Here is a 72,089-nt window from a genome sequence, read left to right on the forward strand (position 1 = left end):
ACATTTCAAGGTACTATGCTGTGCCATTAAGTCAAATGTCAAAGGGAAGGAATGGAAAAGTAGTTGAATTTCATGAATTTAATCACTGAGGGTCTCACACCAAAAAGGTCATTTTTTTAAATTTGTGAATTCTGACTTAAATGAATAGAAGGTTTCCTATATAACCCTTATCAGAGAATATGTTTAATGGCTCTATCTGTCACTAGGAATCTATTCTTACTTGAAAATAAAGAGTCAGCTTTCTCACTATTATCATCAACAACAACAAACTCTTACCAGATATAAAGCATTAGAGCCTAGGGAAGAAATCAAAATATAAAAGGACAGGTTGGGACAAGCCTGAATACCCTGTCATGGGGATTACAAAACCTATGCATATATACACACTCATTACTCTACTGCAGGTAAAATTTTTAAATACATTTTTTAATGTATAAGAGGAATTCGGAGACAGATTTACTATGAGCTAATGAAGCTGAACATTCAGGACCGCTAACAAGCACAAATCCTTCTAAGACCTCGTACCTATTTTCTACTCTTTTTCGTAAAGCGGGCTCCATCTCAAACTCTATAAGCTTCAGGACATGAAGCTTGCATTCACTCCTTGGAAGTATGACTCTAAAGAAATTAAATTTATTTCCCTGAGTTAAATACAGGTGAAGTTAAAGAACAGAATGAGGCAGCAAATGCTAAATTCTGGGAATTCATAAGAAGAGCGATGTCAGAGGACTAGAGAGGTCAGTGGCATGTGGACCGGGTCTTTGAAATAAAGTCTGACTTCATTCTTATGTTTGATACCGACTGCTTTCATGCCCCATCATTCTTGTACCCCTTCTGCAAGCTGATACAAGATTTGGTTGCCCCCTCTTTTGGTGCCAGTAGTAAATTCAAAACACGCCAGCCTCAGCCCATGTGGAAGACCTCACCCCATCCCCCTCCTTAACTACAGCATGAGCTGACTCCTTTTCCTCCTCTCCCAAGTCATTTCAGACCACTTTGAAAGCCTGCCTTGCTTTCCATAGAAGTTCCCAAAGATGTGTGTAACAAAACTTTCATTCCCTCTTGAAACATCATCAGTCTTGACATCCAAACCAGATTTTGGGTGGGAACTGAATATTGGATAACAGGTCCATCCTGTTCTGTTTCTGCAAGGTGACCATAACGGTCTTGACAATCTATACAATTTAAATGCACCAAGAAGACAAGAGCATTTCGGGGAGAGAAAATGGCTTACACAAAGACAGAGAGGTGGAAACATGAAAACTGTGTATGCCGGATGATGTAGCTGAAACCACAAGTTTGAACAGATGAGTCAGAAATGTGGTAATAAAACTAAGGTGGGGGGGGGTCCCTAAATGAATTTAGAAATACAGATTTCTTTTATATATCAAGACAGTGCCAATGACTTTTTTTGAACAGGGAAATAATTGAGTTAAGTGTAAGAGATTATCTGTCTGGTTATAGGAGGAAAATGGGCTGGAGGCAGAGAGGTCAAGAGAAAAAGAAACTGTCAAGCATAGGACAGTAAGGGTTTGCATTATTGTGGTGTCAATGGGATGGAAAGGAAGAGAAGAATGGCTGTAAAAATACAGTGAACACAGACGTGGCAACAGGGATGTTGGAAAAAGCAGAAGGAAAGAATTAAAGATAGCCAAAAGATATAAAATGACTATAACAAGAATAAATTCCATAAAACAAGCATCAATCACTAAATGGATAGCCCTTTTGTGGCACCTATTTGTATCACCCATCATGAAATCATTCACATCCAATTCAATCCAAGAAATATTTATTGAGCATACATTTTATTCAACAAATAATTAGTAAGGACAGGTACTGTACTAAGGTGGGTGCAAAGAGAAAATTAATCAATAGCCCTTTGCCCTGAAGGAACTTAAATTCTACCAGGGGAAACTGCTTTGTATTCAGTTCACTCTGTTAAGTGCTACATTCATTTAGGAAGAAGGGCCCTACGAACTTTGAACAGGGAAAAATGAACTTTTCCAGGAAGATGACATTGAAGCTGTGCCTTGACAAAGTTTTAGGATACATAGGGAAAGGGTAAGAATGTTTCAAGAGAGGAAGGAACAAGAACAAAAAAATTTTTCAAGTAAGCCATGTGTTCAGGCTAAAAACAGCCCTCAGATTGGTCTATGGTGCAAAGTATACATGGAGAGATATGGTGAAAGAGAATGTGAAAAAGCTGACTTGAACCAGATTACAGAAAAGAAATTGCTTAATGTTAAGGCAATAGGAAGCAGTCAAAGGATTTAAATTGGAAAAATTATGTGCTCTACATTTCAGAAAATTTACTCTGCTATTGACAGAGGACCAGAGCAACACTGAGTCTAGATGCAGAAAGATAGATCAAAAAATTTCTACCAGGTTGAGAAAAGAGATAATGAGACCCTAAAGGAGGTGGTAATGGTGAGGAAAAGAGGAATCTGAAAGAAACCACTTGGAAGTAGACTCCGTAGGACTTGAATCTGAGGACTGAGAGTAAAGGAGGTGCCAAACTGATACTTTGTGCTAGAGTAAAGGAGAGTAAAGGAGGTGCCAGCTTATACTTGGGGAAGGTGCTCTTGTTGGAAGAATCACAGAAAAAGATGAAAAGCTACAAAATGGAGAGATAAGTGCACTTTGGGAAGTGTGGAGCTTGAGAAATCTAAAAATGAAAACAAATGCATATACAGAAGGAAGTTAAAACCACATGTCTAGAGAAACAGAGTTTTATGGACCACCACTCCCACTCCAATCACTGTACATCGGTAGTAATTGAAGCCACCAGACTAAAAGAGAGTACTTAAGGAAAGAATGAAGAGCTAAAGAGAGATGAGTGGTGAGAAGGCAAACATGAGGTAAAGGGCAAGAGGGAAGAGAAAAGAGTAGCAGGAAGAAACAGCACAGCAATTAGCAAGGGAAGGCACAAGAAGGGACAGTGAAATGGACTGCAAAGACCCCAGGCACGAGCGAACGCGCGCGCACAGACACACACACACACACACACACACAATGTACCTTTATATGTGTATATACGACTATATTTTTTAAATCAAAGGCTAAAATATAAAAACAATGGTTCCCTGTAAAAGAGAGAATGGGATTGAGGTTGAGGGAAAAGGAATAAAGACTAAAGTTCTTTGAATATGTCTGGTTTTATAGATTTTACTTCAGAACCATGTAAATATCTGAAAAATTATAAAACAAAATTAAGTTTCAAGAAAGCACTTTTTGAAGTTAAAAAAAAAAAATGAGCCTAAATGTGTATTTGGCTCATGATACAGAAAGAAACCAATTCAAGTGATTTTTAAGGCACAACAATGTCAGTAAATACCAGTGAGCATAACTGCTGGATTTTATATTATGTTTAATTTTGTGAGAAACTGCCAAACTCTTGTGCAAAAGTGGCTATACCATTTTGCATTCCCTCAGCAGTGAATGAATGAATGCTCCACAACATTTGGTGTTGTCAGTATTTTGAATTCTGGCCATTCCAGTGGGTGTGTAGTGGTATCTCATATTGTTTTATTTTGCAATTCCCTAATGACATATGATTTGAGCAGCTTTTCATATGCTTATCTGACTTCTATATATTTTTCTTGGTGAGGTGTCTGTTCAGATATTTTGCCCATTTCTTAACTGAGTTTTGAGAGTTCTTTGTATATACTAGACACAAGTCCTTTACCATATAAGTGTTTTGAACATGATTTTTCCCAGCCTGTCACTTATATCTTCATTCTCGTTATAAAGACATTTTGAGACAAGCAAAATCTCATGAAATATACTTCCCTTGTACCTTTTCTTAGGAAGCAATAACAAGATGTTCTCCATCCAAATGAGAGAAAGTACTCAGAAGGATGAAACATGGAACACAAGAAACAAGATCCAGCACAAGAAATAGTCAAAAGAATTTCCTAAATTCTTAGTAAAAACTTCTGAGACATTGTGTGTAAACCTAGAGTAGAGAGGTCTCACACCCCAGTGAGTGAAAGCTATTTGTTAGGGGCACATAAAGGAAATAACATAAAATTTATTTTTATGTTAGCCTTTGGGTTTTATATTTTTGTTTATGTTTCATAATGTACACAGTACTTTATTACAGAAAAATATATTTTATAAACAAATAATACAAATATTGAAGGTATTATGTGCTGAAATTGGTAACAGTCCATCATTTTAAAAATCTAGAACCTCCTACCCTAGGGAGAATCAGTCCAGAATAGAGTAGGAGGCCAGAGGTGCACAGAAAGAACTTTACAGAATGAAATGGAACTGATAAGTGATATGAAAACGTTGTCCATGTGGAAAATTGTATAGAGAGCCATTTTACAAAGCTATTGGAAGGCAGGACGACTTACCACATTTCAAAGAAATTTAAGCAAATGAAAATGACAATTATTAACTCCGGGGGCGGGGGGGAAGACACAAGAAAGAAAACATAATCATAGCGTATCACTTACATCAGTAGTTAACAATATTCTCGTAATTTTCATGAAAACAATGAATATGTTTTTAACTAAAAACTAAAATAGAATTCCATCAGGATGATTCAAGAAACAGAAGGTATAAGAAAGCAAAAGTCCTCACTATCTGTATACTTTAAGTAAATGAAGAAATAGTAGGATATTAATAGTAGGGATTTTTTATTTTTAATTTTATATATAAATTACATACATTATATAATTATTATATATTATATAACATAAAAGAAAGTATATATTATTTTTATAATTATATATATAATAGTTACATATATATTCCGTCTCAGAGTCCTTCTAACCGGGCCAGCTTGGGTCCCAATTCCTGATCTGCCCCCATGGCGTGGACACTACCCCTTCCTTTCTGAGCTCTGACCTCAAATCCATCCACTGCTCTGATTTATCTTCACCCCCGCACCCCCTCACTCTCCGTCTGGACGCTTTTTTTCACTCTAGCACTTTCCCATGATTTCCTATGGATGAAAAAAGCGGAGGTGCAAATACAAAAACAGTAAAAAAATTCAAACTTAAGGGTTTTCTCCAGCGGACAAGTCAGGCAAAAAGAAACTCAGCGTTGCTCAAGAACTCACACTGAACTTATCAACATAGCTCGCTCTCACCACTTAGTGATTTCTTCCCGTAAGAACCCCAAAAACAAAAAGGCTGGCTGGCCCCAAGCCTTGGGGCAAAATGCTAGGAGAGCAACTACGGAGGCCGAAGAGCTCGCGTGCGGTCTCAAACCGGAGAGGATCACGGGAAAGCGCGGGCCAGTGCCCCCGCCCACCCCAGCCCATGCAGAGTGCGCTGGTTAAGCACCGCCCTGGGAAAAGCACCTCCGAGATCGCTGTATCTGCCCTACCAGGTAAATGTAATGCTAGTTTTAAAGATGGAACTATGTATCAAAAGAAGCTGCTACAGAATAACTAAAAGTGGTTCCTCGAGACCAGACGAAGGATAAGGCTGAGGGGAGAACGGAGTGTTCTCCATTTATACCACTGAGCACTATTTCATTTCATAGAATATTTGCGTGTAATAATGTAGAAGAATATTCCAAATATAATGTTAAGTGAAAGGGGGGGATTAAAGTTGGTAAAAGTTATATAGCAATATATAGCTTTTGAGATAAATTTACCAAATTCCAAATATACATGCCTTCTGTTAATATAAAACCTGAATACATCAAACTACATTTTTAAAAATATACTCAAAGTGGTTATCGCTGCATGATAAGCTAGTGGTAATTTCAACCTAATTTTTTCTTTTTCTTTCTTTTTTTTTTTTTTAACTATCCATAATGAGATATATTTCTTTCTTAGGCAGAGGGAGAACTTTTTAAAAACTTTGCTGACCTTCCATTACTAAGGAGGATGCTGAACTGCAAACAGAATTCACATTAACTGAGGTGCCCCGGGCAAGAGCAGCTTAAAAGATACAAATTGGGTAGTACTGGGTCATCACCTTTCCTTGCTGACTTTCACCCTACCTGTCCTCCCAGGATCCTCCTCCTGCCAAGAGCTCCCAGCTGCCCAGAATTTCTGGGCATTCCCAGGCGCTGCCTTATATGTGCTCAAATGGGAGCCATCCCATGTGGTGTCAAACAAGACTGCTGCTTCGCCTGGGTGAGGCTCTGAGGGACACCTCTGGCATCCAGCAGAAGCCCTGGGGCTGTGGAGGTGACAGTACTGCCATGTGACCTCTGGAGCTGTCAATCCACCAAAGCCTCCCTCTGCCCTACCTCTGCCCTGAGCTACAGTCAGCTTGAGGGCTATGAAAGAAATTCCACCAGGGCTCAAGAGGGTTTTGTTGTTGTTTTTAAGATTGTATCTATTTATTTGCCAGGGAGAGAGAGAGTGCATCAGCAGGGGGAGCAACAGAGGCAGAGGGAGAAGCAGGCTCTTGGCTGAGCAAGGAGCCCAATGCGGGACTCAGTCCCAGGAACCTGAGATCGTGATCCAAGCTGAAGGCAGGTGCTTAGTATATGTGCTTCCGAAGTGAGCACGAAGGTAGATGCTTAACCGACTGAGCCACTCAGGCATCCCAGGGGCCCTGGAGTTTAAGAGAGATTTCAGTAAAAATAGCTCTTTCAGGATTTCATTAATTGGCTTGTAAACCTAAAGTTTCACACATGCACACGCACACACACACACACACACACACACACGGGGTGTACAAGAATCAGCATAAAGAACTGGGCAAAAGGAAAGCAGTCCATGGGATGGATGTTCTTTCTTGAGCCGCCCCCCCCCCTATTCCCTGGGGGCTTCATTTAAGCCAGAACTGTCAGCTAGACTCCCTCTTCCTTGAGTCCATTGGACTCAATTCTTTCCTTAAAGGCTCTTTGGTGTACCCATGAAAAGAATTTTGTTGGGTTCCCCCCAGACTTGAGGACATGCTCAGTCGTGTCTGAATTCCAGAGGAGAACACAGATCGGTGCTATTACGGACCCACATTTTCAGATGAGGACACTGAAGCACAGAAGAGTTGAATAAATTGCTCAGGGTCACACAGTATTAAGTGACCGTCTGGCCCCACGGTGAATATCCTCACCTACCATGCACCACTGCCTTGGGAGGGTAGAATGGAGCCTCCTTGCTGTACCAGGCCCTATGTGGCTGCAGGTAGACCACTGCCCACAGAGACTTTACCACCTAGGGATAATAACCAACATCTGGCAGAAATTGTAAGAACAATATATGTATCCTCCAAGTCCCATTACAGTGCTACCTCCTCCATGGAAGTGTCACCTCCTCCGTGGAACCTTCCTGAAGTCTTCCAGGATGGACTCTCATCCGTTTCTTTTCCCACGGCCCTTCAGTTCTACAAAATGTAACACTGCCTGAGTCCACTTGCAGTGAGCAAGTAATGTGAGTTTCTCTCCCTAGACTATAAGCCCTGTAAAGACTGGACTCATCCGGTTGCTCTGGTTTGCTACAGTGCTCATCACAGCACAGGGCACAGAGCAAGTGTACCATATGTGCGTGTCTTTGTTGAGTCACATTGGTACTGTGCAGAGTACTTGGTGAGCATGAATGACTGCTTCATTATTAAGTGATGAACAGTGCCCGTGGAGACTCCCCACCCCCATCCCACAGAAGGCCCTGAAGAATCAAGCAACAGGTCAAATCCTGTGACGTTGCCATTTTCTGAAACAAACTGTTCACGTATTGGCAATATCACATGGGTCAATTCAGCTTAAGAAAAATATCCTACCTGAAATAGCCAATAAACCCAGGAAATTGTTCCCTTGGAAGATTCTTAAAAACCCAGTTCTTGGATCTTTTATAGTCTACCTGTAGCTGTTAAGTATTCATTTTTTAAAATACCCCCAAAGTCCAAATTTGAGACTGTAAATACTTAAATATCCTAAAGCCCAGACACCAGAGATGAAAGCTGATTCCAAGGACTTTGGTCAGCCATGAGTCCCTAAGGTGATGTGCAAAAGGCTAGTTGGTAACAGTCTACCAGGAGAGAAAGCAGTTTTTGTTCATTTAAACATCTCTCTATCTTGACGCAAAAGCTGCTGAGAAGTTTCTCCTGGGGCCTGGTAACTTGGGGTTTCTGTGTGTAGTAAACCCCCCACTTCCCTTGTACCCCACCTTCAGCAGATTCATATGCCTGCATAGTGATGTCTGGGGACCCTACTGACCTTTGGAACGGATGTCAGTAGTGGGGATTCGTCCAATAGATGACAATTTTGCCCACTTGGTAGCTTTCTTGTGCCGGGCTCAAGCCTGTGCAACTGAAAGCAGTGAAGGTAACTGACAATATAATGTATCCACACTTCACCGAAAGAGTATCATTTCTTTGAGCTCTCTAGAAGCTGTTGCCTCATAAAAAAGGCCCAAGATGCCTGTCAGACCAAACAATGCCTTTCCTGTTTTATTACATGGGATGAAGCATAAGACTTCATGCTCCATTAGCAGAAGGTTTCATTTTCACTCCAGGAAGGTAGTTCAACATTACAATATCTTATCTTGTTCTTTCTTATGTTTTTAATATACATGGCCTTAAAATTCCCCCCACTTTCATCCCTCACGCCCACTGCCTCAGGCATCCAGAAGCTATATTATCAGATTTTACAATCAGAGATAATGTGGTATTGTAACGGTGCTGATATATATATATGGTGTGAGTGTGTGTAAGTGTGTGTGTGTTTTAAATAAAACTACAGCCTGATAAAAAGAAGAAGTTTGCTCTCTAGTGGCTGACTTACAAAAGGCTCTGAAAGGCACACAATAAGATATCTTAGAAAAAGAGGAAACAGCGATATTTGTGTAACAAGGTCTGAGTAATTATTTTGTTTTTATTTCTTTTTTTACTTTTCCTTCCAGTGAACAACTGCATCATAGAAAATGTTTTATGAATATTTTTTCCAATTAAAATTCTTCCTATCAATAAGCTAATTTCAGTTCTAAATTCTTAGAGTAGCAATTAGTTTTCTGGTGTTTTATTAGCATATTGTACCTTTAGAAAGCTCTGTGGATTATTTTAATACCATATAATTGATGTCTATTATAGACACATTGCCCAATAATATATTATCATTAGAGCTTTTTAAGCCATTTTTAGCCCTTTGCAGAATGATTATACAAATTCAGGAAGAAATCGTGTAATTTTTAATATGATGCTAATTAATATCATTCTATTACTTATTCTGCAGCAACTCAATTTATAAAATGTTACTATAGTAAGAACTATAAATGAAAAAAATTTAGTCAGTGTGCCCTTCTTTTTAACCCTCCCCTTGCCATGTTTTACTTTCCCATTTTATTCTCCCACTAATTCATATCTGTCTCCCAAGTCCACACTGTTTTCCCCAACTCTCTCCAGTACCCCTGGTCAGATAATGGGAAAGTAAACACCACCACAGGTCCTTGAAATTCTCACCCTGCATGGTTCAAAAAAGGAGGGGATTGCCTAGAAGCTTTCTTACCTGCATAGTAATTAAGTGCTTTAAATGATTTTCAGATCCAGTAGATTTTTGTCCTCATTTCACCCATGAGAAAGAAAACAGCATAAAGAAGTTTGAACTTTTCAGCAGTTCAGGACTACAATGCAAGTAAAGTACTAGACAATGCAAAGAAGAGTGTTTTATGGGGCAGAGGAGCGGGCATACAGGACTGTGCAATGGGTGTTAAGAAGGGGAATGATGCAATCTGACTGACATTTCTAACTCTTCTGGCTGCTCTATGGAGAAAGTACCACAATAAGCATGAGTAGAAACAGGGACCCTCTTTGGAAACGATCGCCATCATGCATGAAATGAAATATAATGGCCCGGATAAGGGGGATAGCCATGGAGTTATGAAAAGTGACTGGGCTTCTGATGTATTTTGGAGGTAGAGCTAAAAGGTGATGGATTGGAGTTAGGGGTGTGACTTTTGACTAAGCAACAGGGTGGATGGTGATACCACTTAATAGAACTGGAAAGGCTGAGAGAAGCAGGTTGGGGAGTGAGTGGCACTGCAAATGGTTGGTCATGGTTCAGTCTTAGATGCCTGTTCCAGAGGAGGTGTCAGGTTATATCTTGGAGATATCAGAAAGTAATGTCAGGAGGTGTGTGCCCAACTAGATCTCTTCTTGTTAGAAGTCTGGAGCTTTGGAGAGAGGTCAGGACTGGTGATTGATACTTAGAAACCTTCCAAATATAAATGATATTTAAAGAGGAGATCCTCAGCGAGAGGCTGTGGATGAGAAGAGAAAAGGCCTGAGCTGGCTCCCAGAGAGAGAAGGGAGGCCCGCCCAGGAAGATTGAACCAAAGTGGCCAGGAGCGGGGAGAGAAGCAGAAAACAAGTGAGACAACACTAGTGAGAGGATGAGGACACCAAAGTGACTGTCAAATTTGGCAACACAGAGGTAGGTCCCAGGTGACCTTGACAAGAGCCCTTTTAATGTAGTGATGGAGACAAAAGGCCCTCTTGTCCTTGCACCTCTACATAGGTTCTTGACCTCCCAAATACAGGTTTAAAAGATTCCTTCTTCAAGCAAATATGCAAGACAGAAAGGAACTAGTTGGTGCAGTCTGGGAAATCTCTCTCTTGTCTATGTTGATAAATTATACTCCACCTTTAATCTGCAGTCATTTTCTTTGAACCCTTTTAGAGTCAAACTGGGCAGGGAATGGGATTTTTGAATCTCAGAAATCAAACTGTCTACCGTTTCACAGAGTAACTCATCTTCCCCACAGAGTAGCTGGTGAGGTAGAGGGAAGCTGAAATAAAAAAGAAAATAACTAGGGAAGGGTAAATTTGACCTAGACAATGTGAGCAGACAGAAGGTAGAGGAAAAGAGAATGAAGAAAAGAGAACCTTGGGGACGGAAAAAGATATAAACAGGAAAAGAAAGAATGAGGGGTAGACTTTTTTTTTTCCTTAAGGCACAGCTCAAAATGAAAGGTGAACTATCTTCCTATCTCAGACAAAACAGACCCCAGCCAGAGTAAATATGAAAAGCATTTCCACTTCAAACTATATGCCAAGGGTTGGGGAACAAGGAAAGAAAGTAACACGTTGAACAGCAGAAAGGAATTATAATGTGGGGGCGCCTGGGTGGCTCCGTGGGTTAAAGCCTCTGCCTTCGGCTCAGGTCATGATCCCAGAGTCCTGGGATCGAGCCCCATGTCGGGCTCTCTGCTCTGCAGGGAGCCTGCTTCCTCCCCTCTCTCTCTCTGCCTGCCTCTCGGCCTACTCGTGCTTTCTCTCTCTCTGTCAAATAAATAAAATCTTAAAAAAAAAAAGAAAAGGAATTATAATGTGAATAGGTAGACTGCAGAAGCTGCTTACTTTTCTAAAAGTCATTTTAAAATTCACATACCTATTTCAAAACATCCCCCTCCCCCAGACCTCCTTGCTTGTTAGTTTCTGTACAACTACATCTCTTGTTAGGCTGTGAGAATGCCTAGGAAAACTCAAGTGAGGGACTGAACCAAGAAGAATGTGGCCAATAGAGTCCCTTCTTTTTACTTCATGTGTTGATATATAAGCTCAGTGTGGACAGGCAGAAACTTAAGTTCTAATTGAAGGAAAAACAACCTGTTGATTCTGTTCTTTCACACTCCTGGGATGGGCTTTTGTTCAGCTGACATTATAGTATATGCAATTTAATGCTTCAATAATAGGATGTTAAGGACTACTGGGCTTCACTGGAAATGCTTGTGTGCTAACTCCATAGAACTTACAGACTGTCAAGGGACACCAGTAAACCATGGTCAAGTGGGGATAACTTTCTGCTGAAAAGGACTGGCCAGAACCCTCAAGCTAGTCTTGGGATTATTCTTCTCATTTCCAACCATGGCCTCCCATTACCAAGCAATACCATTCTCCATCAGCATACCCCCCTCTTACCAGGAACCCCAGCAGTGGGTGTGCCCAAGGTCTAAGCTTAGAAGCTTCTCTTCACAAGGATCAATATTAATTTGTAGACCTACTACCTAGAATAAGCCAGAAATATCACCTTCTACATTGGTTGTGCTCTCATCCCTGAAGACACAGAAGAGACTATCCCCAAGTCTTCATCTCCAGAATCAAATCTCAACAGTAACATCCTTGAGAACTCTTCTGGTTCCTTATTAATTGAGAAGGCTCCAAGCTTAGGCAATGCCAAATTGTGCCAGAAAGTTATGTTCTTGGATCTTCATTGATACTTTACATACTAATTCTGTTATGCTGAGGTAAGTTGCTTCTCCATCGCAGAAAAGTAAAAAGTTAAAAATAGAAGAAACCGGGACACCTGGGTGGCTCAGTCGGTTAAGTGTCTGCCTTCGGCTCAGGTCACGATCCCAGGGTCCTGGGATCGAGTCTCATGTCGGGCTCTCTGCTTAGCAGGGAGCCTGCTTCCTCCTTTCTCTCTACTGCCTCTCTGCCTATTTGGGATCTCTATCTGTCAAATAAATAAAATCGTAAAAAAAAAATAGAAGAAACCATGAGCTCAGATTGCAGAAGGTTTATCTGAAAAAGATAAAAGAGGGCAGCCCACTCCAGAGGCCAAATATTACTTTACAAGACTCTCTTAGTTCATATGACATCAGGTAAATATCTGATTTACCTCAGTATTTACACACCATGGTTTCTATGGTTTAGGGTATTTGCGCTTTGAATCAATGGTATTAAAAAGGAATAGGCATAAGGGTAGGGAAATCCAAGAAAGGTAAAGAAAACAGCTTTGGGGGCGCCTGGGTGGCTCAGTGGGTTAAAGCCTCTGCCTTCAGCTCGGGTCATGATCCCAGGGTCCTGGGATCGAGCCCCACATCGGGCTCTCTGCTCTGCAGGAATCCTGCTTCCTCCTCTCTCTCTCTGCCTGCCTCTCTGCTTACTTGTGATCTCTGTCTGTCAAATAAATAAATAAAATCTTAAAAAAAAAAAAAAACAGCTTTGATAAGTCATTCAGATATCTGAACAGTTCCAAAGAGGAAACAAGCCAGTTATACACACATGCTTTAGTTTTTTTCTTTAATTTAATTTTTTTCAGTGTTCCAAAATTCATTGTTTATGCACCACACCCAGTGCTCCATGAAGTAAGTGCCCTCTTTAATACCCATCACCAGGCTTACCCAACATCCCATCCTCCTCCCCTCAAAAACCCTCAGTTTGTTTCTCAGAGTCCACAGTCTCTCATTGTTTGTCTCCCCCTCCAATTTCCCCTAACTCCCTTCTCCTCTCCATCTCCCAATGTCCTTCATGTTATTCCTTATGCTCCACAAGTAAATGAAACCATTTGATAATTGACTCTCTCTGCTTGACTTATTTCACTCAGCATAATCTCTTCAGGTCCCATCCATGTTGATACAAAAGTTGGGTATTCATCCTTTCTGAAGGAGGCATAGTACTCCATTGTATATATGGTCCATATCTTCTTTATCCATTCTTCTGTTGAAGGGCATCTTGGTTCTTTCCAGTTTGGCTATTGTGGTCATTGCTTCTATTGGGGTACAGATGGCCCTTCTTTTCACTATATATGTATCTTTGGGGTAAATACCCAGTAGTGAAATTGCAGGATCATAGAGTAGCTCTATTTTTAATTTTTTGAGGAATCTCCACACTGTTTTCCAAAGTGACTGCACCAACTTGCATTCCCACCAACAGTGTAAGAGGGTTCTCCTTTCTCCACATCCTCTCCAACACTTCATGCTTACTGTCTTGTTAATTTTGTCCATTCTAACTTGTGTAAGATAGTATCTCAATATGGTTTTGATTTGAATCTCCCTGATGGCTAATGATGATGAACATTTATTCATGTGTCTGTTAGCCATTACTATGTCTTCTTTGGAGAAGTGCCTGTTCATGTCTTCTGCCCATTTTTTGATGTGATTTTCTGTTTTGTGTCTGTTGAGTTTGAGGACTTCTTTATAAATCTTGGATATCTGCCCTTTGTCTGTAGTGTCATTTGTGAATATCTTCTCCCATTCTGTGGGTTGTCTCTTTGTTTTGTTGACTGTTCCCTTTGCTGTGCTGAAACTTTTGATCTTGATGACATCCCAGAAGTTCATTTTCACTTTTGTTTCCTTTGCCTTTTGAAACATGTCTTGAAAAAAGCTGCTGTGGCCAATGTCAAAAAGGTTACTGCCTATGTTCTCCTCTAGGATTTTGATAGACTCCTGTCCACATTGAGGTCTTTTATCCATTTCAAGTTTATCTTTACACACATGCTTTAAATACAACACCCCAAACAGCAGTGAAGGCTCCATTCTGCTTTGTGCATATGTAGAATCTTGGTTTACTCCCAAATTATAATAGATCAGCATGAGGTATATAATTCTATGCCTTATCTTACAATAAAAAAAAAAGGAAAGATTAAGGAAAAACTAGGGGCTAGATTTGGGGGTAATGAAAGTAGGAGAAAACCCACATCCTTTGATTTATTTTTCTTACTGTAATTGTTGCTAAGGAAACCACTTCCTACCCATACACTGCACATATTTCCCCTATTTGTTATTCTAACAAAGTATACAAAACCATATTAAAAAACAGGAGAACAAGAGCCCAGTAACATATATTCAGGGACACTCAAAGCTCTAAAATAATTGGAAAGAGATTAATGAGGTTGTCCCAAGAGTCAACGAACAAGGTGAACTTAGCAGAGAAAAAACTACTGTCTATTATTAGAGTGTACTATCCAATCCAAGCTAGAATAAATGCCCTTGAGCATCAGAAAAGAGGCTTCTTCTGTTTCTACAACTCTTCCTCCATCAGGAAAGGATGGTGTAATTCATGTTTCATAGAATCACAGAATGTAAGAGCTGGAAGAATAGTGACTTAATATAAGTTCCTTGTTTGACAATGAGGAAGCAGAGAAACTTGCCAAGGTAACATGGTTACTTCATGGCAAACCTGGGAGTAGAAGTCTTTTTCTGACTTCCAACATAGGAACAGAAATTCAGGGAGTGTTGTCTGATGGCTGAAATTGAAAGACTCAATATCTAGAAAAGAGGACTGCTTGATCTTTCAAGCTGAACTTGCCTTGTGTTGCAGAAATCCCCAGAAAGTTTTATTTTTATTCACACTATGGACTTGGGCCATCATGGCTCCTTGCTTAATCCATCAGTGAATATTTATGCAGAGATCACTGTGTTTGAGGAAACAATGGAGCTTAAGTGTAGTTCAGCTCTCATGGAACAGACATAATCCCTGTACTTTTGCAGCTCTCAAGAGTGCTCCAGGACTGGTGGAATCAGTTTATCACTGGTTTCCTCAGGCTCTAGAAACTAGCTCACTTTGTTCTCTTCCCCTTCTCTTTCCACTTCCTTATCATTTTGTCTCTTAGCTACATTAGCATCCAAAGAGGTGTCCTCTAAGGAAAGAAACATTTAGAAAGAACTGGGAAAAACAAAGAAACAATAAAAAGAACTGGGCCTTTGATATGATAACATGATTGACAGTGATGGCGGTGAGGAAGAATTTTATACCAGTCTAGCTTTGCATTGTTGAAAATCAAAGTTATTCTAAACAACTGGGTCAGAGTGTAGTTATTCAATCCCTTTTATTTTCTCTAAAAACAAATTCTTTAGATTGCCTAGAGTTAATTAGATGCTCCCAAACATCATATATATGTTGTATATATATATAATATATTTATAATCTTTTGTTTCCTGGAATTATTGCATTTTCTTTTTCACAAATGCTTTGATCCATTAGTTCTATTATTTTCCATGCTCTCAGTCACTCACTCTCTTCGCCAATAAATACGCACACACAAACCACAAAATATTGTTCTGCCTCAACCTTCTGGAACTTACTTAAAATCCAAGAATTCTACTCTATGACATACAGTAAAACTCATGCACTTAAAAATAAATGTAACTGAATTTCTCTAGTTCAGTTACAGATTCTTCCCTTTCATGATTCTAAGCCTGGATATGGGCCAATGATGCTATTCCCTTAATCAGCACACTTAACTTGTGGCTAACAGAGGGGGGATCACTCTAGGTGATGAAACAAAAATAAAAGAAGTCTTAGCAAACCAAACTAACTTTCAACTCTTTTAGCTTTCCACTTTTGTGCTTTTGAGATGATGTGCCACCAATAATATCATCAACTATTTGTTTCAAATGTATTTCTTGCCCAATTTCTAATCTTATGATCAAGAACCTAGAAACCAGTTGAGAAATTAGATATCTCTTTTAAAAATATGGTCAAAATGACTGTTGTTTCAATTGTAAAATCATTCGATGGTATATGATATAAAATATTATAAAATTTATAAGACCTTTCCTCAGTGGCAATATTCCACAGAATAGTATTTTTATTTGTATGTACTTTTGAAAATACTTTCTTATAGTAAGAATAATAGCTAACATTTATTAAACACTAATCCTGTCAGACATTGTTTTAAATGTTTTACATACTAACATGTTGCATTATCTTGTCCACAAAACCAAGACATTGTTTTCTGTGTAAAGTTTAGCTCTTCCACTAAATAAATTAGGAATTATCTCACTAAGCCTCTGTCAGTTTGTAGGAAAGACTAGATCCATAGCTTCCAAGCTTTGCTATTGTATTTCATTTATGAGTATAAGAAACTGAAACTCTTATTTTCTCTCAGAGAAGTTATTGTATGTTCAGCTTATTTATTTGGGTATGAAAATACAATGTCCCAGGTTTTCATTTATGAACACCAAGTCAATTAATATATGTAATAGGAAAAGAGACAACTTGCAAGTTAAAAGATTTAGTGATAGTCTTTTTTTTACTTAACTGATTTTACTGATAGTCCTGTATGACTTCAGGCAAATTGTTACTATAAATAAAATCTCTGCCCTGAACAGAACAGAAAAAGAATTTGTTAAACATAGATTTTTTTAAAAATTGTTTTATTTAAATTGAATTAATTAACATATAATATATTATTAATTTGAGAGATAGAGGTCAGTGATTCATCAGTCTTATATAATACTCAATGCTCGTTACATCACATGCCCTCCTTAATGTCCATCAGCCAGTTACCCCTTTCCCCCACCCACCTCTCCTCCAGCAACCGGGTTTGTTTCCTATGATTAAGAGTCTCTTGGGGTTTATCTCCCTCTCTGATTTCATCTTATTTTATTTTTTCCTCTCTTCCCTTATGATCCTGTTTTGTTTCTTAAATTCCACATGTCAGTGAAATCATATAATTGTCTTTCTCTGATTGACTTATTTTGCTTGACATAACACCCTCTAGTTCCATCCGCATCATTGCAAATGGCAAGATTTCTTTTTTTAATGGCTGAGTAGTATTCATTACATATATTCATTCCTACCAACAGGGTAGGAGGGTTCCCCTTTCTCCAAATCCTCGCCAACATCTGTCATTTCCTGACTTGTTAATTATAGCCATTCTGACTGGTGTTAGGTGGTATGCCACTGTGGTTTTGATTTGTATTTCCCTGATGCTGAGTGATGTGGAGCACTTTTTCATGTGTCTGTTGGCCATTTGGATGTCTTCATTGCAGAAATGTCTGTTCATGTCTTCTGCCCATTTCTTGGTTGGATTATTTGTTCTTTGGGTGTTGAGTTTGCTAAACTCTTTATAGATTTTGGATACAAATCCTTTATCTGATAAGACATTTGCAAATATCTTCTCCTACTCTGTCAGTTGTCTTGGTTTTTTTGACTTTTGCCATTGTTGTGCAAAAACTTTTTATCTTCATGAAGTCCCAGTAGTTCATTTTAACCTTTTTTTTCCCCTTGCCTCTAGAGACATGTCTAGCAAGAAGTTGCTGCAGCTGAAGTCACAGAGGTTACTGCCTGTGTTCTCCTCTAGGATTTTAATAGATTTCTGTCTCATATTTAGGTCCTTCATCCATTTTGAGTCTATTTTTGTGTATGGTATGAGAAAGTGGTCCAGATTAATTCTTCTGCATGTGGCTGTTCCATTTTCCCAATACCATTTGTATAAGAAACTATCTTTTCTCCATTAGATATTCTTTCCTGCTTTGTCAAAGATTAGTTGACCATAGGGTTGAGGGTCCTTTTCTGGGGTCTCTATTCTGTTCCATTGATCTGTCTGTTTTTGTGCCAGTACCATACTGTGTGATGTTTGCAGCTTTGTTAATAGAGCTTGAAGTCCAGAATTGTGATGTCACCAGCTTTGGTTTTCTTTTTCAACATTCCTTTGGGCCTTTGGGGTCTTTTCTGGTTCTATTCAAATTTTAGGACTCTTTGTTCCAGTTCTGTGAAAAAAGCTGATGGTATTTAATAGGGATTGCATTGAATGTATAGATTGCTCTAGGTAGCATCGACATTTTAACAATATTTTTTTCTTCCAATCCATAACCATAGAACATTTTTCCATATCTTTGTGTCTTCCTCAATTTCTTTCATGAGTGTTCTATAGTTTTCTGAGTACAGATCCGTTGCCTCTTTGGCTAAGTATATTACTAGGTATCTTATGGTTTTTGGTAGAGTTGTAAATGGGACCAACTCCTTAATTTCTCTTTCTTCTGTCTCATTGTTTGTGTATAGAAATGCAACTGACTTCTGTGCATTGATTTTATAGCCTGCCTGAATTCCTGTATGAGTTCTAACAATTTTGAGGTGGGGTCTTTGAGTTTTCCACATAAAGTATCATGTCATCTGCAAAGAGTGAGAATTTGACTTCTTTTTTGCTGATTCGGATGCATTTTGTTTCTTTTTGTCATCCGATTGCTGAGGCTAGGACTTCTAATACTATGTTGAACAATAGTGATGATGGTGGACATCCATGCTATGTACCTGACCTTAGGGGAAAAGCTCTCCATTTTTCCCCACTGACAATGATATTCACTGTGGCCTTTACATAGATGGCTTTTATGTTATTGAGGTATGTTCCCTCTATCCCTACACTGTGAAGATTTTCAACTAAGAAAAGATGTACTTTGTGAAATGCTTTTTCTGCATCTACTGAGAGAATCATATGGTTCTTTTCCTCTTTTATTAATTGTAGGTATCATATTGATTGATTTGTGGATATTGAACTACCCTTGCAGCCCTGGAATAAATCCCACTTGGTCGTGATGAATAATCCTCTAAGGTACTGTTGGGTCCTACTGGTGAGAATTTTTGCATCCTTATTCATCAGGGATATTGGTCTGTAATTCTCCTTTTTGGTGGGATTTTTTTTCTGTTTTAGGATCAAGGTAATACTGGTCTCATAGAAATAGTCTGGAAGTTTTCCTTCCATTTTTACTTTTTGAAACAATTATGGAAGAATAAGTATTAGTTCTTTAAATGTTTGGTAGAATTTCCCTGGGAACCCATCCAGTTCTGGACTCTTTGTTGGGAGATTTTTGATTACTGCCTCAATTTCCTTGATAGTTATAAGTCTGTTTAGGTTTTCTATTTCTTCCTGTTTCAGTTTTGGTAGTTTATACATCCCTAGGAATGCATACTTTTCATCCAGATTGACTTATTTGTTGGCAGATAGTTGCTCATAATATGTTCTTACAATTGTTTTTATTTCTTCTGGTTGGTTGTGATCTCTCTTCTTTCATTCATGATTTTATTTATTTGGTTCCTTTCTCTTTTCTTTTTGATAAGTCTGGCTTGGGATTATCAATCTTATTAATTGTTTCAAAAAAACAACTCCTAGTTTCATTGATCTGTTCTACCAGTCTTTTGGTTTCGATTTCATTGATTTCTACTCTAATCTTTATTATTTCTCTTCTCCTGATAGGTTTGGGCTTTATTTGCTGTTTTGTTTTGTTTTCCAGCTCCTTTAGGTATAAGGTTAGCTTGTATATTTGAGACCTTTCTTGTTTCTTGAGAAGGACTTATATTGTTATATAATACTGCCTTTATTGCATCCCAAAGGTTTTGAACAGTTGTGTTTTATTTTTGTTTCCATGATTTTTTTAAATTCTTCTTTAATTTCCTGGTTGACCCATTGATTCTTTAGTAGGATGCTTTTTAGCCTCTGTGTATTTGAGTTCTTTCCAAATTTCCTCTTGTGACTGAGTTCCAGTTTCTAAGCATTGTGGTCTGAAAATATGCAGGGAATGATCCCAATATTTTGGTATCAGTTGAGACTTGATTTGTGACCCAAGATGTGATCTATTCTGGAGAATGTTCCATATGCATTCAAGAAGAATGTGTATTCTGTTGCTTTAGGATGGAATGTTCTCAATATATCTGTGAGGCCCATCTGGTCCAGTGTATCTTTCAAAGTCCTTGTTTCCTTGTTGATCTTCTGATTAGATTATGTGTCCATTACCATGAGTGGGGTCTTAAAGTACCCTACCATTATTGTATTATTATCAGTGTGTTTCTTTAACTTTGTTTTTAATTGGTTTATATAATTGGCTACTCCCATGTTAGGGGCATAAATATTTACAGTTGTTAGATCTTCCTATTGGATATACCCTTTAATTATGACATAGTGTCCTTCCTCATCTCTTATTACAGTCTTTAGTTTAAAATCTAATTTGTCTGACATAAAGCTTACCGCCCCAGCTCTTTTTGATGTCCATTAACATGATAAATGGTCTTCCACCCCCTCACTTTCAATCTGGAACTGTCTTTGGGTCTAAAATGAGTCTCTTGCAGACAGCATATTGATGGGTCTTACTTTTTTATCCAATCTGATGCCTTGCATCTTTTGACTGGGACATTTAACCCATTTACATTCAGAGCAACTATTGACAGATGTGAATTTATTTTTTTTTAAGATTTTATTTATTTATTTGACAGAGAGAAATCACAAGTAGATGGAAAGGCAGGCAGAGAGAGAGAGAGAGAGGGAAGCAGGCTTCCTGCCGAGCAGAGAGCCTGATGTGGGACTCGATCCCAGGACCCTGAGATCATGACCTGAGCCGAAGGCAGTGGCTCAACCCACTGAGCCACCCAGGCACCCGACAGATATGAATTTAGTGTCATTGTATTACCTGTAAAGTGATGACACTATACCTTTCTGTATACTGTCTCTCTTCCTTTCTGGTCTATGTTACTGTTGAACTCTCTCTTTGTTTAAAGTATCCCTTTTAATATTTCTTATAGGGCTGGTTGCATGATCACAAATTCTTTTAGTTTCTATTTGTCCTGGAAGCTTTTTATCTCTCCTTCTATTTTGAATGATGTTCTTGGCTGCATATTTTTCCTGTTTAGTGCCCTGAATATAATATGTCAGTCCTTTCTGGCCTGCCAGGTCTCTGTGGATAAGTCTGCTGCCGGTGTGATGTTTCTTCCCTTGTAGGTAATGAACCTCTTGTCCTGAACTGCTTTCAGGATTTTCTCTTTTCTTCTGAGATTTGCAAATTTCACTATTATATGTCAAGGTATTGACCTATTTTTATTGATTTTGAGGGAGGTTTTCTGTGCCTCCTGGATTTTGATGCCTATTTTCTTCCCCAAAGTAGAAAGTTCTACACTATAATTTGCTCCAGTATACCTTCTGCCCCTCTTTCTCTCTTTCCTCTTCTTCTGGGATCCCAATTATTCTAATACTGTTTCGTTTTTTGGCATCACGTATCTCTCAAATACTCCCCTTGCGATCCAGTAGTTGTTTATTGCTCTTTTTCTCAGCTTCTTTATTCTCCATCATTTTTGTCTTCTGTATCACTAATTCTCACTTCTGCCTCATTTATCCTACAGTTAGAGCCCCTGTTTTTTATTGCCTTTTATTAATAGCCTTTTTAATTTCAACTTGATTAGATTTTAGTTCTTTTATTTCTCCAGAAAGGAATTCTCTGTGTCTTCTATGCTTTTTTCAAGCCCATTTAGTATCTTTTAGTAGTTATTCTGAACTCTAGTTGCAAAATCTTACTTACAACCATATTGATTAAGTGTCTGGCAGTCAGTACTGCCTCTTATTCTCTTTTTGAGATGAGTTTTTCTTTTTCTTTTTCTTTTTTTAAAGATTTCATTTATTTATTTAACAAAGATAGAGAGATCACAAGTAAGCAGAGAGGCAGGCAGAGAGAGAGGGGGAAGCAGGCTCCCCACTGAGCAGAAAGTTCAATGTGGGACTTCATCCCAAGACCTTGAGATCATGACCTGAGCCAAAGGTAAAGGCTTAACCCAGTGAGCCACTCAAGAGCCCTGAGATGGGTATTTCTGTCTTCTCATTCTCACAGAAAGTGGTTTCTTTTCTCTTTGTAAAATTGTAGCTATTCTTTTCTTAGATATCCTGTTGAGTTGTCAGATGTTGAGAGTGATTTAATAGCTATCTAGCTGAATTCCTGGGATCAGACAAAACTAAGGTCTCCATCTCTTCTTCTCTCTCCTTCAACTTCTCTGTTGAACATAGATCTAGAGTAAAATAAAATAACTTCCAGAATTCTTGAACTATAAGTAAACCAGTGGTCATCCCTTAAAGAATTAGCCTTCAAATAGTAGGAAAATACATGTATTTTCCTACATACAAAATACATGTATTTTACCCACTTTTTTTTTCTTACTGCTAACTTTTTCTTTGTGACCTTTAGCAGTGGCACAAGTGTATCTTTGTTTATTTCTGTATGTACAGAGAGATAGAGAAATAGATGTACAGTACAAATATCAAGCCCTTGGAGAGATATCTGGCCATTTGTAGCTGGAAGTCAGATTATTTTTTTAAATTCAGAACATTTAGGACAGTTCTAAAACCATAATATTATTAATTTTAATTTGACAGGTGCCCCACCAAATATATCCTGTATATCCTTATATCCTCTATAACTTATAGCATAACACCATGACTTGTTAGGAGAGTCACAAAACTGGAAAATGGGATACCTGAGTTCTAGTTCTTGGTTCTCCAACTGACTAACTGGTCTCTGAGCCCTTAATGTAACACATACTATATATAGCATTCTCAAAGCTGAGAACTTGATCTTGACACACAAATAGTGAGGACACAGTAACTACTCATAAGTGAATGAAGAGAATATTCTATGATTCTAGCTGGTAATCACAAATATTTCTCTGAATCAGAGACAGAGGTGATACACTATTTATATTTGAATACTCATAAATGATAATATGAAATTTGTGACAGACACTTGGAATTCATTTAGGCATTTTGGAAAGAACTCAATTGGCCACTTGCAGATAAATGTCCCTATTAATAAATAGGGACAAAAACTAACATTTTCTCATTAAACTCTTCCTCTCCCCTACCAGAAAGCCTTCAGGAAGATTTCTGACCTCCATTTTACTAAATAAGAAACTAAAATGTCAGAGAAGTCAAGTAGTTTTGCTCAAGTTTACATAGCTAGCAAAGGGAGGAGCCAGAATTTAGCCCAAGACTAACAGATTCCATGGAGACCAATTTTTTCCACTATATTTTGCCACCTCAACATTCCTATATTCACACATATACAAAGGTAAAATATAGCTCCTCAAGGGTAAGGAATGAGTTCTGTCTATCACTGTATTGCTAGTGCCAGCATTTGATGAATAAAAATCTACTGCATAAGGAATTCATGCTCAACAACTCACAGTTTCCCAGCCAGCATTAGAAATGTGCCTTGGACAATGTTTGCTCTTCAGGCTAATTGAACAAGGCTCCATCCAAAAGTAGCTTTGTCTGTGACTCCAGTTTGTCTACAAAGATTATCATTTTCTCTGTGTGCTATGATGTGGGAAAGGTTGGGAAGCACTGCGTAACTTGTCAATGTGAGCAAGGGCAAATTATGTGCTCATCATAGCGCAAGTGATTTCCAGGCTGGGAGAAAGGAAATCCTAAAGTTTGAAAACCACAGCTTGGCCACAGTTGGATGAAAACCAAGCAATGGACACCATGATAATGAGTTGCCTGAATGAGAAGGAATTCTTTGGCGAGAAGAGAAGAAACCCCATACCAAAAGCAAAGAAGGAACAAATAGAACATTAAATCATTCATCAGTGCTGTGGATGGGACTGTGGGCATCCACAGGGGGTGGGGGATGAAAGTAATGTGAGTGCCCTAGGACTAGAACTCAAATTGTTTTGCTCAAGTGGTAAAAAAAGGTATGATGTATCTTAAGAGATCCAAGCCCTTTATGCCATTCTTCAAAATGACAGTAGCTATCATTTATTGTGTATATATGTTAGGCATTTTATATATATACATATATATGTATATACATAAATATATATAATCTCATTTTTTAAAAATCCCACACAACTCTCCAAAGTGCATATTATTGTCCCCATTTACATATCAGGATTCTGAACTTCACAGGGGGGTAAGTAATTTACCTAATACTATTCACCTGGTAAGAAAAGAGTAGCCAGGACTCAAACCCAGTGCATCTAACTCTAAAACTCATGTTCTTCCCACCATGCCTTGCTGCCTCAGCCCACATTAGCTCCATCTGAGAGGCAGATGTTTTCCTTCATCTTTTTTAGCAAACATCTTCCAATGAGAAAAAGTGAGCAAAGACTTACCTAACTCCCAAAGTCCTATTATAGCCTAAAATTAATTGTAGCAGAGTGCTTTGAAAATGCTAGTGCAGCTCCTTGAATGCTAGAGTCTTTGCTGAGATTCTGAGTTCCTGAAATGAAAGACTCTACAGAGCTTCTGTGTCTTACAACAGCCACTTGTAAGGATTTCGAGAAAAGCAGAGAGCCCCCTCTTTTGGGAGAAGCCCTCAGAATCCTAGGATGATGGGGTAGTAGGAAGACACTTCATGGAAGAGTTGTCTCCCATATAAGATCCTGGTTAACAAAGGGAAGGAAATGGACCTTAAGCTTCCAGAAGTACAAGAATCTTTTATAAAACATGCTGAGCAGAAAAATTAGGTAAAAGAAAGCCTGTGGATTTGAAAGAAAATGAACTGCCTCAGAAAGATCTGAGTGGCATAAATTAATGGAAGGCTAAGAAAAAAAACAAAAACAAAAACAAAAAAACTGAGGGCTGTTGGGTGGCTGCTTGTTAGTCATCTGTCTTCAGCTCAGGTCATGATCCCAGAGTCCTAGGATCGAATTCCACATCAGGATCCCCACCCCGTGGTGAGTCTGCTTCTCCCTCTGCCCATCACCCTGCTCTCATTCTCTCTCTCGCTCACACACGCACGTACGTGCTCTCTCTCTCTCTCTCTCTCTCTCTCAAATAAATAATTAAATAAATAAATAAAATCCTTTTTTTTTTCCCCAAGGGAAAGGAGAAAAATAAACTGAAATTTCCCAAATAAATATTGATGAACAATGAAAAGCACCTACCATTGCCTAGACCACTAGGCCACCAGCTTCTTACAGAGTTATAACTTGACCACAAACCTCAGAAAGCCATCCAAAGAAAAGATTGTTTAAGACAGCAGAGACAGCAGCCTTGTTTTGTTTTGTTTGGTTTGGTTTGGTCTTGTTTTGTTTTTTGTTTTGTTAGCTCTGAGACAAACCCCAGCAGGAGCTCACAAGGAGAGTCAGATTGATTGAACAGTATAGAACTCATTATGTGTATTGGAGAAAGGTAGGACAGACACTAGAAGATGGAAGATGGAAAAGCTTAGAGACAGCCAATGGATATTCAGTTCTCTTGTCAATTTTAATCTTGCTTCCTTGTTTACATCAGAGTATAATTCATTGTGGTCTGATTTCCCACCCTCCATCTCTCATCTTCTACTTCACTACCTTCCCAAGCCCAAAGTGATATGCCAGTTAGTCTTCACTGTGTAACAAACCATTCCAAATGTTTAGGGACTTAAAACAGCAATAATTTATTTAGTTCACAGTTCTGTGGATTGGTGGGCAATTTGGGCTAGGCTCAGCTGGGTTGTCTGCTGTTCTGGTCTAAGCTCATTCATGCTGCTTCTTAGCTAGGTGACTTTGTTTCTGGAGTTAATTGGCTACCAGCAGAGGCTGAGGAGGCAACTGGGCCATTGTTATCCAGCAGGCTAGCCTAGACTTGTTTCTTGAGAACTCAGCAGGGCTCCAGGAGTTAGAAATATGCAAGGCCTCTTGAGACCTAAGCTCAAAACTGGCAGAATTCACTTCCCTCAAATTCTCTTGACCAAACAATTCACAAGTTCAGCCAAATTCAAGGAGGAGGGAAAGAGCCACCATCTCTTCATGGGAGGAGCTACAAAGTTACATGGCAAAGAGTCATGGATTTAGGGAGGGAAATAATTATGGTCCTTTCGGCAAAATATCTAACATATCTGGAGTTTAGGGGAAAGGGTTACCATTCCTATTCCTCTCCTTGTGCCTTACACTGCTTTCTTTTCCCCATTTTCTACTCAATGATTCATGCAAATTGTTACAAGTTTTTACTTCTTGGATCTGCCAGACTCTTCAGAAATGATCTGGTCTACAAGGTTGTAGACAGCTACCTCTTCTGCTTGGCCTTTGTTTAAATGTCAAATATCATGCTGAGAGAAGGCAAATAACATTAGGGAAAAGACTTCCAGAGCCTTAGGAATCCAGTTTGTGATTTTTTTTCTAAATTAACAATACAGTTTTCATAGAGTCCAAAACCCAAACCACTCTCATATTCTTGGCACACTATTTGCTCTCAATAGCTTCAAGCTTACTTTTAAATCCTTTGTAATCCTGCTGGAAATCATTAAACAGTGACTCATGGAAGGTCTCTGATGGCCTCCAATAATAATTTTACCATCCACATCTGAAATTTTTTTAAGCTCCATTTAACAAATTTAGTCCATTGCTGAGATTTCTTCTTGGGAGGGTCCCAATTTTTTCCTTTTTTCCAGAAGGAGCTTCAGGGTCAGTGAGTCCCTGGCACTCAAAACTCTCTAGAGGCCAGCTGCTACAGTTTGATAAACCAAGGTGCCTCCTGGAAAAACAAAACAAAACAAACCAACCACCATTTCTCCTTCTTCTGTCCTTTCCTACATCCTGGAATTTGTTCTAAGATGTCTCTAGAATCTCCCTTTCCCATCTCCTGCTTGCAGAGCTTCAGAAAAGGAGATCATTCTCAGCTCAAAGTTGGAGCATACGCTGGGGAATTGAGCTGCTTGAAGCTAGGTCTCCTATATCTGAGTGTCTTACAGACATTGAAAATGCATAGCACCAAGCTCCATAAATTCAAATACCAGTAGAAATTAGTTCAGGTATCCATCACTTTTCAAAAATTTGTGTTATACCACTTTGCTTTTAGGAAAGACCTACATTAGTATCTGTTTTCACTGACTAAAATAAATTTAAAGAGGATTTCACTTTTACAAAAAAGGCAAAAAATGAAAATAGCATTGAGTGTCTGTTTTACAGTGAGCCATTATAGAGCTACTCCAAGCAGCAAGAGATGTATCCCCAACCTCCTTCCCCAGAAACCACACTCAGCATCTCAGCATCAAGCACTACAGCTTTGAACTGTGTCTGTGAGTGTCTGTGCTTCATCTCAATTTATTTTTTGCATCCATAAGCAAGACACATCCTAAGGTATCAGAAAAGTGTAAGAAAGGTTATTTTGTGGCTCTGGAAACACTCAACCATTTTTTTTCCATATTAATTGATGGTAATTGTTTCTTTCCTTTGCCTCATTTCTGTTTATAAAAGTTTTCATAGGGGCACTCTACTTTCAGATGGCTGGGGAAACCTGTATTTGGGAAGCCTTTCTTTCCTTCTCAGTGTATCTTCACTTCCTTTATGAGTTGTTATCATCTGCCTTTTTGTCCTGGAGGAAGAAGTGACCCTACTCCCTTCCGTGAACAGATCCATCCTGAATTTTTACGTCACCCCATCTACCATGCAAACATCACACCATTAGTATTCTCTCTTCATTCCAGTCTCTCCTCCCTTAAAGCAATGTCCTCATCTTGCAGACATGATCAAGGGTTCCTATTCACAAAATAAACTTTCTTTCAACTTACCTGCTGCCATTTTCTGGCTGCCTATCTACTCTTCACAGTTCTGTTTCTTCACCCCCATCCACAGTTCCACCAACCATAATTTGCTTTCAGCCTCCATCACTCTACTGAGTCAACAATAGACAAATCAAATTACTTCCTCACACCATTTTCTGTAACTGCCTCTTTCCTTAAACTCTCACCTTGACTTTGGAGACAGGTATACTCTTCTAATTCTCCTCTTACTTCTCAATCTGCCCTTTCTTAGTTTCTTCCAAAGACCCTGCTTCCTCCACTTTGTCCTTCAATGTTGGCCTTCTTTTCCCATTCAGCTCTTCCTGGGCAAGATTTTTTTCCCCTACCCATCTCACTAGATCATCATTCTAGACATGGCACAGGTTTTTAAACTCAATTCAAATTTTTAAATTCAATTCAAATTCTTAGAAGTCCCACTTTCCTTACCAATGCCCTAACCTTTACTTAGAATTGGCAAGAGTATAAATTCAAGCTATAATCTAATTCAGGAACTCAAAGGATTAGAGCCTGGATATGATTTTCAGCTACATAAATCCTTTGCTATGAGATTCAAAAACAACAACTATTCAGGACAACCTTAGAAATGTCTTGTTCCTCTGGTCATTCATTTAGTTGAGAATTTAAAACCTGAACCTTTTGTTTTTGTTTTTTAAGTGTTCCAGGACCCTTTGAAGCAGTAAGCCAAACCCAAAGGTCTCATATTCTTCATGTGCCCTCCATAATGATTTCTCACAATAGCTACTCACTCACTAGGACTGGTATGGGTAATCATTTAAGTACCTCTTTGGTCATAAACAAAATTGTTCCATCTGTTGTTTTTTTTTTTTTTAAAGATTTATTTATTTATTTGACAGACAGAGATCATAAGTAGGTAGAGAGAGAGGCAGGCGGAGAGGGGGGGGGAAGCAGGCTCCCTGCTGAGCAGAGAGCCCAATGCGGGGCTCGATCCCAGGACCCTGGGATCATGGCCTGAGCCAAAGGCAGAGGCTTTAACCCACTGAGCCACCCAGGTGCCCCAGAATTGTTTCATCTTTAATAATAACGGGATTCTTACTGCTTTCAAAAATCCAACCTAAACATATATCCATCCTAAATTTCCATTTCCTTGAGGATCTATTTAAAGTGACTGTGTTCAATATAGAGGAATAGTACACATGAATGTTTGGATATCAAAAGAGTAGACTAAAGTAAAGAATGCTAATTTTTTATCCCTACCTTCACTTTTCCCTTTCCTCCTTAGCAACAGAGTCCTGATTTTACTTGGGATGGCAAGCCAGCCAGCTAAATGTCACATTTTCTAGACTCTCCAGAAACTGGGTATGGTCATGTATCTAATGGCCAATAAGACATAAATGGAAAAATTGTTTGGAACTCCTGGGAATCCTGCCATAAGGGAACTAACTCGGCAGGGAAGGATCCTTTCTGCCCTTATGCCTTTCCTCTTTTTTCCAGTCTGCAGTACAGATAAGATGTCTTGCCCACCAGCAACCATCTTAGGGTTATGAGGTGATCTTGAGAATGAAAATTGTGAACTAATGGAGTGGAACAGAAAGATAGACGGTGTCTTTGTTTCTGATACCTGTGTAGCCTAGTTGCCTACTTCCAGATTTCATTTACATGGGAGAAAAATAAAATCTTCACTTATTTGATGTTATATTATATGAATTTTACTGTTATATGCAGCCTAACCTAATTTTAACTGATCTATTCCATAAACATTTCAAGGAAAAAAAAAAGTGGGTGGCAGATAGAGCCTTGGTAATAAAAGAATGCAGAACTAACAGCAGACTTATTCTAACCCAAGATGTCCCTTACTTAAAGTATGACATTTATTACAACCTTTTTCAATAACTCTTGAAGTGAGTTGATTTTATTATCCCCATATTTCAGTCAAGATAATCCAAGCAAAGAAAATTTAAAGGATCACTTCTGGGATTACAGAACTGTGTGGCAGAAAGGTAAGCAAAACTCAGAGTACATTTGCAGAAAGGTAAGCAAAACTCAGAGTACATTTGCCTATATGTATAGTCTCTATAATCATCCAATGAAAACACCAAAAATACAAGAAGTGCACCATAATAAGAGCAACAAAACTTCCCTCCCACAGGACTAGGTCTGGTTTAGATGACTTACCAGCTGGCCCCTGTTGCATAAGCTACTTTCTATAAAGACTTGTCAGACAAGTCCCTCTATGGATCGTAAAAAGAAAAAAGTGGATGGCCCTAAAATTTTAGTCTCCCTCCAGCCTTCTTCCTAAGAAGCTGTGGCAGCACTTCTGTTCAGCACATACTTTGGATCTCAACACAACAAAAAGAGTCTGATTAAAGGGTGTGGCTCAACTCTATGAAACTTTTAATCCTTTCCTAACAGAGCTTTTTACTCATTTACTCTGGCTGAAGTAGGGATCATGTATGAAAGATTTGTATTAGAAATATTTGGTGAAAAGGAAGAGAAGTTAGAACTTTACAAATTAGGAATAAGTATAATTAGACCAACTCTGAATATTCCTGAAATTGAAATCAGAAAACCGAAATTGGGCTCATTCTTCCATGGCTGTGACTGTGACTGAATGAATTTTTCAGATGCAGGCAAAGTCTGCTTTGACAGCCCCCATTACCCACCCGAATGGATGTTAGGATTCAGCATCCCCTACTGCTTTAGAAGGTTTGAAATATTCAATTGTACATATTTTAGATATATCTGGTCATTGTGACTCCTAAAGGAATAGGCCTTGGTGAATAATAGAAAACATCAAACAAAAAAAAATGTTGCTTTCAAGACATGTGTGTCAACAAGTCATTTGATCATAAACTTCCTATTATAAACCAACTCACTGCCACTTCACAGAGGGTTCAGTCTTCTTTCCTGTAGCTCCAAAGCAAAGTCTTCCACAAGAAGATCAAAGAATCCCCAGAAAGGGATCTGGGGTTCTAGGAATGATTAGTCCTTGATGATTCTAGTGTCAGGATTTTTTATCTTACTGGGAAATCTTAGTCAGACTGTTGGCACATTCTTCAGATGAATCAGAAAATGGCCAGCCCATAAATCTGAGTTGCCATAAAAAGTCTTTTTTTGGAAAGTAAAATCTTTTTGGCCATTAAACTAATTGGAAAGAAAGGTCTTCAACAGTCCACTCACTGGAAATAAGAGATTCTTCAACAGTCTTCTTCCTGCCCTGAGCTTCCCATCTGTTGGCCTGCTCAAAACCCTATGCCTTGTCCGCACTGGTCTCTTTGCCTGGGACATCCTGCACTCACCCATTCTTTAACTGGCTACTTTCTACCTGGCTACCCACTTGGTGAATAACCTCTTGCTTCACACATCACTTCCTTCTGGAAGTTTTCTCCAAACATCTCAGACTCAGAGCAATCCATCTCCTCTGATCTCCCTACACTTCTGGTATACCTATGCCATAGCATTTATCACTGTATTAAAATTCACAGGTTAGGAGTGTGAGCTAAGATGGTGGAGTAGTAGGACCCTGGGCTTGCCTCATTTCTTGAACAAAGCTAAGTAAATATTGAATCATTCTGAATAGTCAAGAAATCTATCTGAGGACTGACAGAATAAACTGCAAACTAGAGAGAGAGGAGAGGTCACATCGTGAAAGACAGGAAGTGCAGAGATGTGGTTTGGGGGGAGAAACAGATAGTGGATGCTGTGAAGGGGAGGGAACCCTGGTTTCAGAAAATTATGAGAGAGAGAGAGGAGCACATAGGGGACTGCACGAAGAAAACACTTTCCCAGAGCCATTGACTGGGAAAACAAGAAGGGGGTTGATTTTCATGAGGTTTTACAACCAGCAGGGCTCAAAGACAGGAGTTTTAGAGGTCTACAGCCTGGCTGCTGGTGCAGTGCTTCCATATGGAAGTGAGGCAGGTAACCTGGGGGCAGATGGCATTATCTGAGGATCCCCTGGGACACACTGGGAGTGCCAATTTCCCCTTCTTGGAGTGCATCTGAGAGAGGTAACATTGCCTCTCCAGGGACAAAAGAGCTGGCAGGCAACAATACTGTCCACTGCCTCTCAACCTAAGCACAGAAACACCTGCTGAGGGTAGTTAAGCTGGACAATGTCTCTCTACTATGCTTCAGTCCAAACCCCGTGCTCCTGTGCTCTGGTGAAACTACCCTTATCAGTCAAACCTGCATCAGTCCAGCATGGCATGACCCTCCCCGAGAAGACCAACATGGGTCCTTGCCACACCAAGTCCCTAAAGTGTGGAGTTTTAAAACGCAGATGGCTTGCCTGGGATAGAACCCAAAGTGTACTACACTACTGCAGGTGAGCAGACAGCCCAGAGACAGTCAGAGTGATGATATCAATCTGAATGACACCTGGAATGCCCAAGGAGAAATTGATCACTCTTCTGGGAAGACTTTTCTGACAGCAGCAAGTGCAAACTTCCCTCTCTGGGGACAAAGGAGATAGCTGGTCCCATTTTCCTTCCCTACCCCTCAACATAAAGTATCTTCAGTAAATAGCACAGTGAAAAACCTGGCTGCCTAATGTGCTTACACTAAGCTCCACCCCCTTGGGTTCACCTGGTGCTGCTTTTCTCAGACAAGTGTGCATGAGAACCAGCATAGTGGCCCCCTTCAGGAGACCAGCACAACCAATCCCTGCACACACCAGGTCTACTGACTATAGAGCTCTACAAAGCTTCAGCTCTAATGGAAATAGCATCAGGTCTCTTAACATGCAGATCCAGAGCACATGCAGTCAAAACTCACCACACTCTTGCCAATGTCCAAACACTCTTCATGGCATGCAAAGAGAAACTCTGCAGAAGACTGACCTGAGGGAAAAAGCAGCCAAAATATAGCAGCAGAGTGCACACAGCATACACCAGAGACCCTTACTGAAGTGACAGGTCCTAGACAGCATATGATCTGTTCTTCATAAAGCCCTTACCCTCAGGAGCAAAAAACATAAGACTTCCCTAATACACAGAAGAGAGAGACCTAGACAAAATGCCAAGACAGAGGAATTCATCCCAAAAGGAAGAACTAGAAAAGGTCATCACCAGGAATCTAATCAAAACAGATATAAGAAATATGTCTGATCCAGAATTTAAAGCAACAATCATACAGATACTAACTGGGCTTGAGAAAATCATAGAAGGGACCAGGGAATTCCTTACTACAGAGATAATAGAACTAAAAAATAATTAGGCCAAAACTGATTTGAAACTGATCAGATGTCATGACCACAAGAATGGAAGAAGTGATAGAGAAGTGATAGAGTGATACAGAGATAGAGAAACAAGTGATAGAGGAGATAAAATTATGGAAAATAATGAATCTGCCCAAAAGAAGGAAAGAAAAATCTTGGATCTCAAAAGTAGACTTAGGGAACTCAGTAACTCTGTAAAGCATAATAATATTAATATTATAGGAGTTCCAGAAGAAGAGAAGGAAAAGGGAGCAAAAGGTTTCCTTGAGGAAATATAGCTGAAAACCTCCGTAATCTGGGGAAGGGCAGGCATCTAAATCTAGTAGACATAGAGAACTCCATCAAAATCAACAAAAGCAGGCCAACACCAAGAATTATTGTAGTTAAATTGCAAAATATAGAGATAAAGAAAAAATCCTAAAAGCAGCAAGACAAAAGAAGTTCTTAACTTATAAGGGAAGACAAATAAGGTTAACAGCAGATCTCTCCACGGAGACTTGGCAAGCCAGAAGAGAGTGACATGATATATTCAACATACTGAATGGGAAAAATATGTAGCCAAGAACACAATATCCAGTAAGGCATGAACTTATGGCCAATTCAGAAGAAAAGGAGGATAAGAGTTTCCCAAACAAACAAAAACTAAAGGAGTTCATGACCACTAAACCAGCTCTGCAAGAAATATCAAAAGGAACTCTGAGTAGGAAAGTCCAAATGCAATAAAGACTAGAAAGAAACAGAGAAAACCTCCAGAAGCAACAATAAAACAAGTAATAAAATGGCACTAAATTCATATCTGTCAATTATTACTCCATATGTAAATGGACTAAATGCTACAATCAAAATACATAGGATGTCAGAATGGATTAAAAAAAAACAAAACAAAAAAAACAAGATGCATCTATATGCTGCCTATAAGAGACCCATTTTAGACCTAAAGACACCTGCAGATTGAAGAGATGGAGAAGTATTTGCCATGCAAATAGACATCAAAAGAAAGCTGGAATAGCAATACTTCTATCAGGCAAACTAGATTTTAAACCAAAGACTGTAATGAGAGATGAAGAAGGGCACTGTATCATAATAAAGGGGTCTCTCCAACAAAAAAATCTAATGAGTATAAATATTTATGCCCCCAACATGGGAGCACCCAAATATATAAAAAATTAATGACAAACATAAAGGAATTCATTAATAATTACACAATAATAATAGGGGACTTTAACACCCGACTTACAACAATGGACAGATCCTCTAAGCAGAAAATCAACAAGGAAACAATGACACCCTGGACCAGATGGCTTAACAGAAATATTCAGAACATTTCATCCTAAAGCAGCAAAATTCACATTCTTTTCAAGTGCACATGGGACATTCTCCAGAATAGGTCACATACTGGGTCACAAATCATGCCTCAACAAGTATAAAAATATTGAGATCATACCATGCATATTTTCAGACCACAATGTTATGAAACCAAAAGAAAAAATTGGAAGGACCACATGTAGGTTAAAGAACATCATACTAAAGAATGAATGGGTCAACCAGGAAATTAAAAAAGAAATTTAAAAATATATGGAAACAATGAAAATGAAAATATCACAATCCAAGACATTTGTGATGCAGCAAAAGTGGTCCTAAGAGGGAAGTATATAGCAATACAGGCCTACATCAAGTAACAAGAAAAATCTCCAGTATACAACCTAACCTTACACATATAGGAGCTAGAAAAAGAACAAATGAAACCGAAAGTCTAAAGAAGGGAAATAATAAAGATTAGAGCAGAAATAAATGATGTAGAAGCAACATAACAACAACAAACCCAGAACAGATCAATGAAAGTAGGAACTGGTTGTTTGAAAAAAATTAACAAAATTTATAAGCCTCTAGCCAGACTTAGCAAAAAGGAAAAAGAAAGGACTCAAATAAATAAAATCACAGATAAGAGAGGAGAAATCACAACCAATACCATGGAAATATAAGCAGCTATAAGAGAGTATTATGAAAAATTATATGCCAAGAAATTGGATAATCTCAAAGAAACGAATAAATTCCTGGAAACATTAACTACAAAAATTGAAAGTGGAAGATATAGAAAACTTTAATAGACTGATAAGCAGAAAAGAAATTGAATCAGTAATCAAAAATCTCCCAACAAATAAAAATCCAGGGTAGATGGCTTCCCAGGAGAATTCTATTATTCTATTTAAAGAAGAGTTAATACCTATTCTTCTCAAACTTCTCCAAAAACTAGAAATGGAAGAAAAACTTCCAAACTCGTTCCATGAGACCAACATTATCCTGATTCCAAAACCAGACAAACTCCACTAGAAAAGAGAATTATAGGCCAATAGCCCTGATGAACATGTGTGCAAAATTTCTCAACAACATACAAGAAAATCAAATCCAGCAATATATTAAAAAAATCATTCACCATGATCAAGTGGAATTTATTGTTGGGTCTCAAGGGTGGTTTAATATTTGCAAATCAATGAACATTTTACAACGCGCAAATAAAAGAAAGAATAAAAACCATATGATCCTCTCAAGTGACAAAGTACAGCATCCATTCTTCTTTTTTTCCCTTTTCAAATTTTTATTTAAATTCTAGTTAGTTAATGTATAGTTTAACATTGGTTTCAGGAGTGGAATTTAGTAATTCATCACTTCCATATAATGCCCAGTGCTCAACACAAGTGGCCTCCTTAATACCCATTCACACATTTAGCCCATCCCCACCCACCTCCCTCTACCAACCTTCGGTTTGTTCTTTATCATTAATAGTCTCTCCTGGCTTGTTTTCCCCTCTCTACTTTTTTCCTTCGCATATGTTCATCTGGGTTTTTATTTTTTCTTAAATTCCAGATGTGGTGAAATTATGTGTTATTTGTCTCTCTCTGACTTATTTTGCTTAGCTTAATACACTCTAGCTCCATCTACATCATTGCAAATGGCAAGATTTCATTCCTTTTGATGGCTGAGTAATATTCCTGTGTATGTGGTATATATATATACGTATATATGAATATATAAAAGAACATTCCATTGTGTGTATATGTGTACATATATTTGTGTATATATGTATATATATACATATATATATATATATATATATATATAACCCTTTGAATCTGTGTTTTTGTAACCTTTGGGTAAGTACCTAATAGTGCAATTGCTGGGTAATAGATTGATCCTGTTTTTAACTTTTGAGGAACCTCCATATTGTTCCAGAGTTGCTGTACCAGCTTGCATTCCCACCAACAGTGTAAGAGAATTCCCCTTTCTCCACATACTCACCAACACCTGTTATTTCCTGTGTTGTTCATTTTAGCCATTCTGACAAGTGTGAGGTGTTTTCTTTTTTTTTTTTTAATTGTAATCAACTTATTTATTTTTTTAAATTTTTTTATTTTTTATAAACATATATTTTTATCCCCAGGGGTACAGGTCTGTGAATCACCAGGTTTGAGGTGTTTTCTAATTGTGGTTTTGATTTATATTTCCCTGATGCTGAGAGATGTTGGGTATTTTTTTCACATGACTGTTAGCCATCAGGATGTCTTCTTTGGAAAAATTTCTATTTGTGTCTTCTGACAATTTCTTAACTGGATTATTTGCTCTTTGGGTATTGAGTTTGGTAAGTTTTTATATATTTTTTATACTAACCCTTTATCAGACATATTATTTGCAAATATCTTCTATTCTGTAGGTTGCCTTTTAGTTGTATTGATTGTTTCTTTTACTATGTAAAAGCTTTTTATCTTGATAAAGTCCCAATACTTCATTTTTGTTTTTGTTTTCCATGCCTTTGAAAACCTGTCTAGCCAGAAGTTGCCACAGCCAAGGTCAAAGAGGTTGCTGCCTGTGTTCTCTCAGATGTTGATGGGCTCCTATCCCACATTTAGGTCTTTCATCCATTTTGAGTCTATCTTGGTGTATGGTGTGAGAAAGTGAGCCAGTTTCATTCTTCTGCATGTGGTTGTCCAATTTTCCCAACACTGTTTGTTGAAGAAACTATTTTCCATTGGATATTCTTCCCTGCTTTGTCAAAGATTCATTGACCATAGGAACACCTGGGTGGCTTAGTTGAGCCACTGAATTTTGAGTTCAGCTTAGGTCATGATCTCAGGGTCTTGGGATTGAGCCCTCCATGCTCAATGGGGAGTCTGCTTGAGATTCTCTCTCTCCCCCTGTCCCTTAGCCCTTCCCCTGCCCTACAATCAGTCAATAAATCAATCAATCTATCTTTTTTTAAAATTTTATTTGCTTATTTGACAGAGAGAGAGATCACAAGTAGGCAGAGAGGCAATCAGAGAGAGAGGCGGAAGCAGGCTCCCCACCGAGCAGAGAGCCTGACCTGGGGCTCCCTCTCAGGACCCTGAGATCATGATCTGCAATCAATCTATCTATCTTTTAAAAAAGAAGATTCATTCATTGGCCATATAGTTATGGGTCCACTTCTGGGTTTCCTATTCTGTTCCATTGATCTATATGTCTGCTGTTTTTGTGCCAATACCATACTGTCTTGATCACTACAACTTTGTAATATAGCTTGAAGTCCAGAACTGTGATGCCTCCAGCTTTGCTTTTCTTTTTCAGGATTGCTTTGTCTATTCAGGGTCTTTTGTGATTCTATACATGCCTAGGTGGTAGAAGTGCTATGTGGCATTGCACAGTATAAAGAGTGCTGGGCTATGCATCAGAAAATCTGCCTCAGAGGACATGGTCCTATCCTTATTTACTAGATTACTTAGTCTCTTAGACTCAGTTGTTCCATCTGTAAAATGAGAACTATAATCCCTATTTCATGGGGTAGTTGAAGGATTAAATAAGATAATATAAGTGAAAGGATTTAGCTACACATCCAGTAACCACTTACTAGATGTTACTGAAATGCTATTTTTTTCATTAGTATTAGCTTCAATACATAATATGTCTCTTCTGCTTTGAAGTAGGTTTTATAGCATTACAGGTAAAAGAAGATGTTTCCTTTTTATTCTAAATTTGACTCAATCTAATGGAAATGATTTTTCAAATTCTGTTTTACTCTTGCATTTAGTTATTGGGTGGGATTCCCTCCCCCATCCTACTTGCTTCCCACCTTAAAATTTCTTATCCATAACTACAATACCCAAAAGATGGGCAATCCCAGATTCCTCATTTGTAGAATAAAGAGTCAGACTAGAGTACCACTCAACCGCCTTTGATTCATGATCTGTGCACTTCAAGTTTGTGTTCTCTGCTGTATATCTAGGACCTAGAACAGTGTCTGGCATATTGTAGCCCCTCAATAAATACTGCTTGAATGAATACATGCATTAATGGCTGAATTACTCATGTTTAGAATAAGATAATAAACATATTTTTCAGTGTCCTCCATAAATTAATTAATGCTACTCTGGAATTAATAATTTGTTGAGTATACTTTGAATAAGAATCCTCAGAGCAGTAGCTCTCCAAAGACAACAGTTGTTCCATTTGTTCTGCTAAGCTGAGGACAAAATGGTGCTTAGATTTAGAAAAAAAAAAAAGAATATTGAGAGTCTATTCACTAGTAAACACCACAGACTTTGCCAAATTGCAGAAATAAAGTGGACACCTGTTCCCTTGACCTTCTCTAACTACTTCCATGGAAGACGCTACTGCCCACAGCCTGTGTGTAGGGTAAAGTATTTATGATGATAAAACAGTCAAGGACAACCAGACATTAGCCGCTTCTAAAAAAACAATTCACAAAGGTTTTTTTCTGTGCTCATACATTGCTTGCTGCCTAAAACATCCTGAATTTGAGAACAAAAGAAGAAAGCAGGAGATACAAGATATAGGACTTCCTTTTCCTTCCCTCTTTTGGGATGGAAGGAAATTTTGACCTCCAGAGAAAAGTTGGTCTCTGCTCCAATGGTCAGGGTGTTCTGCAGTCTCAGCCTTGCAATTTAAGAATCTTTTCTGTTTCATGTTTATTAAGCCCCCAGAAATAAGTTTGAATATAACTCAATAATGCTGTACAATGTAATTTTCCCTCAATCTCATACACAAGAGTTTAGGATCTCAGTATCCAGGAGGCAAATGAGTAGAGCAGTAGGCCTCCACAGCATACCCAACCTCATATTAAAGTCTGCCTTCACTTGTACTCTACCCAGAATGGACAGGAGTTGTATTTAAACGCTGAGTAATTTGTTAGAGGAACAAAGTGCTTTAAGGCACAGGGTTTGGATGAAAGACTACATAAATGCAAGTCCAGAGTCAGTACCTCCTTTTCCTCTGCTAAAAACTTGTGAAAGGCATTTATGCCATCTGAGTCATGAACCTACTCCTGCGTACCAATTCATTTCACTGAATGAGTCCTAATCCCTCATGTTTTGAAGGGTGTAGTCAAGTCATTAGATCTGACTAATGAACCTTTCCAAATCATATACACCATTTAGAGTAAGCCTTGCTAGACCCACACAGTTAAATTACATGTAATTTAATCTCCCAAAGAAGCAGGGAGCTTGAAAAGGTGGGATTCAGCTGTGAAGCAACCACTTAACCACTTTTACTCTATAATCTTGGTGTTTAGTTAACATTTAGGAAAGAAGTTAACGTTTCGGAAAAAGAATAGGTATGCAAATCATCCAAACCTGCCCAGTAGGTTGGAAACTGGTAGGTGTGAACATGAAGTATATGATTTTCACAACTTTAACTGAAATAATTTACATTTTTGCAATGTTGTGACCACTGTACATAAATAAAGTGCCCTATCTAATGGCTTCTCAGCTACAAAGAATATAGGCAAAACTTTTACTTCATTTTGAAAACATGCCACAAAGTGTATACTATACGAAATTCATTTTCTTCTAAGTACAAAGCCATGGATTAGACACTGTGGGGGATCCAAAGTCAGGTCCATCATGGTCCCTTTTCTCTAAGAGTCCATATTGTAGTGGAAGATGGATACTATAGAAGGCATAATGGAGTAAGAGTCCACTGAAGAAGATAGTTATTTCTGTAGAAGGTAGGAGGAAGGAGATCTTAATTCTGATTAGCAGATCAAGGAAGGTGACAGGAAATGGACCTAAAGGATGAGGAAGATTTTGATTGGGTGAGGGTGAGGGTGAGGATGATGACATTCCAGGAAGATGAAATAATAATAGCAATAGCATGGAGGCATGAAACTCTTACAATGCAGAAAGTATATAATTATATCAACTCCTAAATCCCATTTATATGTCCTATCTATGCTCTGCTCAGAGCACAAAATTCTTGAGAAAAAAAAATATAATGCTGCTTCTCCTTCTGTACTCTAGAGGTACATGATGAATCTCCAAGTACCTATTTTCATAGTCATTGTCAGAAGAAACTAAATAGAATCTTGGGCACCTGGGTGGCTCAGTGGGTTAAGCCTCTGCCTTCAGCTTGGGTCATGATCCCCGGGTCCTAGGATTGAGGCCCACATTGGGCTCTCTGCTCAGTGGGGAGCCTGCTTCCTCTGCCCCCACCCCCCGCCTGCCTCTTTGCCTACTTGTGATCTCTCTCTGTCAAATAAATGAATAAAATCTTTATAAATAAATAAATAGTATCTTTATTAATCCATACCCAGACCATAATACAGTAGTCCCTTCCTTATCTGAGGTTTTGTTTTCCATGGATTCAGTTAGCCCATGGTCAACCACCATACAGAAACAAATGATCCTCCTACATACAATCAGAAGGTCAATAGTAGCCTAATACTACATCACAATGCCTACATCATTCACCTTACTTCATCTCATTACAGACATTTTATCATTTCACATCATCACAAGAAGCGGGATGAGTTCAGTACAGTAAGACATTTTGAGAAAGAAGGAGAGAGACCATATTCACATAATTTTTATTACAGCATATTATTATTTTGTACTATTTTATGTTGTTAATCTCTTACTTTGGCTAACTTATAAATTAAACTTTATCATAGGTATGTCTCATAGGAAAAAACATAGTATATATAGGATTTAGTTCTATCAATGATTCCAGGCATCCACTGGAGATCTGGGAATGTATTTCCCACAGATAAGGGGGAACTGCTGAAGCCCCTAACTGTCTTCTCTGCCATTGGTTTTCAGTTTCCAATCCATTCTGCATAATAAGGCCTTATGCTCTATTAATCTTCTAAAAGATGCATTTCTTCCAGTAAAAAGAAGTCAGAGAGTAAAAGAACATGTAATACTTTTCTAGGATATCCTAATGTTCATAAGATAAAGACTGAACTCCTCAGCTTGGACTTCAAATCTTTCCTTGATCTGGTTTCAATCACTCATTCTATCTTAATCTTCTGCTAATCCCCATATACAAGCATTGTAGCATCTTATCACTTATCGTCTTATCACTAAACCACACAGAACCCAGGGACTTAAAAAGGAGAAAATTCTGCTAGGATTGACTAGAGTCAAGGAAGGGAGTGATGTTGCTTCCAGCAGCAAGACTCTGGATGCTGTGTGTGGGTATATGTGTGTGTGTGTGTGACAGAGAGAGATTGAGAGAGAGAGAGAGAGAGAGAGAGAAAGCGGGAGAGAGAGGGAAGAAGGCGGGGTTGGGGAGGAGAGATGCTAGGAAAATGCTTATGATGAGAAAAAAGAATGCTGTTTTATCTCAGTGAAAATTGCATTTCAAATCTGAACTTTAAAAGTAAAAATCAAAATAAAATTTTAATAAGATGTTAACTCACATAGCATTTGGTCTGTGATCCTCTTACATGACTATTTAAAATGATCACTTATTTATTCATTCTCTAAATACTGACTGAGTGCTCACACTGTCCCAGGCACTAATCTAAGTCTAAGCCCTTGGTAAGACAGCAGTAAACATGGCAGAAGTGGCCATTCAGAGTTTACTAAAAACTAAAATGTAATACTAAAATGAAGTGATTAGGCCAGAAGATCTGTCTGTGATGTGCACTCACACTACACTCCAATTCAGCAGAGCAGTGACTAGAGACTCCTAGGTAACCAGGTAGAGCAATAAAAAACAGATGTTCCCCAATTGTCTATCATGTTTTGCTTTGCCCTTCTGAAGCGAGTGATGATTATAAACACTGCTGAAATTCAAACGAGGATGACTTGACCTATTTTCTTATTAATGGTCTCTTACAACAAATTACTTTCAGTTTTTTCTGACATATTTTCAATTGTATCTTTAAATAAGAGTAACATACCCAACTGCACAAGAATTTCAGCTTTACAGAAATTAAGTGCTTTAGTAAAGATCTGTTTGGTTGATAATACCAGAAGTCGACTTGTGCTAGGTTAATTAATTGAAAGAGAAAATGTATTCCAAGGTCACAGGGGGTAATTCACAAATTCCAGAAACATGAAAGCAGTCAGGCTTCCAAAGGGTCTAGAACAAAGACCCATTGGGAACACAGACAGTACTCCCCTTCCATTTCTCCTCCTTCTCTCTCTCAGTACATTTGTTTCTTCTGTCTCTTCAGACCATCTTTCTCTAGGTACTTCCCCACTGCTCAAGTTTCACCACCTCATTTGCAGTCATAAAGAAAAAAGAACCTAACCGGCACAACTTCAATTGCCCTGTCCCAACTAACACTGACAAGGAATTGGTATCTGTAACACAACCATGGCTGCCAGGGTCCTGTCACTCTGAGAGACTTTATGATCAGGGAAGATCATCATAGAGGTGTCTGCTGTCCCAGGAAAGTGTATACAAGATTCCACAGCCCCACCTTGCACTGAGAAATTCCTTTCAAGATTCTATTCCTCTGCTAGAGATCAATGGAAAGAAAAGGGGAAATAACCTTTGACAATTAAACTCAAGAACCATTTCCATTCAAATTTTAAGTTACACTAGAGCAGTGGTTCCCACATACTTCAAACTTTTAAACCCATTAAATGTTAACATAAATATATATTTATGCAAAAATAATTATATATTCTAAAACAAAAGAAATTATTTACTGAGGAGACTAGAATTGCTTTATCTTTTTGTAGATCTCCTTTGATGTCTAACTTTATAGACTGCAGACATATTCTCACATTTCCTTCTGCTTTCAATCTAATATGATATCACACCATATACCCTTTGGAAAACTCCAATGTATACTCCTCAGATAAATATTTTAAAGAAATAAATAATATCTTCATCTTAATATGGAAATAGGTTTGACCACACATGCACCTGAAAAGGTATCAGTGACCTCCAGGGATCTCCAGGCCACACCTTGAAAATTGCCACACAATAGATTATCTACCGTCTGCTTGTAAGTAGACATTTAAATTAAAGCAAATTTCATAGGAGTAACTTCTTGCTGTCTCCATATAAACTGGCTCCTTCAATTCAGTTTTCTACATTAGCCATATTATTTTGATTAATTTGATGAGTCAATTGAATTTGATAAATTTTACCAGTAAATAAATAGTAGGATATGGCAGTTACTGAAGAGAACTTTACAGAAGGACAGACCTAAAATTACAACCTAGGTCCTCTACATTATATGTGACATCAGCCAAATCATGTAAGACTTGGTGTCCCCATTTTTAAAAAAGCATACTAATGATACTTGTGGGGTATGAGAATAGAATAAGATAGTATAATAAAATCTTTAGCTTCATGCACAACATATCATGTTAGCTGTTTTTATTATTTTTGTTACTTGGAATATTTGTACTCACAACCTTTTAAAGATGAATCTCTTTTTATAAACCTGGAGAATTAACTTCACGAGTGATGATTTGTGTTTTGTATCCTAGGTGTCCTTACCCCACAAGAATAAATGCCAATAAGATGGCTTTTAGGCACACAGTGATTCTGGAGGAAATGAGGTCATCTTCCATCCATATGGCTGGTCTCACTAGGACAGTATGGAAAATGCCTTCAAGTGGGTTGGCAAAATTAAAATATCTACGAGCATAGTTATAATAATACTGGTTCTCTTCTCAAACTTTTATTTTCTACCTTGATCCAAATGATTTGTTTCTTGTAGCCCTAACAGAAATTTCCTTTGGTAAAAAGAAAGGAGAAAAAAAAGGCTTTCTGATTGGTTATTTGAAAATCCAATTCCATCATATCTTTCATCTTCATCTGTTCCATATTGACAGAAAACAAGAGAATGAGAGGGATGTTAAAATTTTCTTACGAGGTCCATGTGGCTCTATCAAGCCCATATAAAATAACTATTTAAGAAAATGGAAGTCCCACAATAACACATTATATGCAAATTGAATTTAAATAAAAATAAACTAATTAAAATAAAGACTACAAGTAAATGAAAAGGAAAGGGAGCCCCATCACTGTCCTCTGGCTTACCCTAAACTGTCTTCCCTCATGTCACCCTCATTTTGTAACTTTTGTCAAGGGCACAAAATACATAAGTTATTTAATTATTTTTATCCAATGCCAATATATTTTTACAAAATGAAACAAAAACCTATTTCCTTGGAGCACATGCTGGGTGGCCAAAGACAACAAATGTCTTTTTTAAGAGGCAATCCATTTGTAGAAGCAATAAAGGAAGAGGGTAAGACATTATCTTATGTAGCCACTAGTAAATTTTATCCAGCTCTACTCCCACTGTATCCTGCCAAACTGTGACCCAGGGTCTGGGACCTAACATGCCATGATAAAGAGCCAGGATATAACTCAGTTAACTGGCGAGTAATGATGAGTGGATTTGAAGAAAATCCTTGTCTTTAGTTATCTTTTTACCCCAAAGTTGTTTCCCAGATACTTCATAAGGAGACATTTAGATTTCTTTTCACTCTATAATCTCCAAACACAACTAAAAATCAATGCCCTTTGCTTAATTTTAATGAGGAAATGTAACAAGACATCAATCCAGAATTACATAAACCAGAACAACATTTTTTTAAAAATTTAGAAGCATAGCAAAGCACATACTGATAACTAATGAAAGCTTTCATGTTTGGATCAAATAATAAAATGTTTATTTACATGTATCAGAAAATTTACACCTTTCATAAAGCTAAAAGTCTCACATTTTTGTTAGATACTTTTTGTAATTTGGAGTATACAACTTTTTCAAGCTTCTCATAGGTCAATCATTTGTCAGGATAATGTGGGTATAGGACCTGGAAAAAACTTACTAGTGGCCACTTCAGAGAATGTCTTATCCTCTTCTTTTGCAAATGGATTACCTCTTGTGAATGACATTTGTTGTCTTTGGCCACACAGCATGTGCTTCAAAGAAATCGTTTACTGTTTCATTATATAAGAAAATACTGGGGGGGGGGGGCACCTATGTGGCTCAGTCATTTAAGGATCTGCCTTCAGCTCAGGTCATGATCTCAGGGTCCTGGGATCTAGCCTCATATTGGGCTCCCTACTCTGCAGTGAGCCTGCTTGCTTCCCCCTTTTCCTCTTCCTGCCACTCTCCGTGCCTGTGCTCTCTCTGTCAAATAAATAAATATAATCTTTAAAAGAAAAGAAAATACTGGTGTTGGGTAAAGAAAATTAAATAACATGTATTTGAGTTCTCAAAAATATTATTTTATTATATATTATTTACTAATAATATTTATTTTATTAATAAATTATATTTATCATATATTATAATACTTGTTTTTTATTGCTTGTTAAAATTCTAATCATTTAAAAATTTGGAATTAATATTCAAGCTTCTATAAAATATAATATAAATAATTGTCTTATATTAATAAGAAGGTCTTGAAGGGGAGTCTAATTAGGAAATGTGATCTTTAAAAGCAAGGGATCTAGAGCTGCCCACAAATCCTTGTCTCCCAGGTAAGTTTAACCATGTTGAAATATCAGGTTGAGAGCATTAGCATCTCAGAATTTATTACTGAGCAGAGATATTCAGTTACTTAGCATCCTCTTTCCCTGTGGCTTAGCAACAGTACCTTAACAGTACTAACCTTAGTGTTCCAAGAGGACCTATGTACTCATCAATCAAATGGAATGATAAATTAACCAAGGAAAACATTATAGATTTTTTTTACAGGATGATGTTCTATAATGTGGAGAAAATTAAAATGGAATTTTTTAAAGCCCATAAACATTTATTTTTGGTCTCTTTGGAAAAGAAAGATAAGGAGAATCTTTCTGAGCTCATGCCCTAGAATAATGAAAATTCTCTATTTTTTAGGCCCAACTCTACTCTTTTACCATAGTTTTCTACAAAGTTTAGTATCTATTTTAGCATCCGTGCTTTGCACAAATTAATATAAAGAAGATTCTGGAGGATGAAGTCTAGAAGTAGGCAAAGAAAGAAGAGTTTATATTTTTCCAAGGAAATAGAAAAAAAATCACTGGAAAAAGATTATTGAATTTTTTCAGTTTCAAACTTTTTTCTGTGGAAACTATCCAGTTCTCAAAGAAACATTCCTCAGATTCTTGTACCTACAGCATATTTATTAAATCATTATTTTAAGACTACTGTACTTTTTTTAAAAAAATATTTTATTTACTTATTTGAGAGAGTAAGAGTTAGAGAGAGAGCGTACACAGAGAGAGAGGTAGAGATAGAAGTAGGCTCCCTGCTGAGCAGGGAGCCCAATATGAGACTCCATCCCAGGCCCCCAGAATCACAACCCAAGCTGAAGGCAGACGCCTAACTGACTGAGCCACCTGGGTGTCCAACTACTGTACTTTTATTATTACTATTAATTATCTTTAAATGCTGGAAGCTCTTTTACTACATGGAGCACTGGGTGTGGTACATAAACAATGAATCTTGAAACACTGAAAAAATAAAATTTTTTTTAAAAGCAGCTTAAGACCGCTTTCCTTAGACAAGAAATTATAAATTAATTATAATGCACATAGTCTTATATTACTCACATGGAAAATACATCACTAGACACATGGACATGTTAAAATCAGAAAACCTTTATCAAATACATTTTTGACTAAGTAACAAAACTTTGATAAGACAGTTTCTTCTGTCAAATTTAATATTATGTTTCAAATGTATACATGTGCTTATAGTCAACTTGAATTCTTTTTAGAATGAGGTTTAATTTATTACTGGAAGCATTTCTGATGCTGAACTAAACATTGCTTACCAGTGGCTTTACCATACTATTTTAATAAAACAAATAAGGAATCAACCCATAAAATCATTAGGCAACAATAGATAATAAGGTTCCATTTCTAGAAATAGCAGAGTAGCTCATACTAGATCAATCTTCTAAAAATAACAATTATAAACTTTGGGCAAAACACAAAAACAACACCTGAAGCCATTTAAGAGTGGCCAAAAGTAGACAGAAACTGCAGGTGATCATCATTTAGAGGAAAAGTATGACACTGGAAAATTGACCATTTTTCTGTTTTTTTTACCTGTTCTTTTCTGTTCTTTTACCTGAAGCAGTCCCCAGTTGATACCAGAGAAAGCTGGCTAAGATTTTATAGAAAACTTACTGGCTAAGAAATCAGAAGACAAGGGTGCCCGGGTGGCACAATCCATTGAGCACCCAAATCTTGGCTTCAGCTGGGGTCCTGATCTCAGGGTCGTGAGATGGAGCCCCATGTCAGGCTCCATGCTGAGTGCAGAGCCTGCTTGAGATTCTCTCTCCCTCTCCCTCTGCCTCATCTACTCATGCTCTCTCTCTCTCTCTTTCTCTCTCTCTCTCTCTCCCTCTCTCTCTCTCTCTCTCTCTGTAAGACAAACTAATAAAACTTTTCAAAAAATAAAAGTTAACAAAAATTTTAAAAACAAGTCAGAAGACAAAATCCAGGGAAGTGGCGGATGGAAAAGTGAAGGGATAAATACTGGAAAGCAGAGAGCTACAGAGAGGAAGCCCCAAATTCTATGAATAAATTTTGCCCAAATCTCCAGCCAACCCTAAGCTGAGCATATGTTGGGCAAATACCAAAAAACCCAGAGAAGGTTAAAAGACCTAAACAGAAATTTTAGTTGCTACAAAGCACAGGGGAATTTATAATTTATGATCAGCCAGGTTAATTGCCTGCAGAGACAAAAAAGCAATACCATTTATGATAAGATATCAGAACCCAGAGTCCCTAAAACACACTCTTCACAATATACACGATATGCATGATATAATCCATAATTACTAGGCATAGAAGAAAGAAGAAAATATGACTCAAATGAAAGAGAAGTGGGAAGCATGGTTGGCTCAGTCAGTTAAGCATCTGCCTTTGGCTCAGGTCATGATCCCAGGGACCTGGAATCGAGTCCTGCATCAGGCTTCCCTGTGGGAAGCCTGCTTCTCCTTCTGACTGCCACTTCCCCTTCTTGTGCTCTCTCTCTCTCTGACAAATAAAGAAATAAAATTAAAATTAAAAAAAGAAGAAGCAGCAGCCCTATTGTTTAAAAAAAAAAAAAGAGAGAGAGAGAGAGAGGGAGAGGATGGTTGGGTTATGGACATTGGGGAAGGTATGTGCTATGGTGAGTGTTGTGAAGTGTGTAAACCTGGTGATTCACAGACCTGTACCCCTGGGGCTAATAATACATTATATATTAATAAAATTTTAAAAAAGAAAAATTACAGTCATTAGAAATCAACCCCAAGGTGACTTGGATGATACAATTAACAAATAAAGGTTTTAAAACAACCATTATGATTATGCTCAAATATCTGAAAGAAATACACTCATAATGAATGAATAAATAGAAAATCACAATAGAGAAAAAGTTATTATAAAAGAATCAAATGGAAGCTTCCTGGGTGGCTCAGCTGCTTAAGCGTCCAACTCTTGATTTCGGCTCAGGTCATGATCCCACAGTCCTAGGATAGAACCCTGCATTGCTCTCCCTGCTCATCGGGCAGTCTGTTTCTCCCTCTACCTCTGCCCCTCCTCCTGACTCATGTGCACTCTTCCTCTCTCTCAAATAAATAAATGAAATTTTTAAAAAAAATTTTTATATGAACATTGGGGTACATATAGCCCTTCTTTTCACTATATCTGTATCTTTGGGGTAAATACCCAATAGTGCAATTGCAGGGTCATAGGGTAGCTCTATTTTTAATTTTTTGAGGGATCTCCACAGTTTTCCAAAGTGGCTGCACCAACTTACATTCCCACCAACAGTGTAAGAGATTCTCCACATCCTCTCTAACACTTGCTATTTGCTATCCTGTTGGGTTTGGCCATTCTAACTGGTGTAAGCTGGTATCTCAGTGTGGTTTTGATTTGAATTTCCATGATGGCTAGTGATGATAAACATTTTCTCATGTGTCTGTTAGCCATTTTTATGTCTTCTTTGGAGAAGTGTCTGTTCATGTCTTCTGCCCATTTTTTGACATAATTATCTGTTCTTTTGGGTGTTGAGTTTGAGAAGTTCCTTATAGATCTTGGATATCAGCCCTTTGTCTGTAGTGTTATTTGCGAATATCTCCTCCCATTCTATGAGTTGCATCTTTGTTCACTCTCTCCTTTGCTGTGCAGAAGCTTTTGATCTCGATGAAGTCCCAAAAGTTCATTTTCACTTTTGTTTCCTTTGCCTTTGGAGATGTGTCTTGAAAGAAGTTGCCGTGGCCGATGTCAAAGAGGTTACTGCCTATGTTCTCTTCTAGAATTTTGATAAATGTTTGCCTCAAGTTGAGGTCTTTTATCCATTTCAAGTTTATCTTTGTGTATGGTGTGAGAGAATGGTTGAGTTTCATTCTTCTATACATAGCTGTCTTATTTTCCCAGCACCCTTTATTGAAGAGACTGTCTTTTTTCCCACTGGATATTTTTTCTTGCTTTGTCAGAGATTATTTGACCGTACAGTTGAGGGTCTATATCTGGACTCTCTACTCTGTTGCATTGGTCTATGTGTCTGTTTTTTGTGCCAGTACCATGCTGTCTTGGTGATCACAGCTTTGTAGTAAAGCTTGAAATCAGGCAGTGTGATGCCCCCAACTTTGTTTTTCTTTTTCAACATTTCCTTAGTGATTCAGGGTCTTTTCTGGTTTCATGCAAATTTTAGGATTGTTTGTTCTAGAGTTTTGAAGAATGCCAGTGGAATTTTGATCAGGTTAGCATTGAAAGTATAGATTGCTCTGGGCAGCATAGACATTTTAACAATGTTTATGCTTTCGATCCATGAGTATGGAATGCTTTTCCATCTTTTTGTGTCTTTCATGAGTGTTCTGTAGTTCAGTTCCTCAAGTACAGATCCTTTACCTCTTTGGTTAGGTTTATTCCAAGGTATCTTATAGTTCTTGGTGCTAAAGTAAATGGAACCAATTCTCTAATTTCCCTTTCTATATTTTCATTGCTAGTGTGTAAGAAAGCAGCCTATTTCTGTACATTGATTTTGTATCTTGCCACATTACTGAATTGCTGTATGAGTTCTAGTAGTTTGAGTGTGGAGTCTTTTCCATATAAAGTATCATGTCATCTGTGAAGAGAGAGAGTTTGACTTCTTCTTTGCCAATTTGAATACCTTTTTTTTCTTTTTGTTGCCTGATTGCTGTTGCTAGAACTTCAAGAACTATATCGAATAACAGTGGCAAGAGTGGGTATCCTTGTGTTCCTGATCTCAATGGGAAGGTTGTTGGCTTTTCCCCATTGAGAATGATATTTGCTGTGGGTTTTTCATAGATAGATTTTATGAAGTTGAGGAATGTTCCCTCTATCCCTATACTTTGAAGAGGTATAATCAGAAACAGATGCTGTATTTTGTCAAATGCTTTTTCTGTATCAATTGAGAGGACCATGTGGTTCTTCTTTCTTCTCTTACTGATTTGTTCTATAACATTGATTGATTTGTGAATGTTGAACCACACTTGGATCCCGTGGATAAATCCCACCTGGTCATGGTGAATAATCTTTTTAATATACTGTTGGATCCTATTAGCTAGGATCTTGTTGAGAATCTTGGCATCCATATTCATCAGGGATATTGGTCTGAAATTCTCCTTTTTTATTAATTATTTTTATTAACATATAATGTATTATTTGCCCCAGGGGTACAGGTCTGTGAATCGTCAGGCTTACACACTTCACAGCACTCACCCTTTCACCTACCCTCCCCAATGTCTATAACCTAATCATCCTCTCCATACGCCCCTTCCCCCAGCAACCTTCAGTTTGTTTTGTGAGTTTAAGAGTCTCTTATGGTTTGTCTCCCTCCCGATCCCATCTTGTTTCGTTTCTACCTTCCCTACCTTCCAGACACCCCACACTGCCTCTAAAATTCCTTGTATCAGGGAGATCATAGGATAATTGTCTTCTCTGATTGACTTGCTTTGCTCAGCGTAATACCCTCTAATTCCATCCATGTCGTTGCAAATGGCAAGATTTCATTTCTTCTGATACCACATCTTCTTATCCATTTATCTGTTGATGGATATCTAGGTTCTTTCCATAGTTTGGCTATTGTGGACACTGCTGCTATAAACATTCAGGTGCATGTGCCCCTTCGGATCACTATATTTGTATCTTAGGGTAAATACCCAGTAGTGCAATTGCTGGGTCATAGGGTAGCTCTATTTTCAGCTTTTTGAGGAAACTCCATGCTGTTTTCCAGAGTGGCTGCATCAGCTTTCATTCCCACCAACAATGTAGGAGGGTTCCCCTTTCTCCACATCCTCACCAACATCTGTCATTTCCTGACTTGTTAATTTTAGCCATTCTGACTGGTGTGAGGTGGGATCTCATTGCGGTTTTGATTTTTATTTCCCTGATGCTCAGTGATGTTGAGGATTTTTTCATCTGTCTGTTGGCCATCTGGATGTCTCCTTTGCAGAAATGTCTGTTCATGTCCTCTTCCTATTTCCTGATTGGATTATTTGTTTTTTGGGTGTTGAGTTTTAAAAGTTCTTTATAGATTTTGGATACTAGCCCTTTATCTGATATGTCATTTGCGAATATCTTCTCCCATTCTGTCAGTTGCCTTTTGGTTTTTTTGACTGTTTCCTTTACTGTGCAAAAGATTTTGATCTTGATGAAGTCTCAATAGTTCATTTTTGCCCTTGCTTCCCTTGCCTTTGGTGATGTTTCTAGGAAGAAGTTACTGCGGCTGAGATTGAAGAGGTTGCTGCCAGTGTTCTCCTCAGGGATTCTAATGGATTTCTATCTCACATTGAGGTCTTTCATACATTTTGAGTCTATTTTTGTGTGTGATGTAAGGAAATGTTCCAATTTCATTTTTCTGCATGTGGCTGTCCAATTTTCCCAATACCATTGTTGAAGAGACTGTCTTTTTTCCACTGAATATTTTTTCCTGCTTTGTCGAAGATTAGTTAACCATAGAGTTGAGGGTCTATTTCTGGACTCTTTATTCTGTTCCATTGATCTATGTGTCTGTTTTTGTGCCAGTACCATACTGTCTTGATGATGACACCTTTGTAATAGAGCTTGTAGTCTGGAATTGTGATGCCACCAACTTTGGCTTTCTTTTTAAACATTCCTCTGGCTATTCAGGGTCTTTTCTGGTTCCATATAAATTTTAGGATTATTTGTTCCATTTTTTTTAAAAAATTGATGGTATTTTGATAGGGATTGCATTAAATGTGTAGATTGCTTTAGGTAGCATAGACATTTTCACAATATTTGTTCTTCCAATCCATGAACATGGAACATTTTTCCATTTCTTTGTGTCTTCCTCAATTTCTTTCATGAGTACTTTATAGTTTACAGAGTATAGATTCTTAGCCTCTTTGGTTAGGTTTATTCCTAGGTATCTTATGGTTTTGGGTGCAATTGTAAATGAGATCAACTCTTTAATTTCTCTTCTTCTGTCTTGTTGCTGGTGTATAGAAATGCAATTGATTTCTGTGTGTTGATTTTTGAGATTCTTCTTCTGGTGGGGTTTTTGCCTGGTTTGGGGATCAAGGTAATGCTGGCTTCATAGAAAGAGTCTGGAAGTTTTCCCTTCATTTCTGTTTTTTGAAACACCTTCAGGAGAATAGGTATTATTTCTTCTTTGAATGTTTGATAGAATTTCCCAGGGAATCTGTCAGGTCCTGGGCTCTTGTTTTTTGGGAGGTTTTTGATCACTGCTTCAATACTGTTACTAGATATTGGTCTATTCAGGTTGTCGATTTCTTCCTGTTTCAGTCTTGGAAGTCTGTAGATTTCTTCTAGGTTGCCTAAATTATTGGCGTATAACTGTTGATAATAATTTCTGATGATTGTTTCTATTTCCTTGGTGTTAGTCATGATCTCTCCCCTTTCATTCATAATTTTATTAATTTGGGTCCTCTCTCTTTTCTTTTGGACTAGTCTGGCCAGTGATTTTTTTATCTTATTAATTCTTTCAAAGAACCAGCTTCTAGTTTCATTGATGTGTTCCACTTTATCTCTAGTTTCTAACTCTTTGATCTCTGCTCTAATCTTAATTATTTCTCTTCTTATACGTGGGGTTGGCTTAATTTGTACCCCAGTGTCCACACCAGTAATGACCACAATTGCCAAACTTTGGAAAGAGCCAAGATGCCTTCAAGAGATGAATGGATAAAGAAGATGTGGTCCATATATAAATGGAATATTACGCAGCCATTAGAAAGGACCCAACTTTTGTATCAACATGGATGGGCCTGGAGGAGATTATGCTGAGTGAAATAAGTTAAGCAGAGGAAGCCAATCATCATATGGTTTCACCTACTTGTGGAGCATAAGGAATAACATGGAAGACATTAGGAGAAGGAATGGAAAAGTGAATTGGGGGAAATAGGACAGGAAGGTAAAGCATGAGAGACTATGGACTCTGGAAAACAAACGGAAGGTTTGTTTCTCAGAGTGGGGTGGGAGAATGGGTGAGTCTGATGGTGGGTATTAAGGAGGGCACGTATTGCGTGGAGCACTGGGTGTGGTGCATAGGCAATGAATCTTGGAACCCTGAAAAAATAAGATAAAAAATGTTTTAAATGATAAATATAAAAAACATTCTTCTCTTATTTTCTTTAAAATACATATCACTATTTAAAATAGAAATGATGGCATTGTATTGTGGGGTTTTTTTCACATATACACATGATATGTATGATACCTGTCGCATAAAGGAGGAAGTCGGGGATAAAGGCACAGATGATCAGTTCAAAGAGAAACTTCTTGACAGTCTTTTCTTTAAGTCAACGTGCAAGTTCCATTATGTAAAGTGCACAGATCTAAGCTCACAGCTGGATGAATTTTTACATATGCATTCACCCATGTAACCACCCATCAAGATCAAAATTTAAAACATTCAAGCCACCCAGAAGGTTTCCTCATGTCCTCACCCATTTGATACCACTCTCCTCACCTCTATCACTACAGAATGGTTATACCTGTCCTGACATCCATTTTTCCCATTTCCTTTTCCTAGCTCTGAATGCTCTGTTCTCTGCTTGGTGCCTTTAAGGCTGCTTTGATTGGCACCTTGTCAAAGGCACCTTGGAGGAATATGTGTACATATTCCTCAAAGCTAGAAGAATAGATGAATTAATTTCTGAAACAGGAGGCATGGCACCAAAGAAGACAAAAGAATGTGGCAGGAGAAGAATGGGAATACTTCCTTGAACATGCCCTGCTTACCAACTCCGTGGAATGAAAACAAACACCACTTCTTTCCCATTAAAACTCCACTTTCCCCACCAAGCCTATAAACAGCCAGAGTCTGACTGTGATGATGTCTAAGGGCTCCCAGTACCAACTTTCTCTGATTTTACAGCCTCTGCCTGTGAGCTTCAAAGCTCTTCCCCAGAGCTATTCCAGGAGCACGGAGTGCCTGCGGCAGCAAGGACACCCTCACTCCAAGTCCCAGAACTTGCTAATGATGACGGTGTTGGCCTTGAGTGGAGGGTTGCTGATTAGAAGACAGTAGGTGGGAAAGGCTGCAAGCTCTGAAGATAAGTTAATTAATTATTTCAGTGTGTGCAATTATGCAAACATCAAAAGCCAGTGGTGAGAAGGGCTCTTTGATCTCTGGTTCAGTACCCTTTCAAGTTGTTCCCTTTATGCTTCTTTCTTCTTGCTTCTCCCCACCCTCCCTTGATTTCTAGGGAGAATTCTAATAAGAGGGACCTCCTGCTCCATCCACCCACCCAGTGGTGAGCAGGAGAGGGATTGGAACACCGTCTTGAATACACAGTTAGCTCCCTGCATCTATCTCAGCATTGTCAAAGCCTCCTATCCCCAGCTTCATAAACTGAGATCACACTTTTCTTTTAGAGGAGCTCATTTATGCACTAAGAGAGCTGTATGAGAATGTTCTCAGCAGCATTCTTATATAAGCCAAAAATCTAGAAACAGCTCAAATATCCAGCAACAGCAGAATAATATACCATGTGTCATGTATCAGAATACTATATATCCATGAAAATGGACAAACCACCACTCCATGTAAACATATGGACACATCTCACCAATAACATATTGGGTGAAAGAAACCAGGAGGGAAACAATACATGCTGTATCATCCCGTTTATATAAATTTCAAAGCATAGAAGACAAAGTTATAGTGTTTCTAGATAAATAGGTGGCAAAGCATAAAAAGAAGCAAGGAAATAATTAGCATTAAGATCTGGGAGGAGGGAGGAGTGTTGCCAGGAGGGGCATATGGAGGAGGGGTGTGTTTCTGGAAGCTAAAAAATGGTCTATTTCTTGATCTGAGTGTTGGTTACCTGGGTGTTCTCTTCATTATGCTGTACATTTTTTTTTTCTGATCTTTTCAGTAACTGTACGACTCTTCACGGTTTTAACAAAAGAAAAGAAAAGCCTGAAATCTTAAGACTAGCTAGGGGATCTGGGGTTAAAAAAAAAAAAAAAAAAAAAAGGAAGAAAAGCCTGTTCAGCTGCTGCAATGCCTAATAAAGCTGCAAATCCAGCCCAAACCCACAGGCTGTCAGATCCACAAAGTGTGAGCACAATGTAGGCAGTGGAGCTGGATCTCTGAGTTAGATTTTACAAAAAAGAAGTCTGTCCTTTGAGCCGCCCACCATTCACCGATTCAGTACCAGCCTCAGGCACTCAATGGTGTGGGCTCTCACAAAGGTGCTGTGGGGAAGGCCCACCTTTGGCAGGGATGTGTGGTTGGTTGGCCCTGCTCCTTTTCAACCCTGATAAGTGCCAGAAAACCCGAGCGAAGCAGCAGTCTCCCTGGTGCCGGAAGAGGAGGCTCAAGGGATGCCTGGAGACAAATCCTTGCAGGGTCTCTGCTTTCAGTGGGAAAGTGTTGTTTGCAGAGCCTTCAGGCCCCTGTGAGCGGGATGTGGCCTTCTGATTCCCCCCAGTGTGTGACAGGAAGAAATTTTTCCAAATTATCCTTAGGTTCAGGCTGTGGTTTGTACTTTCTATCAGATCACCCAGTTGAGCTTTGTGGGCATCACAGATGAAAGCGAATCAGATTAAGATCACTGATCAAAAGAACTGGGTTCTACAGCACCTGGACCCATTGGACTCCCAAGAATCTTTGAACTAATGTCAAGAATGGGAGGAACCCGGTATGTCCTCACCCCTACGTCAGGGAGGTCACCACGTCATTATGGCAGATTGCCTCCTTCCTCATAGAAGCAAAAAAAAAAAAAAGAAAAGAAATCCTTTCTGTTCTTTTTCCTTTGAACATCCAAATTAGAGACTCCAGTGTGTTATAACAGGAGAAACAACACGTTCGAATCTAGCAAGGGGCACTGGGTGTCATGGATGAAGTCAGCCCACATGCATGCAGACACACACGGTGAAGAGGTGTCTATTCCCTGGCACTTTCAGCTCCGCCCCTATAATACTCTATATAAACAGTGCCCTCACCACGCACCTTGTCTCTTCCATCACTGATCTGCAGGCTCCCAGAGGACATGGACCATATAGGACAGCTTCACCTTTGTTTCCCCGCTGCCTGACACAGTATCTTATCCCTCTGGTTGTGGAACAGAAGGAAAAGACTTTGCACTCATTAATTAGCACTCATTACCACGTTGGATGTTTAGTTTATCTGTTCACACTTTCCTTTCTCACAGCCAGTCTCCAAGGTAGATCTTATTGTCACCGCTTTACTGATAAAGAAATGAAGGCTCACTTGTTTGCTTTGAAGTTAAACTTGATCTTGCTTATAGAATCAACTTTATAAACGTATTTCAATAATAGAGTAACATCAGTCATTGTAAAATTGATACAGGATATCATAGCCATGTTAACTACATTATAAATATTACATGTGGCTACAACTTTGGTAAAATAATATTTGATTCTGTGTAGTAATAATGTTTTTCAAAATGTAAGTGAATAGAAATAATTGGCATTACTACAAGATAAATAAAATTCCTTCTGGCTTATAAAAAAAGAAAAAGAAAAAAAAAGAAATGAAAGCTCAAAAGTATTAGAAGAATTGCCCAAGGTTACTCAGCCAGTTAGCACCAGAGCTAGACTTGATTCTAGAACCATCTTTCTGCAAGGTCACTGCTCATCTGTCTCCATGATTGACTGGATATATGGAAGACATAAGGGGAGAGTTCAGCCAGTCCCCCAAATGCCCCTAACACCGCTTTTTTGAGATTTACCTGGCTTTTGTAATTCACAGGCAAGTCCTTAATGGAGACTGGAATTAGGCCAAAGGTAATAGAGAAATGATCTTGGCACTATTTTGTGAGATATTCCCTCTGACTTCATAACCAGCAGGGCTAACATGAATGCTACTGTATTAACTGTGACTCCTCTCTCCCTAAGCACTATTACGCCCACAAAATTTATAGACTCCTGAACTCATCCAGTCTGTTCCTTGGGCAGTTTGTCCCATGATCTACCTGACAAATGCCTGCACATCCTTCAAGACCCAGGTCCTTGAGGAAGTCCGTCTGAGCTCTCTCAGTAGAGCTGTCCACTGGCTCTTCAGTTATTTCAGACTGAGTAGGGACTAGGCACCGTGGGGTCTAAAATAATTAAGAGGCCCTTCCCTCAAAAAAAAGCAAGTCAAACAAGGAAGACAAGAAAATAGACATAAGAATACAGCGTAATAGAACATTATGTGCTCCCTGGTGTTTTACAACTGAAGATATACAACTATGACATATTCTTTCCTGAGAAATACAACCATTAAGTCTTTGGATGTAACTGCCAGTTTACAGGAATATAGAGAATAGCAGCACAGGATAGAAACACCACAGGGGTGGAACTAGCCAAAATCAGACTATGGAAACAAACCACTGACCTGATTTCTTCAACAAATATGTGGGATTGAAGGCTATCATGGCAACTGTTAGAGGGTAAAAGAAACTTAAGAAATGTAGCAATTAAATGCAACTTGGGACCCGAATTTGAAAATAAAAACTACAAAAAAGACATTTTTGAGATAACTAGAGAAAAAAAATGAACATAAAACAGACACTAGATGACATTAAGGAATTATTTTTAATTTTATCAGGTATGATAATAGTTTTACAACTATGTTTTTCAAAAAGTCCTTATCTGTTAGAGATATTTTCTAGAGTATTAATGAATGAAATGATAGAATGTCTGGGATTTGCCTTAAATTTCTCTCCCAGGAGAAATAATTGGGGGGACAGACGAAATCGGAATGTCAAATGTTGATAACTATTGAGTCAGGGGCAGGGATCATTATTCCTTCTTTCTAATTGTATGTATGCTTGAAATTTTCCATAATAAAATATTATATTTTCCAAAACACATATTGCATGCTAAGTGCACTCATGGACCAATGCTGATGACACTTAGGGAGCACAGAGGAAGGGTTCTTTTTTTTTTTTTTTTTTTTTTTTTTAAAGATTTTATTTATTTATTTGACAGAGAGAAATTACAAGTACACTGAGAGGCAGGCAGAGAGAGAGAGAAGGAAGCAGGCTCCCTGCTGAGCAGAGAGCCCGATGTGGGACTCAATCCCAGGACCCTGAGATCATGACCTGAGCCGAAGGCAGCGGCTTAACCCACTGAGCCACCCAGGCGCCCCAGAGGAAGGGTTCTAAACTAACCTGAAATAGGTAGGGACAGCTGAACAGTAGAGAAAAGCTCTCAACTCTTGAGCTCTTCTAGCACTTATTATGCTGCATTATTATGAGCACAAAAGGGATATAGCTGATTCATCTTTGAGACCCCAGCACCCAGAAGAGGTTGGCAACTAACAGGTGCTAAACAAAAATTATTGTTTTTTTAGTGGGGGGAGGAGCAGAAGAAGTAGAAAGGAAATCCTAAGTGGGCTCCCCACCCAGCATGGAGCTGGATATAGTGCTCTATCTCACAACCCTGAGATCATGACGTAAGCCAAAATGAAGAGTCAGACCTTAACAGATTGAGTCACCCAGGTACCCCTAAATAAAAATTATTGAATGAATTACCTATAATCATCTAAAGACCTCTTTGATGCTCTATTAAAGCAGCAGCCACCACAAACACTGTATATTGTGCTGGACCATGGGGGATACACAGAAATAGAAAATTATCTCTACTCTCAAAGGAAGACAAACCATTCACATAAATCAGCGGTCTTCAAAAAGGAGCTAAATGTGTTAAGTGTTAAATGAATTGGTATGACATGTTAACATTGCATTTCAGGAGGATTCATCTGAGTATTATTTGTGTGTAGAATGGCTCTCAAAGGAGGGAGGCCAGTTGGATCTAGGAATGGCAGAATGAGGGCAATCAGGGGTGGTGGCTATAGGAATATAAAGGAAGAAAGGAGTGGATGTGGAAGAACTGATCACATTATGGGGACGTGTGTAGACTGGAATAATGGAGTCCCCCAAATTCTCCCCACCATCAAAGCTCACATGGGCTCTTCCATTGTCACTGCCAGCGGCATAGTGAACGAAATGTATATGTGTTCATAGGCAAAATAGAGTCCTGTAGAGACATTAGGTTTTACAAATACAGGTGTGGCAGAGACATGTGTTAGGGAGATAAGGTGCCAATGTATTACATTGCTCCTGGGCAATTGTATCCTCTCTCCCTGCTCTGACTTAGAATCCCAAAACTTCCATCCTCTTCCCAATGCCTTAAGAAACCCAAATGGAAAAATTCCATCTCAATATTCCTTTGGTTTCCTCTTTATGACATGGAAAAGTCATACCAAGACTGAGGAGGCGCCACTGCCCTGCCTTTCTTCAGGTGGCTGAGACAAATCACTTCAGGCAGATCATCACACAGTATTTCTCTAGTCTATCTTTAGAACCTTCACGGGATCGTATTTCCAAGACAGAGCTCCCTCATGCTTTGAAACAACCTGCAAATGGGTAAGGAAACTCCAGGAATGACTCCCACCAACACAGCAGGATGTAGGCCCAAAGATGAAATTAAGTAGACTTAAAGAAAATTTTAAGTCAACTTATAGATCATTTTTAAAAAGCATATCTCTTGCACACGTGAGTCTATGAGCTAAGATTTATGACCCCCACATAAAGAATAGATCCTTTTTAAGCCAACTTCAATAGCAAGGGGGGTTACTGGAAAAATATACAAAAACCTAAAACTTTAAATTGAGCAATGTACCCAAGCTTCAAGAGAGATGAAAACCAGCTATGGAAGTCATTAGAAACCAAGGCATCTTATCTCTCTCTGTCTCTGTCTATCTCTGTCTGTCTCTTTCTCTGTCTCTGTTTCTCTCTCTTTCCATATTGTCTCTCATCTCTGCTTCCCTCTACACTTCTGTTTCTTCTCTCTTGTTCTCTAAATACTAACTTCATGTAATCACTTGCACATACATGGGCCAAACATAGCTGCCTAAGTCTGATTTTTGTTGTTGTGTTGCTTCCCCCCCCCCCCAAAAAAAAAAGTTTAGTGACAACAATAATATTATTTGACATTTTGGTAAATACCTTTAATGGCTTGCCCAGTGGAGGATAGGTGAATTCCTACATCTGCTTCTACAGTCAATCTGTTGCAATATGTCATTCTGATTGAAGTATATGAAGAATTTGCAGCCTCACAGAGACATGGAGCTAAAAAAGAACAGAGTATTTTAATAGGCTTTTCAAGTGCTTGTGGATAATTTTTGAAAACTACACCAAAGTTCAGCAAGTGGTAGTTTCTTAAAGTTTAGGTGCCGTGTGTAACCTGAACTTATATCAACCGGTGGGGTAGGAGAAAAAAATGAGTTTTTCTTACTTTTATATTAAAATCCACTAGTCCGTCCACTTTGAACAGGCCTCTTACCCATGTACATGTTATTTGGAAAATATAGGTTTACTGATGTTTATGTACCTCTTCTAAATGTTGACACATTTCATGTAAATATGTATTTTTTTTTAAGATTTTATTTATTTATTTGAAAGAAAGAGAGAGCATGAGAGGGCGGAGGGTCAGAGGGAGAAGCAGACTCCCTGCCAAGCAGGGAGGGAGCCTGATGTGGGACTCGAACCTGGAACTCCAGGATCATGACCTGAGCCAAAGGCAGTTGCTCAACCAACTGAGCCACACAGGCACCCCTAAATATGTATTTTTAAATTTTTTTAATTTTCCACCTTCTTATTTAAAAAAAAATTTCAAATATATAGAAAAATGAGAAACAATAGGACAATACAATCTGTACACCCATCACTGAGGTCTGCCTCAGCCATCAACCCTTTTTTTTTTTATTTTGAAGTGCTTTATTTTTTTATAATTTTATTTTCTTTTTTCATCATAAGTATATTCTTTACTCCCCACCTCCTGTTTTTCTGATTCCTCCACTCACCTCCCCAGTAGTAACCATCAGTTTATTCTCTGTAGTTAAGAGTGTTTCTTAGCTTCTGTCTCTCTCTCTCTTTTTAAAGATTTATTTATTTATTTATTTGTGTATTTATTTATTTATTGGGGTGGGGGGCAAAGAGAGAGAACAAATCTGAAACAGACTCCCTGCTGAGCACGGAGCCTGATGTGAGGCTCAGTCCCACAACCCTGAGATCATGACCTGAACTAATACCAGGAATTGTATACTTAACAGACTCTACCACCTGGGTGCCCTTCTTTTTTTCCCCTTTGTTCATTTGTTCTGTTTCTTAAATTCCATTTATGAGTGAAATCATATGGTATTTGTCTTTCTCTGACTGATCTATTTTACTTAGCATTACATTCTCCACCTCCATCCATGTCTTGCAAATGGCAAGATTTCATTTTTTGTGGCTGAATAATATTCATGTGTGTGTGTGTGTGTGTGTGTGTGTGTGTGTGTATCACTTCTTTATCCGTCTATTGATGGGCATTTGGCTGCTTCCATAGTTTAGCTTTTGTAAATAATGCTGCAAAAAAAAAGAGGTGCACATGAATTAGTGTCTTTGTATTTTGGGAGTAAATACCCAGTAGTTCGATTCCTGGTCATAAGGTCATTCTATTTTTAATTTTTTGAGGACCCTCCATATTGTCTTCCACAGTGGCTGCACCAATTTGCATTCTCACCAACAGTGCAAGAAGGTTCCTTTTTCTCCACATCCTCACCAACATTTGTTTCTTATGTTGTTGATTCTAGCCATTCTGACAGGTGTGAAGTGATAGCTCCCTATGGTTTTGATTTGCATTTCCCTGAGGATGAGTGGTGTTGAGCAAGTTTTCATGTGTCTGTTGGCCATCTGTATGTCTTCTTTGTGGAAATGTCTGTTCACGTCTTCTGCCCATTTTTAAATCAGATTATTTGTTTGTTTTGGGTATTGAATTGTATCAGTTCTTCTTTTAAAAAAATCTTAATTTTATTTTATTTTTTCAGTGTTCCAAGATTCATTGCTTATGCACCACATCCAGTGCTCCATACAATACATGCCCTCCTTAATACCCACCACCTGGCTCACCAGTTCTTTATATATTTTGAGTACTAAGCCTTTATCAGATATGTTATTTGCAAATATGTTCTGTTTTATAAGTTGCCTTTTAGTTTTGTTGATTGTTTCCTTCATTGTGCAGAAACTTTTTATTTTGATGTAGTCCCAATAGTTTATTTTTGCTTTTATTTCCCTTGCCTCAGGAGACATGTCTTGAAAAATGTTGCTACAGCTAATGTCATATTAGTGCCTGTGCACTCTTGAAGGATTTTTATGGTTTCAGGTCTCACATTTCAGGTCTCTAATTTATTTTGAGTTTATTTTTGTGTGTGGTGAGAGAAAGTGGTCCAGCTTCATTCTTTTGCATGTAGCTGTCTAGTTTTCCCAACTCCATTTGTTAAAGAGATTATCTTTTTCCCATGGTATATTCATTCCTCCTTCGTCAAAGATTAATTGGCCATATAATTGTGGATTTATTTCTGGGTTTTCTGTTCTATCCTATTGCTCTATGTGTCTGTTTTTATGCCAGTACCACACTATCTTAATTACTACTGTTTATAAGTTATAATATAACTATAAGTTATAATATAACTTAAAATCTGGAATTGTGATACATCCAGTTATATTTTTCTTTTTCAAGATTTCTTTGACTATTTGAGGTCTTTTGACATCCCATCCAAATTTCAGGATTGTTCTAGTTCTGTGAAAATATATAAATATATTTTTAAAATCACATTTGTCGATATCACTATTGATTCCATCAGAAAAATCTTTAAGTATTGAAAAGCTATCAAGCTATCAAGTTCATTGTCACAGAGAAAAAGTTTTTCAAAATTCCAGTTTTCATTTGGAAGCTTAAATTTTATCATTGGCAAAATTGTTAGTTATTTTCCTTGAAATGACAAGAAAACTTTTTTAATTTTTCAAGAAAATATTTGCCAAATACCTAGGTCTGAGAATCCATAGTTTGTTCTTTCAAGTAAGAGACTGGTGTTTCTCTAAAAAGCTACTTGTTTAGCTCACAACTCAAACATATGAGTGGTTTACCTCAACACAGCTTCCTACTTCGGTATGCAGTAGAAGTGCTGTATGCATTCTTCCCTTTTCATAGCAAGGAATATTAAAAAGATTTGCAGTCAAGGGTCAAGAATTAATGAAACTAATAATTCTTACTGCTTCACCAAGAACATTCTTGGTGAATCCAGATGGCCAACAGACACATGAAAAAGTGCTCCATATCACTCGGCATCAGGGAAATACAAATCAAAACCACAATGAGATATCACCTCACACCAGTCAGAATGGCTAAAATCAACAAGTCAGGAAATGACAGATGCTGGCAAGGAACCCTCCTACACTGTTGGTGGGAATGCAAGCTGGTGCAACCACTCTGGAAAACAGCATGGAGGTTCCTCAAAATGTTGAAAATAGAACTGCCCTATGATCCAGCAATTGCACTACTGGGTATTTACCCTAAAGATACAAATGTAGTGATCCAAAGGGGCACGTGCACCCAAATGTTTATAGCAGCAATGTCCACAATAGCCAAACTATGGAAAGAACCTAGATGTCCATCAGCAGATGAATGGATAAAGAAGATGTGGTATATATACACAATGGAATACTATGCAGCCATCAAAAGAAATGAAATCTTGCCATTCGCGACAACATGGATGGAACTAGAGTGTATCATGCTTAGTGAAATAAGTCAAGCGGAGAAAGACAACTATCATATGATCTCCCTGATATGAGGAAGTGGTGATGCAACATGGGGGCTTAAGTGGGTAGGAGAAGAATCAATGAAACAAGATGGGATTGGGAGGGAGACAAACCATAAGTGACTCTTAATCTCACAAAACAAACTGAGAGTTGCTGGGGGGAGGGGGTTTAGGAGAAGGGGGGTGGGGTTATGGACATTGGGGAGGGTATGTGCTTTGGTGAGTGCTGTGAAGTGTGTAAACCTGGTGATTCACAGACCTGTACCCCTGGGGATAAAAATATATGTTTATAAAAAATTAAAAAAAAAAAGTCAAAGACAAATCCCATATGTTTTCACTCATGTGGAACTGAAGAAACAGAACTGATGAACACAGAGAGGAAGACAAACCAAAAAAAATTTTAACTATAGAGAATGAACTGAGGGTTGCTGGAGAGGTGGTGGGTGGGGGAATGGGATAATTGGGTGAGCATACACCTCATAAGGAGGGCATTTGATGTAATGAGTACTACGTGTTATATGCAACTGATGAATCACTAAACTCTACCCCAAAATTAATAATAAACTATATGTTAACTAACTTGAATTTAAATAAAACTGTGTAAGTAAATAAATAAATAAATAAATATGTCCTAAAAAAAAAAGAATTAATGAAACTAATAATTCTTACTGCTTCACCAAGAACATTCTGAAGACAAACTGGCTTTTAGGATGCCTGGGTGGCTCAGTCAGTTAAGCATCCAACTCTTGATTTTGGCTCAGGTCATGATCTTAAGGTTGTGAGATCAAGCCCACATTGGGTTCCACCCGGGGCATAGATCCTGCTTACGATTCTCTCTCTCCTTCTCCTCTGTCCCTCCATCCTCTCTAAAGAGAGACAGAGAAAAAAAGAGAGAGGGAGAGAGAGAGAGATAGAAACTAGCTTTTGATTTTTCTGTTCCTTTTTTTTTTCCTTCTTTTACTGTGAGTGTATGATGGTGAAAAATATAATGACTACAGTTTTGTGGCACAACCTTGGTTCATACTAAGATGCTAGCTTTTTTGTCCTTATGCCATCAGCAGAAAGCCCAATAAAAAAGTCAAATAATCACTTAACATTATCATAAAAATGGTTTGAACTTTAGGGACCCCATGAAAGACTCTCAGAGACCTCAGATGGGGGTTCGGTATGTGTGTGTGCTATATTTAAGAATTAACGTTCAAAATCGTTCAAATTCAACAGTTAATAAACTCCCTGGGTCCCAATCTCCAATTCCAGAGAGAGAAAACATATGTGACCCAGTTTGAGTTAAGTGTCTCCCTCTAGCCCTCGGTGTGGCCAGGCATTTGGTCATGTGGCCTGTTGTCCACTCAGCAAGGATTGCAGGACCAGACAGTCTAAAAAGAGGTAGGTAAAGCTTGAAGGGTTGTGGTTTGGGATAGGTAAGGGTCAAGAGCCCCAAGAACTTAAAAAAAAAAAAAATTTGGAATAAGCAGAGAATTCAGTAGAAATATATCTTGGAACCCCACCAGAATACTATTAACAAAGGAAGTATGTACAAAGTTGTACAGATTCTACCATGCTTTCTCACACATTACCTCATTTTAATATTTCAACATTCCTGGTGAGGTAAACATTATTACCTCCACTTTACAAATGAAAAAACAAAAACTTGGGTCAAATAACTTGCACAAAGTCACCTAGTGAAGAAGTGACAGAATCTGTCTTCTAAGAAGACATTTAAGTGAAGGGGTCATTTACATACAGCTATACTTATTATACTCTAGGTAAAAAGCAAGATGGGCTCAAAAATGTGTTTGGAACAGTCCTCCTGTACCCAGGGAGAAGGTGCATGAAAAAGAAAAAAAAAGACTTAAAACTTTCTGTCGAGACTTTAGAGTTAAGAAAGGGAAGCTGGAGAATGAGAGATTCCTGACTTTCCTGAGCTCTGAAAACTTGGATAGAGTGATGATCTTGTGGGCTAATTCCCCCATTCCATACTGTTGGCCACTCCAGAATCTCCCACAAGAATGAGCCTGCCTTCTACCCTGTGGCCCCTGCCTGTGAAGTATTTCTTTATGTAGGTAAAGAACACTACTTTTGAAAAATAAATGTGAACATGTGTATTATTTATTAAATGTCTGCTGTGAATTGCTGTGTTCTGACTAGGAATTAAAGGATAGACTTTGTTACAAAGATAAACATTTTTTCTACAGTAGACCAGCTGGAAGACCTCCTTCTTGAGAAAAAAGCATAAAGTCTAAACACAGAACTATCCATTTAGGGAATCTGGCTTTGATCCTTTCCCGGACACAATCCAGTTTCCCGTAACCCCTTTCACCTAGTATCAATTTTTAGGATATTATTCCAAGTGGGCTGAGCCAAAAGGAAATGAAGATTAAAGCTAAAAAGAAAACCAACAGTGTGCTTTTAAAATACACAAGCAGGGCCTGGGCTTTCCATTAAGAAGATCAGGACTCTGAGTTTTAAAGCAAAGCAGATGAGATGCCATCATGAAAGGAAATATGGAGAATATGGAATAGGGCGTCCCATAGAGTGGTCACTAACAACGTGTGGGTGATAAGACTTGAAATGCACCTGTCTGAATTGAGACTATGCTGTACATGGAAGATAATGAGTTAAATAAAATACATTCTTCGAATCAATTTTACTTGTTTCTTTTTACTTTTTTTAATGGAGCTACTAAATAATTTAAAGTTCGGTACGTGGCTCACATTGTATTTCTGTTGACCATACTTGCCTAGAGGGGTCAACCCAGTAGTCCTGCCAACCCCACTATTCTCAGCTCCTCCTCATTTTTATTCTGAACCTTAATCAGTCTGTTCTCTCTGTAATTTTTAAATTTCTTCCCACTGTCTAATGATAAAAAAGACTTTTGTAGGCCAACTCATTCAAATTTAGTTTGGGCAGGTTATGATGATTTAAAAAAAAAAAAAAAAGATAAGAAGGTGAAGGAAGGGCTCCAAAGTCCAAGGTCTCTCGGTTTACTGAAAAGGTTAAAAAAAAAAAATTCTGCTCATCAATTTTTCCCTTTCTTGCTGAAGAGAGGGATGTACTCTACATGAGAGATTGATGTCTCTCTTCGAGAAGAGAGAATAAATAATATAATAATGACAGATTAGTTCCTATTTGACATTCATTAAAAATGAGTCCATTGAATTTGAGGTCTCCCACCACATATTAGCAGATGCTCAAAAAGCTGGAACAAATTACTAGTTCAATGGTATTACTTTGTGAAAATAAATCTAAATAAGTTCTAACCCAGAGTCAGGCTGCTAGGTGCAGGGAGGCTCGCGAAGAGGGAGGTGGATGGTTGCTGTGGGAAGTTTTGTGTAGAAAGCTGCGGTGTGGCTGTCTGGTCACATGTAAACATTTTAGAAAAGCTAAAGGATATTTGTAACATCTAGGGGAAATTTTGTGTCTCTACCTCTTGGCTTTCAGCAGCTTTCCTTCAGTCAAACCCAAAGCAGCCTCCAAGGTGAGGTTCAAGGTTAACAGAGGATGAGGTAATAGTTCGGTGACTTTAACTAGAAAGGGGAGCAGTAGGGCTGAAAAACAAAGGTGTGAGGGTGAGGAATGGCTGCACTTGCTGTTCTGCTCTACAGGACTCTGAGGTGTTCCATTTCCTGGGTTCCCCCGCTGCCTCACAGATGACCTTCACCACAGCGCCCCCGGGAGTGATTCATTGCTTTGCGCTGGTCGTCTCTACACTCATCAGAGGCTTGTTAAACAAGTCGTACAGAAGCTACAGGTAGCTCATCAGACCCAGGGCTGAGGTGTGACTTCTCCCCCCTCCGCCTCTCCTCCCATTGATCGGTGCTCTCCCTAGCGAGCGCTCCTCCCCCAAGCCCAAGCTTAGCCGCTGAAACACTTTATTGAACTAAGTGGTAGTAGGAAAACAAGAATCCAGGCAGGAATACAAATCTTTAAAAACCAGTCCCCACAGTCTTGTTTCTACCTAACCTTCTTCCTATACATGAAATTGTGTCGTCCTTTTCTGCTCTTTGCCCGTGCCTGCTGGATTTGCTCAAGGTATACGAGTTTCTGTGCGGTTTCTGTGACTCTCTGGCAGCACCCCCGGAGAGCATTTCCCAATGCCCTAACACTTCTCCTCCTGCCCGTGCCTGTGTTACCCTCCCAACTGCCTGGGAACGACCCTACTCGGCAAGTTACCACATGTGAATGGGCTGAGTTTTGCTAGGATGTTTTGAAATGATGAAACCGATCCCTCCCCCAAGAAGCCTGACTCAGCAAAGATCATTACAGATTCTCTCCATCTTATAATCGTGGGAAAGGGAAATTTGAGTTGGGATTCATTTGGAAGATCCCACTTTTCAATGTTACACAACTGGTTCTAAGACATATTTGGAGAAGCCATCAGAAGAATAGGAAATACTCCTTAAATCTAAATGTGCATATAGTGTAAAAATACTTAAATCTGTATAGACACGAAAGCTTAGCACTTAATCAAACACCTTCAAAGTATGCTGCAAACTTTATAGAATTCATCATAACCTACACCCAGATAGAGAAGTCATAGCCACAATTTCTTTACATTTTCAAATGGAGAAATTAAGTGACAGTGGGCATTTAAAAATTGTCCAAAGGCCCTGAAAATCAGTATGGATTAGCAAATGTTGTTTACTGAGAGCCAACAAGAGACAAAGGATTAGGGAGAGGACAAAAAAAAATAAAAAAGAGGGAGGGGGAAAAATCATTCTGAATTCTAAACTGCTCTTTGGAAGTGAATATAAGAACATTTTGTTTCATGGAATATTCTTTCTCGAAATAACTGCAGATAATGTATTCATACAAATGGATACTTTGGGCCTGTGTTTTCTAGAAGACATCCTTTCTTGCTTGACCATACCCTAGATTAGCCCATAGTGTTTTTCACAGTACTTTCTTTCCTTCTTCCAAAACACTTTCTTTTTCTCCTGTTTCTCCTAAATTTCTTTAGCTCAATAGCTATGGGAGACATGGTAAGCTGGTAGTTAAGAAAAGGATTAAGAACCAGACAAAAGTGAGTTCAAAAGCTGCTTCCATAGCTTAATAGCCATGTTAAACATGGAAAAATCCTTACCTTACTAAAACTACTTATTTATCTGAAAAATGGGTTGATGGTGGGACTGACTTGTCAGGACTGCAATGAGGATCCAGCAACATAATGCACATAAAGTAGTTAGCATGGTACCTGACATGTATGTTCAGTAAGTGGTAACAATTACTGTAATTCTGTTCTACAGCAAGAAATTCCAGCTTCTCAGAAACATCAATGCCAGCGGCCAAAACATACTACTGAGAGATTTTAGTGGTCAACCTATAAGAGATTATTTTCCTCTCTCATGTTTGGAGCCAACAGAAGTCAGACAGGTGGATATCAGAACATCAATCTGATTATAGTCGCTCCCCCACCTTATTTGTAATTTTGCTTTCCATGGTTTTGGTTACCTATGATCTACTATGGCGACTGTGGTCAGTAGTAGCTAAACATTAAGTCACCATATCTCTCACCCACTTCACTTTACTGTCTCATCACAAGGAGGGTGAGTGCCGCACAATAAGATATTTTGAGAGATCACATTCACATAACGTTTATTACATCATATTATTATATTTGTTTAATTTTTTTATTAATTATTTTTGTTAATCTCATACCATGCCTAATGTATACATTAAGCTTTTTCACAGGATTGTATGTATAGGAAAAAGTATAGGTTTGTTTTTGGTTTTTTTTTGACAGAGATCACAAGTAGGCAGAGAGGCAGGCAGAGAGAGGAGGAAGCAGGCTTTCCTCTGAGCAGAGAGCCCAATGCGGGGCTCCATCCCAGGACCCTGGGATCATGACCTGAGCCGAAGGCAGAGGCTTTAACCCACTGAGCCACCCAGGCACTCCAGAAAAAGTGTAGTCTTTACAGGGTTCAGTACTGTCTGCGGTTTCAGGCATCTACTGTTGATCCTGGAATGTATTCCCCACACAGAAGAGGCGACTGCTATACTGATTAAAATGGGGATAGTAGAACAGGGCTTTGATGTGGGGCCATAGTAGCCTTGTACAACTTTACCTCAGACTTAGACAAGCACAGCTGGACCACCATAAGCCTCACCTTCAAGGGCAGGCCCCTTAAGACATGGTAGAGAGAAGACTAGGCAGGAGGATCTTTAAAAGAAAAAGGAAGGAGCTATGCTAAGCACTCCATTTTTCCTCTCAGGGGTGAGGAGAAGCTAGGAGTATAACTATAGCTGAAGTTCTTCCAGATGCCCACCCAATAGGCTGTATTTTCTTGTAGGGGTTGCTCTACAAAAATACTTCAATTCTTCTCTTCCTCCAAGTCATCTTTCCTCACTAGTGTTCTTCCTCCTTCTCCTCCTCCTCCTCCTTCTCCTCCTCTTCCTCCTCTATAGTATGCTCCCCAGGTTCAGACCTGCACCCCCAAACCCTGCTCCTTGCTTTCTCCACTGACAAGGTAATAAAGTACAAAGATGTTCATTTTCAAAGGCTCTAATTTTTATAGGCCTTTGCTCCTCATAAGATCATTACATTCAACTTCTCCCTTACAACAAAACCCAATTTAGAAGAATATAATGAGAATGATAATACACCAAAAAGGAAACTGAAAAAAATCTAGTATTCAATCATTCCATCTTTATTGAACACCCAATATACACATTAAGGGTCCTGTGAATATGGCTGTAAATAGGTCAAGTCTCAGTTCTTTCCAATGGAGTTTCCACTTGATGTGTGGGCAAAACTGAGCAAGCTGCCCAAAGAGGTCTGTGTCCACATACATGGGAAAAAACACCAAAGATCTGAGTTCTGGCCTGGGCTTTCCCACTAACTGTGTGATGAAATTTTTCCAGGCCTCCATCAAATGAAGGGATTGTGCTAGAAATATAGGATGCTGACAGAGTTTTATGAAGACTTTCCTCCCCTTGGGTCTTCCCAGGAAGATCCTCCCCTGGGTGGTCATGAAATCAAATACCGGCATATCTCACTTGGCAGCTGTCTGAGGCAGACACTGATGGGAAACTTAGAAGAATCCACAAGTCAAATAGCACTTGCTTTTATTTTAGACAAAATTGTTTTAAGCTCCACAGTCCTTTGTCTAACGCCAGTGCAGACTGGAAAAAGCAGATGGAAAAGAAGCAAGTGCAGCAGTGAAAGGCAGTAGATCATGGGGGCCCTGCCTTATCTCAGTATTGCTAAGAGCCTCCTATTATTCAAGGAATAGGTTTCTCTAGTCTGCCAAATTCATCTGTATTACCTTCTATGTAATTTACCCAGTGATGATGGATAAATGACTTTCCTAATTTCTTTTTTCTAAGCAATTGGAAGCTCAGATGCTTCAGGGATCGAACAAGTAACAAATGTGTCAAGTAGCTGTAGAGATTCAAACACAAAACTGTTTGAAAATTGTGACACCCTGCATCTTAATCAATGTTTAGGGGGAGAGAAAGATACCTCTTGAACTTAAAAAGGTACCCTCTGAATGAGACCCTACTCAGAATCAACAGATAATCGATGAGTCGAACCACTTAAAAGAGATCACCTATCCTGAAGTTGGTCTGTAAATATATGGCTGAGAAGATTCACTGTCTCCAGTTTTAGTCAAGTTGTCTGGAATAAGTCTCAAAGGAGACAAGACTGATGGAAATGAAGAAAACAGGAAATGTACTTGCTGAGTTCTCTTTACACAGCCATTTCTCTCCCTTTCTTTACAGATGTTAGAACCTACCTCCCATAAAAGGCTGTGAAAATGTCAGATGCTGCGTTTCCCAGCCTCTCTTGCAGCTAAGGGTGAAGAAGTGATACGATTTTACCAAAGAAGACATGAAGGGGAAACTTCTGAGAGCTTGGGAAGAGTTTTCTTTGTGATAATGGTGGTGATGATGATGATGATGATGATGATAAAAACCACTGAAAGAAAGCTTATCTCTTCCCTGCACCCAGAGACTAAGTGAAAAATTGGAAA

The sequence above is a fragment of the Mustela lutreola genome, chromosome 6 (genome assembly GCF_030435805.1).
Source record: "Mustela lutreola isolate mMusLut2 chromosome 6, mMusLut2.pri, whole genome shotgun sequence".
Classification (NCBI taxonomy): Eukaryota; Metazoa; Chordata; class Mammalia; order Carnivora; family Mustelidae; genus Mustela; species Mustela lutreola.